Source organism: Littorina saxatilis, linkage group LG15 (assembly GCF_037325665.1).
Source record: "Littorina saxatilis isolate snail1 linkage group LG15, US_GU_Lsax_2.0, whole genome shotgun sequence".
Taxonomy (NCBI): domain Eukaryota; kingdom Metazoa; phylum Mollusca; class Gastropoda; order Littorinimorpha; family Littorinidae; genus Littorina; species Littorina saxatilis.
Genome location: NC_090259.1, coordinates 25,470,470 through 25,542,558, shown reverse-complemented (window position 1 = coordinate 25,542,558; position 72,089 = coordinate 25,470,470). Strand labels below are relative to the sequence as shown.

Genomic DNA, 72,089 nt, shown 5'->3' with positions numbered 1-72,089 from the left:
CGTTTTTTACCCCGCCATTTAGGCAGCCATACGCCGTTTTCGGAGGAAGCATGCTGGGTATTTTCGTGTTTCTATAACCCACCGAACTCTGACATGGATTACAGGATCTTTTTCGTGCGCACTTGGTCTTATGCTTGCGCGTGTACACACGGGGGGTGTTCGGACACCGAGGAGAGTCTGCACACAAAGTTGACTCTGAGAAATAAATCTCTCGCCGAACGTGGGGACGAACTCACGCTGACAGCGGCCAACTGGATACAAATCCAGCGCGCTACCGACTGAGCTACATCCCCGCCCTGCTCCCTCCCTGTTAAGACCTGATTTTCTCAGATTTAAAAAGTCCTTGTTAACCCTTAGGCTGCTTGTCGCACTACTTTACGTATACTGTTGCCTGGTTGTCACGACATATGTCGCGCTACTGGCTCAGTCTGTTTGGTCGGTTCCGATTACCTCCCATGGATGCGAAAAGCTATATGACGGTTTTTCTTTATTTTTCTCTCTGTTAATTCACCAGTGGCTTTGTAACATGTGTTACAGAATTGCACCAGTGAAAGGGTTAAAATGGCCATTGCAAACGGTTGTGACAAGTACTCCATACTTTGCAACAGTATTGTTTTGGGTGCCCACCTCTGCATCCATAGAATTTCAAATTAGTTGCTTGAAGAATAGAAATGGACAATATTGATAGACCTATGTAATGTTAATCTGTTAGAATATTTTCTAACTGAAGCTGTAGTATCGTACGAAAACAGCTCAACTGCAGAGAAAATAAATAACTTCATTGTTGAATGTTCACCTCAATGTTTTGCTACACAGGTTGTCGCTGAAGCTGGAGCCGCCAGTGTCGGGTCAGTCCAGTAACAATGCAACGTCCAGGGAAGACGTGTCAGTACTGCCCCCTTCCCCGGCAACAGAGCCCCGGCAACAGTTCAGCGCCGGGCGACTGTCAGCATCCGCCGCACATCGCAAGACCAAGAGTTTGAGCGCAAAGTGAGTGTTATGTGAACCTGTCTTGTTGTTTTGTTTCTCCATTGGCTGCAAAGAAAAGCAAAAATTAAGTGTGCTGTAAAGGATTTGGGAACTTGAAAACCAACAGTGTCCACTCATAAACACACACACACACGCACGCATGCACTTTTCTCCTCCCCACTCCACCACCCCTTTGAAATCTGACAACCCTCATTCATTTCAAAATACCTCCATTGATGTCTCAGACCTTTGCAGTTTACTAATAGAGAATACTACATGGCTTGCTGTTTCGTACCAGATTTACACGAGTTGTTTTTTTAAATATTGAACTGCGAGCGAAAGCGAGCTGTTCACTATTTGAAAAAGCAACGAGTGTAAATCTGGTACGAAACAGCAAGCCATGTAGTATTCTGTTTATCCTACATACTGTACTTACGTGTATTTTACTGAAAATGTCCTGTATTCGAGGCAGCTAAATTGAAGACGCTTGTTTTGGAACCTCGATCTCTTCTAAAGCCTCGTGCAATCTATTACGTCAAAGCAAAGAAACGTCACTCTGAAAGTTTGGCGTGACGTGTTAGTTCTAAAGATTCATCGAGGGTAATTAGCGAGCGCAATTTGTGTTTCTATAATGACGTTTGTCTCGGTGACTTTGGCATCATAAGCAGTGGAAAAACAGGTCCCTGCCAGACTTGCTTGACATGACCTCATTTACATGATATACACACGTGTGATTTGAACGATTATTATATCACGGGTGTTTCTCTCACGTATGTAGGATAAAGATCAATATCTCACAACGTCATTATCCTTTTTCCCGCCAGAACGCCCAGTGCCACCCGTTCGAGCTCCAATGTGCAGATCCCTGAAACATCCACTGTACACAATATTATGTACCTATGAGGCATTTGCATTTCTGCTTGCTTCCTGCAATGTTCAGACCTGTTTACCAGTACGATTTGGGCGTATTTTGTACGCCAAATAAATTTATTATCGGTATGCAAATACGCGACACACGCACAAAATACGCCCAAGAAAAGTCTAGAATACGTTTTCCGGTGTTGGTGTGCTGATTACGGGATGGTACAACTGATACCGGTTTCGGTCGAAGGGAGATAACCATGACAGCGAGTCTTCAGCTGTGGAAACCTTGTTCAGTTGTTGGCACGTGCGATCGTCTGGACAATCGTGGCAAAATGAAGCGGGAAAAATGTGCTAGTTTCGGATGACTGTACCAAATCTAAACAGCAGAAGCAGCAGATTTTCTTGGAGAAATATAAAAAAGAGCCAGGAATTGTGGAGTCTACTATGGAGAAGAGTCATGCACACTGCAAGTATTGTAAATCAGATTTCTCCGTTGCCCATGCTGGGAAATATGACATCGAACTGACACTGCAGTTCCAAAGCTCACCTGGACAAGGTTGCTGCAAAGAAATCCGCTGAAAGCTGCCAAGGAATTATGAAGTTCACTCCCGCAAAGCAAATCCTGCCAGAAGAAAATTCTGTAGTCCGTGCTGAAGCAATGTTTTCTGAGATGATTGTAAAAATGAACTTGCCACTGTCAACCGCAGATGTTATTTCACGAACTTCATCTTTTCATTATCAATCTGTTTGGAAGACACTAGTTATAATGCTATAAACTGACAGGTAAATAAAATTGTTTTATCCCTGTTGTATTGGAAGGAGTTAAATTTTGAAGGTGTTCACACGACATGCTATTCTTAAACAGACACGTTTGCACCCACGCGTACATTTTCCCTAGCCCATATGGCTTTGCTTGCAAAGTACACCAACTTTTTGAAAAATACTCTCAACTTTTTGGGAAAGTACTCTTGCCTCGGGTTTTGGGTAAACAGGTCTGAATGTTTGAGCATTTATAATATTCGGAAAACTCTCGTAGTAACCTTCCTATGATTTTTTCAGTTTGAAATTGACGGAGTTACTTTCCATGCATTGGGGGGGTTAAGATGGGTTCTCCCTGCTTTTTCAGTTTCATGAGTTGTACTCACCCTCAAGTGGAGCGGACGTACAGCCTACCGTCGCGGGCGACGGCTCCCTACGTTCAGGGCATCCGGCACCTACTGGACGACAGCGTGTTGGAGGAGTCGCCCTGTGCGTCAAGCGACGGCTCTGTCTGCAGCAAGATACAGCAAGTCTTCACGGGTGAGACTTTGTAGTTTAGCTGTCAGTGCCTTGGGGGGGGGGGGGGGGGGGGGGGGGGGGGGGGGTGCTGTTTGGCTATGAGTTACTTGAAATCAAAAAACAGACAGATTGCTAATGTTCCAAAATTCAGAATAAAAACAACAAGAATGGTAGGTTATTAGAACGTTTAATTTATCATCGTCGCATCATCAACTGTTTTCTTAATTTTTTATTGTGAGTTATATGGGCATGTTTAGCTTAACTTGTGTAGTTTGGCTGTAACTTACTTGGGCATGTTTCCTTCAGAGCGCAGCCTGCTCCTCCCCTTCTTTCCAATTTAAAAAGCAGTAGGGAAAATCTAGAAGGATGCCAACAGTGGTGAGGGTTATCTTAGGATGGATGAACACGGATGCATGCATTTTGGTAAAGAAGGAAATAGTTCTTTAGTTCACCAACCCTGCGCATACACCAAATGTTCACATGTTGGACAGCGTAGCTTGACTGTGATGAAGTTATGTGAGGTTTTGTCAGGTGGTTGTTTTTAATTTATTGAAAAGTTTGCCTTTTTTTTCTCGCTTGCTTTTTGTTCCAAGGGTCCTGAAAATGATAATGGTGATTCGTATTAGGATTTGACAAATGGTTGTACGTGAAAGCCTTAAAATGCAGAGGAGAGGGAAGAGACTGTGGGCATTGGTGTGGGTGTGTACATTTGCACATCTGGCATATCATGGCACATTGGTGAATGAGGTGATCTCTTATGTCTGCAGGAGAAGGGAGAGAACCGTTGGAATCAATATCCAGTGACCATGAAACTTTCTGGCCTGCACGCAACAAGTAAGTTTGTCATTTCCTTACTTTCAACCACAAAGTTTCAAACTCAAATAAAGGAGTTCTTCTGCTGTGATAGTAGCTATTATTCTGTTTGAAATGTTGTACGGCTTGAGAAGCATTGCTGATTTGTCAGATGAATGGTGTCAAAGTCTATTTACATCATCACTCTAAACCGGAAAAAATAAGCTTCAAAATACATCAACAGTTTAGGTGAATTGTCCTTTGAAATATAGTTAATACATCATGCTGAACTAACAATGACATAATCGAACCGTTTAGAGGGACATTTCTCCAAAATTTAGTATTGCAATGTAATATAGATAAAGAACTTGCGACAATTTGACACTTCAGCACAGGTGTTTTATTCTGATACTAACCTGAATTTGCATTGCAGTGTTCAGTGGCAGGAGGCGGACGACAACACTGTGTACCAGGCTAATTTCACCTGCGAAGGATGTGTGCGACGCAAAACGTTACTCAAAGACGGCAAGAAACCTACAGTAAGTCCACTCTTTTGAACGCATCAGATTGTTGTTATCTTTGCAAGGAATAACCAGCCACAGAATAAAAGTTAAAAAAATGCAAATTGTTATTGTTATTGTTGTTGTTGTTGTTGTGATTGAGAGTACCCACACTTAACATTTGAGGGTTCACTTGAGAGAATGTGAGTGGGATATAAATGGGAAGGCTACCTGTACTTGACCGTTTTCAGTCACCCTGCCATATGGCAGCTTTACTCTCTCTTGGCAGGATTTTTACAAGAATAAACAAGTCAAGAAAAATAAGGAGGGAATCTTCTGTGTGTTGTAGTGAAGTCAAAAGTTTCGTGTTCTGCAAGAAAATGTAAGCTTTAGCTGTGTGAAGCCAAGTGGAATTTTCTGGACGGAATGAGGAAACATCCAACAGACTGCCTGGATAAACAAGTCATCAATGTTTTTCCTTGGTGTAACATTTCAGAATCCCTTGAATGGCCTGTTGCATTGTTGAGGTGTTTCTTTGTTTGGTTGTTCACCTTTTGTTTGGTTGGTTGTGTGGTTTGTCAGTTTTGTTTAGGCCAAAAAAAAAAAAGGTCTGTTTACGGTAACCCGACCGACCCTATTTTTTTCGCGCGACCCTAGACTTTTTTTTGGGCATTTGGGAAAAAAAAAAAAATCTTGGGTTTTTTTGCAAAATAACGTAAAAATATGGTTTTTTGGAGGAAAAAAAAAAAAAAAAAAAATCCTGACCTACCGACCCTATTTTTTTGGCCTATGTTACCGTAAACAGACCTTTTTTTTTTTTTGGCCTTATGTAGCACAAACACATCCGCCAATCGCCCCATCTCCCTTCCTCCACAAATTCATGTGTGAAAGTTGGAATTGAATATAAATTATCCATTCATGTAATGCAGGTTTATTGTATAGAGTTGTGTTTGACAGGTATCGTCATGGACACGGTACTGGATGGCACTATGGGGCACCAACCTTCTTTTCTATCCGGCCAAGTCGTTGAGAGGCTCCGAACGTGTTAACGTGAGTTGAGTCTACTCTTTGATGTGGTATTTCTAGCACTATATATATGGGGCACCAACCTTCTTTTCTATCCGGCCAAGTCGTTGAGAGGCTCCAAACGTGTTAACGTGAGTTGAGTCTACTCTTTGATGTGGTATTTCTAGCACTATATATATGGGGCACCAACCTTCTTTTCTATCCGGCCAAGTCGTTGAGAGGCTCCAAACGTGTTAACGTGAGTTGAGTCTTATCTTTGATGTGGTATTTCTAGCACTATATGTATGGGGCACCAACCTTCTTTTCTATCTGGCCAAGTCGTTGAGAGGCTCCGAATGTGTTAACGTCAGTTGAGTCTACTCTTTGATGTGGTATTTCTAGCACTATATGTATGGGGCACCAATTTTCTTTTCTATCCGGCCAAGTCGTTGAGAGGCTCCGAACATGTTAACGTGACTTTAGTCTACTGTTTGATGTGTCACCTAATGCTTTTTTTTTTAGCTTCTATTTCTGTTGTGTTCATAGCATGGTCATGCAAAATATGAAGTGGAGATGAGATTCTATTGACAGTCAACTTATCAAACGGTGTCTGTAAAATGAGAAGAATGTGTTCACGGATAAAGATCACTTAATATTTTTGTCTGATCCCTTCGATATAAATCATAAAGTCTCAGCAACCGGTCGAACATGGTGTAACAATGCAGTGAATATTTCGGGGGGGGGGGGGGGGGGTGCAGATTAACAGTCAGTGTAGGTCTCTGGCTGACAGTTTCTGTAGCTGCCTATCCAGGGTTTAACTGGTAAAATACCAGAAAGGGATCACAATGATATTCAAGGTTTTGAGCTTCAGAAATGTTACCTTGAGGTCTTAAACCATCATTTTTCAATGGTTTCACAAGGATTCACATAGTTTTAACTTATTGCAATGCTGTGTGATTTCAGTTCAAAACCAACCCCGGCAAAATGACATCCATCGTTGGATGGATGGTGGTCATGGGAGACAACCCACTCCAACCCGATGCATTCCAGCTCACCGACCCCGCAAGAGGTGGGTTCACAACTGTTTTAAAGCTAGAGAAGATAGAGTGAAGGAGGAACAGAGAAGGTGGAGAGAGAGATTTAGGGAGAGATAACTCAGAATGGTTTATTTGCTTTAGGCAACGATCCCTTTTTGCAAAGGGTGGATTGGGGGAAACAACAGGGGTCATTGGTAAACCATGTCATTTTCAGTCTATGAAATGTCACAAGCCACCGCACAATATTTAACGAAAACACTGGAACGCCGAAGAAGAAGAAGAAGTAACGAAAACCATGATACGTACCGAATAAAGTAACAAAAGACCCTATGAGAGAGAAAGACACACAGACAGACAGAACTTTAAAGTTTATTAACTAAAAAAATCTGTTGGGGCATATGAAGGGGGTCAAATTGGAGTTGAGTCGCAATGAAAATACCAGCCGTGGTCTTCTTTGTGTGTGACTGACAACTTGATTCCACCAGGATAATCTCAGCATATTGATTAATTGCCATTATTTGATAGACTATTGTTTGTGTTTTCAGGTAACGTATACAAGTTTCGAGGGGGGTCTCAGTCACAAGCACTGATCTGGTGTCGACACCTCAGTGAAGCCTCCAAGCGATATGCACCCAGGGTAAGTCCATTTGTTTTTGTTTTCATGTTTTTTCTTCTTTCTTTTCCAGCAATTTGTAGCTTGAATGTATATAATGAGGTTAGACAGCATAAAAATGAAAGTGATGATTTTTTGATTTTTGACTCACATGCGAAGCAAAAGTGAGTCTATGTACTCACCCGAGTCGTCCGTCCGTCCGTCCGGACGTCCGTCCGTCCGTCCGGACGTCCGTCCGGAAAACTTTAACGTTGGATATTTCTTGGACACTATTCAGTCTATCAGTACCAAATTTGGCAAGATGGTGTATGATGACAAGCCCCCAAAAAACATACATAGCATCTTGACCTTGCGTCAAGGTCGCAGGGGCCATAAATGTTGCCTAAAAAACAGCTATTTTTCACATTTTTCCCATTTTCTCTGAAGTTTTTGAGATTCAATACCTCACCTATATATGATATATAGGGCAAAGTAAGCCCCATCTTTTGATACCAGTTTGGTTTACCTTGCTTCAAGGTCAAGGTCACAGGAGCTCTTCAAAGTTGGATTGTATACATATTTTGAAGTGACCTTGACCCTGAACTATGGAAGATAACTGTTTCAAACTTAAAAATTATGTGGGGCACATGTTATGCTTTCATCATGAGACACATTTGGTCACATATGATCAAGGTCAAGGTCACTTTGACCCTTATGAAATGTGACCAAAATAAGGTAGTGAACCACTAAAAGTGACCATATCTCATGGTAGAAAGAGCCAATAAGCACCATTGTACTTCCTATGTCTTGAATTAACAGCTTTGTGTTGCATGACCTTGGATGACCTTGACCTTGGGTCAAGGTCACATGTATTTTGGTAGGAAAAATGTGTAAAGCATGTGAGTCGTATGGGCTTTGCCCTTCTTGTTTATGTTGGTTTTTGATTTCATCTTTATCAGAAAGAGACAGATCGTTATGGATTGGTTTTATACTTTTTTGTGAGCAAAGCACTGAATCTGTTTTTGTATGGATTGTTGATGAGGCGGTGTTGAAGTAACTTGAATAACGGTGAATGTATCTGCTTTTTTTTTTATTGTGATCTTAGAAATTGCACTGCACAGATCTTTTATTCGGATATTGGAAACTATCTTAGCAAATTCTAAAGAAAAATGACTATGCAAAATGAATAATCTGTCTTTTGTTTCTTTGCAGCAACCGGCAAATCTAATGTCTTTCGATTGAAATCCACTGAGGTGAGATGGCAGTGCAACGCTGACTGATTGGACCAGCTGGTCACATGACTCGAGCTACAAGCCCCGCCAGCCAATCAGCTGGTCTGATACAAAGGCTGGGCGGGCAGGCTTCAGGGTTGGAATGGGTCTTGGAATCAGGCCACTGTGTGGGTGAGACGCGAGAACAACCATTCCCAGCGGAGGATGATTAACGAGGAATGCATTCTACAGAATTCTTTGTCTGTAGAATTCTTTGTCTGAAATTCTTCGTCGACGGATATCTGCGTCTGTGGAATTCTTCGTCTGAAATTCTTCGGCGAAGGATATCTGCATCTGTGGAATTCTTCGTCTGAAATTCTTCGGCGATAGATATCTGCATCTGTGAACGTCCTTCACCCACACAGGACTGAAAAAATTGAAAATCATTCCATCACATCTAAATTATTTTTGGAAGCGTCATCAATTTTTGGAAATTGTTTTTCCTGGGGGCATCCGGGTCAGTCTCCCAATGCCCCTCAAAGCAGATGAAATTGCTGCTGCTGACAAGTTGGTTTTGAAGTTATTCGGGGACATTATTTGTTCCCAACACCTGTGCGGATTACTGAGTTATGGAAGGTACGACATCGCCACGGAGATTCTCTTCCATGTGAGCCTCTTCAGACCTGGACGTCACATTTTGGGGGAAAAATCTGTTCGCAGAAATGAGAATGCTGGAGCTTTTCTTTTTTCCCCCAAAAGTGCGGCAGGTAGTGAAGGAGAGGAGGTGCTTCATTCTGCTCAAGGTTGCTGTATTTGTGCGTGTTTTTTATTTTTTTTATTGCCCCCCACAGGAATGTGTGGCTGCGCTAATGTTTTGCTCAGAACAATACTCTTCGCCCGTCCTTCGAGGAGTGAAGCTTGGCTTGCTTTCTTGTCAGATCCCGTCAGTGTGTGTGTGTGTGTGAGTGAGAGAGAGAGAGAGAGTGTGTGTGTGTGTGTGTGTGAGAGAGAGATAGAGTGTGTGTGTGAGTGAGAGAGAGTGAGTGTATTTGAGAAGAACTGAGAGAACCGAAGTGTAACAGAAACAAAACATGATGAAGTGCTTTGCTTGTGATAGCATTGCAGACGAAGACATTCAAAACATCCGGAAAGCAAGCAAGCAAGCAGCTAATGAAGAAAAAGGAAAAGGATATGTTCCAGTTCTCATGGTCAAGTGATGTTGACACTTGTGACTTCAACACCACGACAGAAGTGCAATGATTCAACACGAAGAAATGTGTGTGACATGACTTCCCTGCTGCGTGCTAGTGTGCGCCCATCTTAGCCCTTCCCCCTCCCTCCCAGCCCCCCCCCCCCCACCCCCAGCCCCTTATTTCTATTACAAGATTGTGAAGGTTGTGTTAGCAAGATGTAGAAACAAAATGGCAGAGTTTTGTGGCTATTTTCTTCAAGGATGACGGTGACGAAAAACCTAAAACTACAGAGAATCTGTCGACGTTCTTTGGCTAGGCATAGTCTTGTGACAAGAGATCGAGAACAAGTCTCAACGCCTTCGTGCGGACTCTGGTCTAACTGACTGGAACAGGACGTACAAAACTGGATCTTGCTTACTCCTGCGGTCTTCACGGAATCCTAGGCTCACTTCTGTTGCAGCCAGGAACCAGCTATGGAGACCCAGAAACACTATTTGCTTATATAAAAAGGAAAGCTTTTAAAGAGGCCAGTAGTCTTACGACTAGAAAGTTTGGTTCGGGCTACCGTAGTGTCGTTGATTTATATTTTGTACAGCTGTTTTCCCTGTGGATTTTTATAACAGAAAGGTTAAACTTTTATTTTAAACTCTAGGTAGGAAAATTTGATGAAATATGTAATAAAATGAGTTGATTTTAAACAAATCATAATCACCTTCATAAGCTATCTTGTAACTGTAAGTGTAAGGAATAAGGCATGATTGAAACTGAAAAAATAAGATTGAGATAGAAAAACACCCAGTGATACTCTTGCACGAAAAGTTTTGAGATTATTATTGTGTTATATTATGCATTGAATTGGAAGTGTGTGTGTGTGTGAAGGGGGTTCACATGTACTGAATAAGTGCAGAGTGTACCAGAAGATTGCGGTGCAAGTGTACTAACGAAAGTGCTTCCAGTGCAGATCTCGGGCACTATGCAATAGGCTGTGTGAGACAGCCTCACCACCTTACATACAATATTTGTGCCTGTTTTGAGGGGTTGTGCTGATTCAATCTTTTCTTTTTCTATTTGAACATACTCTTAGTCTTTGGGTTAGGTTTGATTTTAAAGCATAACTTCTTTGTGTGCTTAGAAATACAAGCTTTCTTTCACGTTCTCTCTGCTTCTGTTGGTGGAGTTTTCCTTCTCTCACATGTTGTTTATAAATGTGCAAATTGTACAGGAGAAGATGCACTTCAGTGCTTGGAAAGTAGATGATCAGACTTTGTTGAAAGCACTGAATGAATGACATAGTGTTGATTGAATTTGACTGTTCAGTTTGCTTTTAATTTAAGGGAATGCCTGCTTGTACAGAGGTTGAGCAGAAAGGGTAAAATAATGCACACTGGATTCCTGAACGAAACGGAAGAAAAGAGTTGAATTTTCATACTTTGAAAAGTTTGTGATATGAGTCAAATGTGAGAAGTATGTTCAGTCCAAGCTTACCATCAGGATGCAGGCAAGAATAAGAAATGGGAGTGTTCTGACAAAAGAAAACTAAAATTGTAAATTTGAGCAATATCGTTTTTAAAGCAGTTCAGGCAGAGAAAATACAAATGAATTTGTTATAATTACTTTGAGCTGAAAGACTTGGAGTCTTTCGTTAGAGGTTAACTTGCAGGAAATGTAAATGGATTTGTACTGGTAATACTCTGAGCTGAAAGTCAGAGAAGTGGTTGGTTAGAGGTTAACGTTTCTTGTTACATGCTTTGTGATTGGTCTCAGTCTTCAGCGAAGTCAGAGACTGGCGAGGTGATTGGTTCTTGCTTGAGTTGGAGTTAGTGCCCTTTTCCCCAGTATTAGTTATCAGAGGGTGTGGTGATGTACAGATGGAATTGTTGGTTACTTTTATCTGTTTCTGGAGAGAAAAAAATGGACGCCGATTGTACATTTCTTGACTGAAGGTTTTAGCTTTGCTAGCTGTGGATATGTGTGTAGCTTGTAATTACCTACTTCTGGAACATGTTTTTAAAAGCCATGGATTCTGTTCATAAAGAAGGCTATTGATGCACATTGTATAATTCTCTTAAACTGCATAATTAATTTTCTTTTAAATGGTTGAAACTACTATTTTTCTGGTTCATGTACTTTGAAACCTCTTAGTGACATGAATACCAGTTGTAATGGGGTCTAACAAATGTCAAGATGAGTTCATTGTTGACTAGACTGGCATCTGCTATTTTTCTCTGTGCTGCTGACAGTAAAAGCACACTAAAAGACAACCTCTTGCGACTATATATGTGTTTAGGTTATGAGTCAAAAGAATAAAGAGTGTGAAATATGGGAAAAACGGTGGTTGAATGCACATTTTACCGAGTAAGTGTTCTAGAAAACATAGTTTGCAGTGGTTTGAAATGCATGGAAGATAGCATCATGCAACTCCGAGGATGCATATATGTATCTGTTTACCAATATACACACTATTATATTGGTTTATCCAGTATTGAAATGATAGAATCAGTTTGCATGCCAGCATAACTGTATTATTAAACGTCAATTTATTTCTCATAGTGATCTACTCATAGGACGTAGGGCTCTTCGGTCTATCCATTTAAAGTCATTCTTTGCGATATTTTACGCGCATCTATTCTGACTCGTATCTACCCGTGTGTGCCTCTTGCATTTAATCCTAGGACATGACCTGTACATTTAACATTTTAAAGAGAAAACTCTTTTCTTGTTACTGCGGAGAGTAACATAAAAAAAAGTTTCAAGAGATTCGTAAACAAACAAAAACACATGTTTTTGTCATAGCGTAGAAGCACGTTTGCCGTACACAAAACTGATTTGCTAGTTTTGTATCCTGTGCAATTTCTTTTTTTATTTCCGTAAGATTCCTGACTGGAGAAGGTTTGAGGGGTGGCAACGCTGACTCTTGTCGCGAAAACCCCCCTCCTGTATATCGTCTTGACAGATATACTCTCGATTTGACTTACGTGTACCCCTGTACACCTTGACCCTCGTCAGAAGTGAAACTTACAGGTCAGCTCTTTTATGACCTTCAAGCGAGTCGGGGTCATTTTTGTCGACTGAAAGTGAAAAAGAACTTGTGGCTTCATTTTCTTTGCTGCATAAACAGAAAATGGGTTTTAAATTGTTGATTTGCGATCAGAAAAACAATTACCCGGTAAAGAATTCAGTATGAACAATTCCCTATTTAATTCAAATTATGAATATTAGACCTGCATGATAAGTGCCTTTGACATCTGAAGCGGGCATACTCATTATTTTAGATCATGAAAAAAAGGAACATGATAGAAAAACGAACAAACATGAATAAGCTGTAGATACAGAAGTTGAACAGAATGATGTTTCATGTCTAAATGTGGTTGTACACTTACCCAGGACACCTTAGAATAAGAAGTGTGTGGCAGCGTTCTGGTATCAGTACTTGATGAGACTGAACCTGACATAATTATGTAGGTACATGTACCCCAAAACAAAGAAGAGCGAGTTATAATTAAAAAAATCTTGGCATCACTTTTTAAAAAGCTGGGCATCTGTGCGGTTTGGTGAAGAAGCTACAATGTCTTTTTCACTTTCTGACGACTTAGTGGAAAGATTCGTATCAGCTGAAAAGGTGACAATTGTCTTTTCATAAGGATGTACAACGTACTAACCCTGTTATACTTATAGAGCCCTGGCTCTAAGTACTATCCAGGCCCCGTCTGTAACTTTCATGTTGGAGAGGGCTTTGTCGTGTCACTTTGAAGAGCAGAGAAACCAAGCTGTTTGTGTGAAATTTGTGCTTGTGTGACACAAGAGAGAGAGACAGACAGAGAGAGAGAGTGTGTGTGTGTGTGTGTGTGTGTGTGTGTGTGTGTGTGTGTGTGTGTGTGTGTGTGAAGACATAATGTCCATGTCCATGTGCAATAGCTTGTAATAAGCAAGGGTGGCCTAACATAATCAACATATCCTCATTATCACACTGTAGCACTCTGTATTTTTCATTGGTAGCATCCTGTATCTACCTTTTCATCCTTGTACAAGAGTCTTAACCATTCATCACACACACAGCCCCGTTTTTTATCCTATGTCTGTAACATAAACAGCTTGGTTTCTCTAGCTCGCAGTGATACCCTTTTTCGTAAACAAGTTTAACTCTGGGATGAAAAAAAAAACCCATCCCAGAAATTATGACATCAAATCTGCATTACTCGGGTCCTCTCCTCGCGAAACCATCCATCCACTCTTTGTTTTCGGTTTGATTCGTTATAACTATTTATTTTTTATATTGACTCGCATAACATACCGCATTCCAGTCAAAGCTAATGAAAGACTCTTTTCTTGTCACCTTCACAGTGTAATGACTAATCTTGTAGGAATAATTTATTTTGTTGCAATTTTTTTCGTTTGAAGTTTGTTCATTATGCAAACAATGTTAACTTTTTTAATCCTGTGAATTGTTTAAAAAAAATGTACATGTACAATGATATTGATGCAATAAAAAATTGAAATGACAAGACAGCTCTTTGTATGGTGTGTGTGTGTGTGAGTGAGTGAGTGCGGGTGTTTTAGTGGGTGTGTGTGTGTGTAAGTGAGTGAGTGAGTGCGGGTGTTTTAGTGTGTGTGTGTGTGTGAGTGAGTAAGTGCGGGTGTTTTAGTGGGTGTGTGAGTGAGTGAGTGCGGGTGTTTTAGTGGAAGTGAGAGTGAGTGAGAGTGCGGGTGTTTTGGTGGGTGTGTGTGAGTGGGTGTTTTAGTGGGTGTGTGTGAGTGAATGAGTGAGTGCGGGTGTGTGTGAGTGCGGGTGTTTTAGTGGATGTGAGTGAGTGAGCGGGTGTGTATGTGTGTGTGTGAGTGAGTGAGTGCGGTGTTTTAGTGGGTGTGTGTGTGAGTGAGTGAGTGAGTGTGTGTGAGAGTGAGTGCGGGTGTTTTAGTGGATGTGTGTGAGTGCGGGTGTTTTAGTGGGTGTGTGTGTGTGTGTGTGTGTGTGTGAGTGAGTGAGTGAGTGCGGGTGTTTTAGTGGGTGGGTGTGTGTGTGAGTGAGTGAGTGCGGGTGTTTTAGTGGGTATGTGTGTGTGTGTGTGAGTGAGTGAGTGAGTGCGGGTGTTTTAGTGGGTGTGTATGTGTGTGCTCTTGCACATATGTTTCTCTTCCTCCCCCACCCCTTCTCTCTGCGAAAGAACCAACTAGTTGCATTGTATATAGTTACATTACGAACGAGCTAATATGCATGCATACATGTTTTCATTTACATTCAGAGTGCTAAACCAACTTAGTGCTTGAAATTCAACATGTTTTGCTTTGTATTATACCGTTTTTCTGTGCTAATCAGATCGGTGTTTTTGTTACATTTAGTCAAGTTTTGACTAAATGCTTTAACATAGAGGGGGAATCGAGACGAGGGTCGTGGTGTATGTGTGTGTCTCTGTGCGTGTCTGTGTGTAGAGCGATTCAGAGTAAACTACTGGACCGATCTTTATGAAATTTGACATGAGAGTTCCTCGAAATGATATCCCCGGAAGTTTTTTTTTATTTTTTCGATAAATACTTTTGATGAAGTCATATCCGGCTTTTTGTAAAAGTTGAGGCGGCACTGTCACACCCTCATTTTTCAATCAAATTGATTGAAATTTTGGCAAAGCAATCTTCGACGGAGGCCGGACTTTGGTATTGCATTTCAGCTTGGTGGCTTAAAAAATAATTAATGAATTTGGTCATTAAAATCGGAAATTTGTCATTAAAAGATGTTTTGTTTAAATTATCCCAAAAAAATGTCATCTTATTCTTCGTCATTTTCTGATTCCAAAAACATAATACATATGTTATATTTGGACTACAAACAAGCTCTGAAAATTAAAAATATGAAAATTATGATTAAAATTAATTGTCCGAAATCGATTTAGAAACACTTTCATCTTATTTCTTGTCGGTCCCTGATTTCAAAAACATATAGATATGATATGTTTGGATTAAAAACAAACTCAGTACGCTAAAAAGAATAGAGATACAGAAAAGCGTGTTATTCCTACTCAGCGCGACCATTACCGCACTATTCTGGCTTGTCGATTTCACTGCCTTTGCCACGAGCGGTGGACTGACAAAACTACGAGTATGCGGTCTTGGTGAAAAAATTAAGTACGTTCAGTTTTATTCTGTGAGTTCGACAGCTTGACTAAATGTAGTAATTTCGCCTTACACGACTTGTTTTCTTTGTGGGAGTTCTTAGACGGTCAACCCCTCACCTCCCCCGATTAGTACCCTCCCCCACCCTCCGCATAACTGTTTGCTTTCATTCAGTTTAATTCTGAGTTGGTTACATTTGAAAATGGTTTGCAAATATCACGTGCTGTGACGTCACCTGTCGTCTGCCGCTTCTCTCTCGAATGTAAAGGGGATTCCAGTGACCATCCGTACGAAGAATTAATCGAGGCTTAACACTCACAAATTACCCCTAAGGTGCGGAAAATGTCAAGGAACACTATTCGTGATTCTGTCCGGACTCAAGCGTAGCGAGGAAGTTGAGAGAACGAACACAAAGCAGTTGTAGGCCATAACACTGCTACATGTTTAAGTTTCTTTCAATTTTTGATCTGTTAATTGGTTGCGACGGAGCAAAGAAGAGGAAAACTTTCTATGAAAGAAGCTGTAACTACCATCCATAAAGACGTATAACTCAACAACAAAATCCCTCAAAAGTGTTATAATACATATACATGTACCAAAACACAGTTTTGCAGGCGGCTTAGTGCCCGAAGGCAAGTGCAGTGCTGGTGAACAAGTTGAAGAGAATCATCAAAAGAAAAAAAAGAGAAAAAAAGGGCGGGGATGTAGCTCAGTCGGTAGCGCGCTGGATTTGTATCCAGTTGGCCGCTGTCAGTGTGAGTTCGTCCCCACGTTCGGCGAGAGATTTATTTCTCAGAGTCAACTTTGTGTGCAGACTCTCCTCGGTGTCCGAACACCCCCGTGTGTACACGCAAGCACAAGACCAAGTGCGCACGAAAAAGATCCTGTAATCCATGTCAGAGTTCGGTGGGTTATAGAAACACGAAAATACCCAGCATGCTTCCTCCGAAAACGGCGTATGGCTGCCTAAATGGCGGGGTAAAAAACGGTCATACACGTAAAATTCCACTCGTACACGAGTGTACATGGGAGTTTCAGCCCACGAACGCAGAAGAAGAAGAAGATCAAAAGAAAAACACGGTATTATTAAATGACAAAACGACGACAAACGAACTTTCTCAGTTGCTCTTAATTTGTTGTTGTTTCAATCAAAGCCCATACCATTAAAAACTGGCCGAAGGTATGTATCCACCCTGCTAGCAAAATACTTCTTTGAAGAGAGTATTTTTTAATACTGTTGAACACTCGTACGACACTGACTGATCGTCTTCAAATATGATACACAGGATGGTGTGTCGCCTGCGATTGACGAACACAGGAAAGGCCTGGAAATAGTGTAATGTGTTCAGTGGTTCCTTAACATTTAAAGCGGACATCAACAACATTTGATTACAGTGATGTCAGTTATTATCACCTGAAACTCTACCGCCCAGCTAATCAGAACTGTGATACAGCTGTTCAGTCAGCGGGGAGACGAGGACTGAAAATGGTGTTCAATATTCCATGTAGTGCATACCACCAAGCCAAATTTGTGGACAGTAACACAGATATATAGTGCTATCTTCTATTTCAGATAGCATAGCATTGCAGTGGAAGGAGGTTTTCACCATGGACATATGGTTTAGATAGGGATACAATATACTGGATTTTAAAAAAAAACTTGTGTGCCATGCAAGATTAATTCTGTTAACTTCTAATCACCTTGATATGATTTCATCAAACGATTCTGCGCAGAACCTCTGTTGGCCTGAACCCTGTTACTCGTGGTTTCCAAAGAGTAAGTATTCAATAAGGTAAGGTATTGTATTGAATACTTACTCCTTGGAAACCACAACAGGGTTCAGGCCAGGCGTAAGTCACAGCTAGTCATTGTCAAGTTAACATTTGAATTTATCGATCGTTTTGATTTTGACACTGAATCGATCAGGCGACGCATCGATTTTTATTAAGAATGACCCGCGAAATTCAAGAACAGTGTCCCAAAATTAACTCCCGAGTCTCTCCGGCAGCGTCGGCCATGTAGGTATGTCCCTTGAACTTGAAAATAAATGTTGCGGAATGAAAATCGAATATAAAAGTCAAGTGTTTTGGGTTTTTTTAACTGGGATTTTACCTCAGTTCCAACACATTGCCACAATCCTCTTCTTCTTCAAAGTTTGGTTTATTACAAAAGCTTCACAAATTTCCCTGTTTCTGGCGGACACTGTTCTTGAATCTACCTGTCTTGTGCTGATTCTGGCTTCACCCCTGAGAAAAAGCATTGATTTTGCCCGCTTGGAGTTTGGTTGCACGGTTGGTTGGTCGGTGTGTTATTTGGTTTTGTCGGTTCTGTTTTTTTCTGTAGGGTTTCCTCTGTTGTGGTGGGGCGGGGTGCCCTTTTTTATTTTTATTTTTGTAAACCTATAAGTACATGTAGAACTCCGATTGGACAAATGCAATGGTTTTGTTCTGAGTAATCCGAACAGCCATCTTCATCCAGAATTCTGCATCAATTGACAGGGGCTGGTTGTATCTAGATCTGGTGCTACTTTGTATCGTGATTGTCTTTTTTACCGGCAAATTGTGAGGAAGTGCACTTTGACAAGTAATAAGAACTTGAGTTGATTCTGCTCAGGATTCGCCAGTTATTTTGTTCTTACTTGAAAAATCTGTCGACGTGTGTGTTTGTGTGTGTGTTTGTCGGGGGGGGGGGGGGGGACTGAAAACCAAGCTGCGCAGAAGGAGCGAGCAGGATGCGGTCACTCAATTCACACCAGCACTGTGTCAAACGAAAGACAAACGTATAATACCATATGAACAGCATTTTATTTGACCCTGTCGAGCTGCTAAAATGCAGCTGACGACATGCACACATAAGTGGAAAACCATATAGGCATAGACTGGCAATCCGGAAAAATGCAAACTTTACAAATTGTCATTTGCTGTTAAAATCGTGTGCAAGATAGAGGACGAAATTCATGGTAAAAGTGCAAGCATCCAAACACCCTGTCCATAACCAAACCCTCTCAGTTAAATTTGTGATCTTTTGATAATGACGTATAGCAGTAGGATAAAACACACACACGACCACATGACCGCACGCACGCACACACGTACACGCACAATAACACGTGCGCGTCAGTACAACATTTACATGATCCAAACCATTTAGTATCTACACATACAACCACACACATACACGCACACATAGAAGATCTGATGATCTCAGATCAAGTCTTAAACGTTAAACTAATTGATGGAGCTTCGTTAGTTAGAGGCACCTCTAAAATAATGATACAAATTAAACAAACGAAGATACATAAAACCTTAACCAAAATATTACCCAAAATATAACTTTTTGTGACTACTATGTGATTGTCAGTACATTGCTTGGGTTATCCGTCACTACCCTGAGCGTTACAACCGCGTGTGACACTACCGCGTGTAACACTATCGAGTGTGTAACACTACCACGAGTAATATTACTGCGTGTATCACTGCCGCGTGTGTAACACTATCGCGTGTGAAACACTACCGCAGGTAGCACTACCGCGTGTAACACTTCCGCGTGTGTCCCACTAACGAGAGAGACAGAGACAGAGACATATTTGTGAGAATGAGAACATTTTTTTCGTGATCCAAGACACACACGGAAGTGTTACACACGGTAGTGCTACCCGCGGTAGTATTACACACGCGATAGTGTTACACACGCGGAAGTATTTCACGTGGTACTGTTACTCGCGGTTGTATTACACTCGCGATAGTGTTACACGCGGTAGTGACGCTCGCAGTAATGGCCAGTACCCCATTGTTCTATGTTTGTAAACACACTCTGCCGCCACCCGCACGCTCCTAATATATACAATGATAGTTACAAAATATTTCTATTCTGAACTTTATGACATAAAAGTTTATTTTCTTTTTTGTATGCAACTCACAAAGAAGCGTTGCTGAAGATAGTTGGCAATGAACTGATTTTGTTGGAATTGTTTTAACAGTAGCGTCTCCCAGTAGCGCGAAACCCTCCACTAATTAATCACACACACACACACACACACACACACACACACACACACACACACACACACACACACACACACACACACACACACACACACACTTTTAAATGAGTTTTGTTAAAAGAGAAGAAACCAAACTAAGAAACTATCACAAAAATGTGCAATAAATCAATCCAGCCTACTTTACCATTAACCCAGGACTGGACCGACATGTGAAACAGCATGTCTTTTCTTGCACAAACCTATCTTGTCTTTACTGAAAACATCTTTTGAGAGCATAATGGTACAACATTCTCATCATGATTCGGTCAAAACAAACATAAACAAGCGAGCATGAATGATGCAGAGTACACACATATTGCAAAAATGCAAAACAGGCGCTGGTTACATATGAGTACAAGGTTCCAAAACTCTAATTATTAAAACGTTGGACACGCAATCAAACTAACAAGAACAAACACACCATCAATTTGTGAAATATTTCGGCCAAGAAGAAAACCGATATAAACTTAAACATAAGCTTTGGAGACGTATCAACGATAACGATCAAGTCAAAATTCATTTGATCGGATGGAAGATCAGGTAGTCAGGCAGAAACTTAAGGGCAAAATATTCACTGTCATAGTTTTGAATGTGTTTGTTTGTTTGCTTAACGCCCAGCCAACCACGAAGGGCCATATCAGGGCGGTGCTGCTTTGACATATATAATGTGCGCCACACACAAGACAGAAGTCGCAGCACAGGCTTCATGTCTCACCCAGTTACATTATTCTGACACCGGGCCAACCAGTCCTAGCTCAAACCCCATAATGCCAGACGCCAGGCAGAGCAGCCACTAGATTGCCAATTTTAAAGTCTTAGGTATGACCCGGCCGGGGTTCGAACCCACGACCTCCCGATCACGGGGCAGACGCCTTACCACTAGACCAACCGTGCCGGTTTTTGAATGTGGAGAAAGAAGTAAATGAACATGCTTAATTAGCCCCATGGTATTTCATTGCATGTTTTTCGCTGCTCAATGTAATACGTACATGATACATATGTTATATCACACACAGTTCCCTCAGCGAATGTTTTGATTTTAAGCATATATCAAAAAATCTATATCTATATACGGCTTGTGTGTGTCTGTCTGTCTGTCTGTGTGTTCACGATTCACGGCCAAAGTTCTCGATGGATCTGCTTCAAATTTGGTGGGCATTTTCAGGTAGACCCCGGACACAATTGTGGAAAATTTTGAACACGTGCGTGCTCTCAGCGTGCAGCGCTGAACCGACTTTGGTTTTTCTGTACATCCATTCCCAGTAATTCTTCCTTATCTTCTCCAGTGTTTTGCGCGTTTATCTCCCTTCTTTCGTACGGTGCGCCGGCGAAGCCATCGTACACCCGGCAAAGCCGGGTCCCCTTCGCCGGGTATTCGGCTCTACTTCTTCCCGGCGAAGCCGTACCCGGCGAAGCGGGTATTCATCTAGTTTCATATATAGGTGTTCACACAGAGGCGTTAATCTTTGGCTTCTTCTCGACTTAAAATTGTCGGTCATCAATACATTACATCATTAGGGGAAGGGGCCCCTAATATGGACCACTTTTTGTTTATTGCTGATAACTAGCTTGTTTTCTTGCGAAGAAGTTTCATTTTGTGGTTGGTAGTCCTTCTCTCTTAGTTTAACCGTTCGGCCTAATTAGAGTGAAATACGTTTGATAGACATTCAGCAAAAATTAAATACAGAAAAAATCACAAATGGTCCATATTAGGAGCCTGGGCGCCCAATATGGACCAGTGAAGCGGCCTTCACGAATTATTGTAAAAAGCCCCCTATACTTCAAAATAACATGATACAACTTAGTGTGCAAGTCAGACTAATTCAAATATGCTTTAGATTTAGCTGTTTCGGGTTGATGAGAGCATTATTTGAAGCACACCAGGAAACTGAAGAAGCTTATCAAAATCAGAGTGAAAATAAGTGAAATTATCAACTTCCATAAAAAAAGACTATTTGTTATATTTTTTTGAAATCTCGAGGGCTAGTTATAGGCTATTTCCAGCAAGCTTCTTAATGAATTTATGAAAATAGCCTTTAGCTTTTATTTTCTTCGATTTGTTGAAGGTGGTCCATATTAGGGGACTCACACATACTTTGAGGTTTTGCTATTATTTTTTGTTTGCAGTAGAAACTCGGGGTACACACTGCTCATATGAAACAAATACGGTCTTAGCTGTCATATATAGCCATTTTTGTGTGATAAAAGCTTTGGCTGTGGACAGAAACGAGTCCGTTTTAGGCGGCAAATTTAGAGTGAACGCTGCCAAAAGTGAAAAAAAAGCGAAAAAGCCTAACGGTTTTGAGGTTTGTGTTTCTGCAACTGTTTTGACATGTGTAACTTATCCAGAGAGGGTGAATACAGCAAATGAAATTGTTTTGAGCGCTCTAGCGCCGTTAGCTTGTCAGAACAGGAGGTGGTCCATATTAGGAGCCGGTCCATATTAAGAGCCTTTCCCCTACATTTGAGTTTGATCAACTGATTGTCGCATTCATATCTAATAATAGGCTATATAAAATAATTATGCGTTCAAGAGACTATCGATATACAGAGTATAAATGCACACTCAAATTGTTTAGATCTGATAATCTCTTTCTCTTTCTCTCTCTCTCTCTGATGACAGGCATCCTGCCATCTCGTCATCACGAGTGACGATTATGACATGTAATATATTCACGCAAATCTTCTACGTCATAAATCACATGCACCTGAGAATTTCCGCCACCATTCATACAAGGCTTCTCTTTGACTGTCTCGTTCTGCGTGTCCGAGGACGCATTGTCAGAGTCCTTTTGATTGGCTGAGAGTAGTATTTCCTTCTTGACGTCAGCGTCCTCTGGGGGGTTCAGATCTTTGACCAACAGTAACAACAACAGTGACAGAGCCGCAACGCCGATGGTGGAACCTGAATCGTAAAAGGAGACAGATCATTGTATCGATGCTATCCTAAACGACGAGACCACATCAAATTTCTATAAGAAGGATTGAATTATATACGACACCGATGCATGCACAGCCTACCGGTGACCTTACGAGTAATTTGTACCTGCTACTATGCCGAAGTCTCCGAGACAAACTTCGGTCTCGAAATTCTTTGTCAGTTTCTGAGAGACATTCAGGAGAAGCAACAGAATGTCTACGTGACGCCATTAATTGCATCAGTTATTCAAGAAGAGACGTCATGGTTTGTTCAATCGGTGTCGTTTGTCTTTAAGCCAGCTCGGCGTCGTTTGCCTGTTTCTGTCGAATAAAGAGTTCAGATAACCGGTCTTTCTGGCAGGGGTCAAGTCACAGACCCATTGCTGTAGAAATTAGGTCAGTAATGTCATAATAATTGGTCAAGTGACCTATTCCTTTGCGGGTTTTGGCCTCATCCATGTGCAAACTCGTTAATTCAGTGAAAGACCCTGAGTCCAGTGGAACACCCCTTTTGAATCTGAGAAATCAAGTTTTAAAAAGAGAGGTAGTCTAAAAATGTTTTTTTTTCTTTTTTTTTTTTCTTTTTTTTCAGATGTAATGAACAAAAGGTTTTAAAAGGTAGAGTCTTTTAAAGGAGGAAGTCTGAAAGTAGGGATCTTACAAGAGGGTTAATTCCACTGTGCCAGGTATTCATTATTTTAACTGTTCCGGTCTCTTGTGTGGACCGTAAGGCCTACACCGCAGAATAGCTACTTATCATGAACAGTGTTTAAAAGAAAACAATCTTCATACAATGGGGACAAAAAAAACAAGTCGCGTAAGGCGAAAATACAACATTTAGTCAAGTAGCTGTCGAACTCACAGAATGAAACTGAACGCAATGCAACGCAGCAATACTCGTAGCATCGTCAGTCCACTGCTCATGGCAAAGGCAGTGAAATTGACAAGAAGAGCGGGGTATTCGTTGCGCTGAGAAGGATAGCACGCTTTTCTGTACCTCTCTTCGTTTTAACTTTCTGAGCGTGTTTTTAATCTAAACATATCATATCTATATGTTTTTGGAATCAGGAACCGACAAGGAATAAGATGAAAGTGTTTTTAAATTGATTTCGAAAATTTAATTTTGATCATAATTTTTATATTTTTAATTTTCAGAGCTTGTTTTTAATCCAAATATAACATATTTATATGTTTTTGGAATCAGAAAATGATGGAGAATAAGATGAACGTAAATTTGGATCGTTTGATAAAAAATTTTTTTTTTTTACAATTTTCAGATTTTTAATGACCAAAGTCATTAATTAATTTTTAAGCCACCAAGCTGAAATGCAATACCGAAGTCCGCGCTTCGTCGGAGATTACTTGACCAAACTTTCAACCAATTTGGTTGAAAAATGAGGGCGTGACAGTGCCGCCTCAACTTTCACGAAAAGCCGGATATGACGTCATCAAAGACATTTATCAAAAAAATGAAAAAAAACGTCTGAGGATATCATACCCAGGAACTCTCATGTCAAATTTCATAAAGATCGGTCCAGTAGTTTAGTCTGAATCGCTCTACACACACACACAGACAGACAGACAGACAGACAGACAGACAGACAGACAGACAGACACACACACACACACACACACACCACGACCCTCGTCTCGATTCCCCCCTCTACGTTAAAACATTTAGTCAAAACTTGACTAAATGTAAAAAGAACAAAAAGATGTGAAAATTACACGAAAAAAGTAATAGTGATCCGTACCTGCGATGTAGTAGGTGACTCTGTAGCTGCCAAACACATCGTACATCATACCTGCAATGGTAACGATTGAATATAGCATCCTTCAACACATATCCTTTTTTGTTCGTGATCTTGTTGACTAAACAGACATTCATTCAATTAGTCAGTCGGTAGACACAAAATGAGTAGGTCACATGGTCAGTCAATCATATTCAGATTCACATATTATTAGAGTTAACCTTTAATCAGGTATGTGCAAAGTAAAGAAAGACTCAATGTCCTCTTATTCTTTCTATTCAGCAAGTATTCGGTCTTTCAGTAGAGCGTTTTATTAGCCCCGAAAAATTAATCACATTAACCAACAAAATATGTAACTCCTTCCACTCACCCGTCCGTCTATTGACCCAGCCAGCCATCATTGTTTGCAGGTGAGTAAAAACCGATTTTTTTTAAATAACCTTTTTAGTGTAACAATTGTGCTCAAATTAAACCAGAAAGCTGGTACATTCCCTATCAATTTCTTGACTGCTCTCGTCAGTTCCTTGTTCATCCTTGCAAGAAACTATGCTATAAGAAATACGCCGCATTTATGTTTTACACGCCCTGGGGTCTGGTATCTCAGTTGGTAGAGCACTGAACTTCAAATCTAGGCCGGGACAGACACGGGTCAGCTGTCTCAGAGACGGTATACATGTACGTCCCATCCCCGTATAATTCTGTTAACCTTCGCCGTAGGTCGCTAAAAACATTCTTTGCAGCACGTCGTGAGTACTTATGTAACCATACTTCTCAAAGAAGGAAAAACATGCACGGGTAAACAAAAAAAGAAAAAAATACAGAAATCAGGCTTTTCATTGAATTAGATTATCAAACTAAATATATTTCCGATTTTGTACTTACATTTATCTTTTACGTGTGTAATTACGCACCAAGTTAATTCTTACCTGAAATAAACAGGAACCATAACTCAGCTTTTATTTTGACATCGAACCCACAATTATCTCCCTTACACTGTTAGAAGTATGGTTACATAAGTACTCACGACGTGCTGCGAAGATAGTCAATGTTTGACCTTTGTTTATTTAATTACCTGTCAATCAATTTTAATGCGGGTTTAGGAGATAATAGATTTTTAGGTGTTTGAGGCATTTCCAAATGCTCATTACAGAATTCCACCTAGTTTTCGAGATATTCGCAATTAAAGTCCGGACTGTTACTGAAGTACTCACAACCTACGGCGAAGGTTAATAGTGTAGGCGGCTGATTTTAACGAAACACGCACACACCTGGGTAGCGCCACTCTTGTTGCTGCTAGCTTTCTGCTGGGAGGAAGCGACACGAATTTAGCATATAATAATAACGTATAAATATTAAAAACAGCATACCTCCAATAGGCGGTGCTATGACGTAACCGAGTCCGCAACACAGCATGATGACGCCAAAGGCAACCGAGAGATCATCCAGGCCTACGTGATGGATCAGGATTGGCGTCACCAACAGAAATGTCGGCCCGTACGTCAAACCTGTCGACGTCACAATTACGTCAGTTTGGATGATTTGAAAACACGATCATAAACTGCTACCGAAAGTTTGGAACGTTTTAAATACAAGGAAAAGTGAGGTAAAGAGCTAACTTTGCTTTCCAACGTTTTCAATAGTTTGATGATTTGAAAGCATGGCCATACATTGCTGTAGAAACGTTGGATAGTTTGAAAGACAAAGACAAATTAGGAGCTACCTTCGTGTTGTTTATACTTGTTCAATACTTTCACATTTAACATCGAATGTGTTCAGCAAGCGCCTGAGAATATCTGAGTTCGAAAGGTACCAGTAATCTTGCATTGACGTTTTTCCGAGTCGTGGCTTACAAACTCCGACGTGTGGCAGACTTCATTTACTGTCATTTACTGTCATTTACTGTCATTTACTCGATAATTTATGGGAAATCATTTATTGACCAAAACTGTTTGCTGCTAAGGCTGAAATTCCATGAGGGTGGGGCGGCGAACTCTGACAAAACTACACATAATATCCATCTTGAAACTGACAAGGCAACTCACACGATTTCAATCTTTAAACTTCACACGGCGACTTGAAAGGAGGCATTGACTGAACAAAAAGTCTTCGTCGCTACGATACTTCACCGGGATGAAGCAAACTCCATTCAAACAAATCACTCACCAACCAAGAATTTGTAGACGAAGAGGGAGTCACCAGAAGTGCCGTAGATGGGCAGCAGAAAAAGCACAAAGGCTACAGCGACTTGGAAACAGAAGAAGAGTTTCAACAGATGATTCGGGACGCGGCTAAAGATGAACCCCCCTGCAATTCGACACACGGTCATGGTGATCCCGTACACCAGGTAGATGGGAGGCAGGTCGTTGATTGGCACCCCGACGCTCTGAGCGTAGGAGGGAAAGAGAACGGTGTTGATGGAGAAACCGGCATAAAGGAGGAATTGGTTCAGACACATCACCCACATGAACCTGCGGCTCAGAAGTTGCTTCACTCGCTGTCTGAAACAAAGTTACAGGTCTTCTTCTTCAATACAATACAATACAATGCAATAATCTTTATTCATCTCTAAAAGAGAAATTACAAGCTTGACTGTGTGTCTGTGAAATCAATCAATTAATCAATCAATCAACCATGCATGTAGTAACATTCACATCGCATATTCACATCATATCGTTACACGCAAACATTGTACCCACACATTTACTAAAATAAGCCTACAAATAGAAGCAATGCATTGCCTGTTTAAAAATTATATCACATTATCACCTTATCACACTTTAACCACATTATCTTCTCACATTTGTATCCTATAAGTCAATATAACTAACAACAGAGAAAAACAACTGATAAAAGGATGTAAAGATTATGCCGTTGTCAGAGCGACAGCACCAGCACCTAGCGCCCCACCTGAGAGTTGAAGATGTGAATTGCAGATGGAATGAATGAGTTTCTGTTGCGGGTGGTTCTTGTGTATGGCTGTTTAAATCTTAAGCTTCTGTCTATCCGTCTGCTGTCAAGTTCAGGTCTGAGTGGGTGCGTGTCATCGGTCAAAATCTTCTGTAGCCTGTCAGTCAGTCGTCGTTCCTGCGTTGATGCAAAAGTGTCCTGCTTCCTCCCAACTACCCCACCTGCTTTCTTAATGAACTTCTCTAATCTATCCCTGTCCTGCTTGCTGTGAGGAAATCCCTTTACAAGGGAAACGATCCTCATTTTGGTTGGTGCGCCTAATTTCCCTAGAGTGAAAGATAAAGTGGATAGTGTAAATGTACCAACGAAAATCAAAACAGTGGTGGGTTGGTAGGCAAGCTATTGCTTTTCGCTATTTGCCGTGGCGCCCGATTTCAGGCCCTGGGCTGAGGGGCTAGCCTACCACCCAGCGCTACCTAGCGCAGCAACTGGGCCCCGACGAAACAATACAAACAGGACGAACAATATCGAGCAAGAGTGATAGATTCTACCTATATCACTACTAATTACTTATGGGTCGCTAGGCATGGAGAGGGGGGATGGGTCTAATGAGAGAGGGGAAGGGAATTTAATGCAAGGGGAGGTGAATCTAATGCGGAGGGGAGGGGTGGATTCTGAAAGGGGGTGCTTATGGGCTCGCCCCTCGGAGCCAGGCCTCAACGATGGTCCCGAAGGCCTCAGGGGAGTCTGCGCTCACAGCCTCTTGGGGGATGGTATTCCAGAGGCGGATCGCTGACGGGAAGAACGGGGTCACCGTGTTAGTGAGACCGCAGAGCGAACAAACTGGTGTTCCAATTCTAAACACTTGCAGCAGCTTCAATCGTTGTCTGAAAAAAAGTAACAGGTCACCGTCTTAATGAGACCACAAAGCGAACAAACTGGTGTTCCAATTCTGAACACTAGCAGCAGCTTCAATCGCTGTCTGAACAAAAGTAACAGGTCACCGTGTTAGTGAGACCACAAAGCGAACAAACTGGTGTTCCAATTCTAAACACAAACCACAGCTTCGCCCTGAAACTAGTAACACTTTAATCGAGCATCCAAATCATCGACATCAACTATACTCACGGAATAAAATAAATTAACATTGTTTAAAATGTAATATCTCAAAATCGGAAAAAGTTACAGGAGTGATTTTTGTACCAACGTAAAGCTTGTTCAATTGCTCATTATGGGCAAAAAAACCGGAATAGTCTGGCTTGTTCCGTTTTTTTGCAATTTGAGCTCAAAGACGCATGGTGTCATTTTGGAGTTTACAAACTTAGCACTGTGTGTTTGACAGCGCTGTGCGTGCACTGATTGCCTGGTCACTCCGAATCTCCTAGCAACATCAGTATAAGTCATCCCTCCTCTCAACATCCCTATTGCGACGAGTCTATCGTTCACACACGTTCGTGGCATGGTGAAAGACAGAGTGGACAGTTTTGGGCAAAGAGAAAGAAACATTTTAGTGAGTTGTTCTCACTCACAAACAAACGGACAAACCAAAGGCAGTACTTTCATGCAATATTCGTGGATCAGCAGCAGACCTTTTGCAGGTTTCAAGTACGGGTAGACGTGCCCCGAGAGTCAAAGAGTGCAGGCCTACCTGTTTACAGCACACACAGCGTGCACTGGCTGTCGGCAGCGTCGGCAAGCTTAGGCGTCAGTCTAGTAAACTCCAAAATGACACCATGCGTCTTTGAGGACCAATTGTGAAAAAACTAAGCAACCGAGAACATTCCGGTTTTTTTCCTCTTCTCAGGAATTGATGGTTCTATGATCGTACCACCCCGCTCTCCTGCAACTTTTTCCGATTTTGAGATATTAAATTTTAAAACATGTTAAGTTATTTTATTCCGTGAGTATACATACCTGTGATGTGTGTCGGTCCTAACCGTTATAATGATGCTCTCTCTCTTCAACACGGACCGTGTTGGTAATAATTATGTATGTGCAGCACGTTCCGTTCTCATCAAAACGCACATCAAATTCGCTGTATAGGCATGTATTGTGTATTTTTCTTTTTATCTATATTTTGTGTTTCTGTCAGGATCTGTACCTTCAATTGAAACGCATTATTAAGTCAGAACAAAAATGTGGCATAACAGGTGCTACAACAAGCGTCATACATAATTGACACCCACATCCGCGGTCGTAAACAATACTCATCCCCGTGCATCGGACTGGGTGGCCGAGTGGTAACGCACTTGCGCTCGGAAGCGAGAGGTTGCGAGTTCGACCCTGGGTCAGGGCGTTAGCAATTTTCTCCCCCCTTTCCTAACCTAGGTGGTGGGTTCAAGTGCTAGTCTTTCGGATGAGACGAAAAACCGAGGTCCCTTCGTGTACACTACTTTGGGGTGTGCACGTTAAAGATCCCACGATTGACAAAAGGGTCTTTCCTGGCAAAATTGTATAGGCATAGATAAAAATGTCCACCAAAATACCCGTGTGACTTGGAATAATAGGCCGTGAAAAGTAGGATATGCGCCGAAATGGCTGCGATCTGCTGGCCGATGTGAATGCGTGATGTATTGTGTAAAAAAATTCCATCTCACACGGCATCAATAAAAATCCCTGCGCCTTGAATATGTGCACGATATAAATTGCATAAAATAAAAATAAAAAAAATAAAAAATAAATCCCTGCGCTTAGAACTGCACCCACGGAATACGCGTGATATAAGCCTCATATTGATTGATTTGAGGTGCTGCAGGTATTCACTTCCCCTAGCATTCATGAACCTACCTGTTCGGCATCTAAGCAGCTCTCACGAGAGAAGCTCTTTGTTATGCTTTTCGAAAGTCGTGAGAAGTACGCTCTTCAGCCAACGCAGCTCTCGCGAGATACCCGACCAATATGCTTCGCTATGCTTTGACATTTGCAAGATCTCGGAATACAGTAGAACCCCTCTCTAGCGACCTTGAAAATGTTGACAAAAATCGGTCCTTATGGAGGGGGGTCCTTACAGAGGGAGGGGGCGGGGCCACAAAGAAAGTCACCTCAGATTTTCTTAAAAAAAGAAAACAGAGAAGTTTGAGTTGCTGACGACCGTTTCCTCAAGCAAACTGCTTCGATTTCATGTTTGACATTGTCGATGGTGTCCACCAGTTCTGGTGCATGTTTCAATGCAAAAAGAGTTAGTTTCTGAGCAAGCATTTCTTTACAGCAGTCCCTGCAATGATGAAGGCCCTCCGAGAAAGAGAGTGAAAAATCGGCCACCGTTCTCAGCATCGCGTATCTGTGTGTAACCTCTTTCATTGAAAAGATACTCTTGTTTCCCTGCAGCCTTGACCAGTGAGTCGGTTACCTAATCTGTGAACCAAGTTTCAAGTTTCAAGTTTTATTTATTCCAATAAAACCCCGTGAGGGTACATGGAAAATTAAAAAACACAATAAAAACACATTTCATTCAACACCAAATAAAAGGAACCAAACCTTCAGTTGTGTTGCTTTGTCAAAAGTTAGACACAGTCAACTAGTTTTGCTCTGAGTGAACAGTGCAGCTGGCCTCAATTAGCCGGTGACACCTCTCTGGCCACAGCACCAAACAGTACATGGCTGGGGGGAGAGAGAGAGAGAGAGAGAGGGGGGGGGGGGGTAGCTGGCTAAACTCAGTGGGGTGTCCGGTGTCACTGAAGTCAGCAGGAAGAGCATTGGAGAGAAATAGAGAGGTGTACTCTTCCAAACATCAGTTGTCAGCGCTTAGGGTAGTCAGTGAGGGAGAGTGAGAGCGGTTTGTGTACAGTCCGACTGAAGAGTGAAAAGTCACTGCCACAAGATCGGCATGCAGTCAATAAAGCCAGACAAGAAGAATGATTATGACATGCGGCTCTATCTGCTGGTTTTTTTTATTCAAACTGGTTTTCAACGCTGCTTTGGTATGATGTCAGTGCATGGTGAGTGCGTTCACTGCCTTGTCACCACTTCCCCACCTTTTTCAGAATGTTTTCTTGGAGTTGGATAATTCTTTGAATTTGCGATTTTCCAACATCAAGACTTTTTGCAATCGCGATGGCAGTTTCTCCCTTTTTGTGTCTGTTCACAACATTCACTCGATTCTCGAGAGTTAAATATTTTCTTTTCTTTGTAGACGCCATGTCGATCTCCACTGCTCTTCTGTCCAAAGACTGTCTATTCTGACTGAATTGAACGGTGTGTGTTGGTCACGTGAGTTTGTTTTCTCGATGATTGGTTTGTGATGTTTACTTAGCCCACCCAACCATCACACCTCTCAGCGGTTAATTAGTGCCTTTGCTTACGCAAGACGGTTATAACTGGTTATAACCGGTTTGTCAGTGATGCGTTACGCTGACTGAGTCTTGGCTTTGTCTGACAAAGTCGTTACACAAGCTGTTAGGTCGGTCCTTAGACGTTAGAGCGGGGTGGTCGCTACACTGGTGACAACTATATAAGGAAACACATCGGTTAAAAAAAAAAGGGTCGTTGTGGCGGGGTAGTCCTTAGAGAGGGGGGTCGTTGTGAGGGGTTCTACTGTACCAATAAGGTCTATAGCTCATTGCACACACTGCAGGCATTTTCAGCTTCGAACTACAAGTTGTTGTTGTTGTTGTTGTTGTTGTTGTTGTTGTAAAGGTTTTTTTAAAGCTCTGCATTTATCAATATATCTGTATTCTGTAGAAATTGTGTGCGACTTCCTCAATCAGTTGTTATATTTACCTCAATGTTGAAGACGTGACCTCTTCCACCGTCCACACCACAGAGTTGCTAAGCAACATGCTGCCGAACTCTGACACATGCATGGCCGTCCTTGACCCCACCATTTCCTTGACGCCCGGGCTGTGCGCGTTCTTTAGCCTGCTGAGGCTGCGATCCTCGGGGGGCTGTAACAGCTTCGTTTCCGGGGGAGGGGGTGGAGGGCGGCGCTTGTGGCAGCAAGAGGGCGTCACGCTGGGGTCGTGGGGAAAGAACAAGCAGGCCAGCACGCACGTCTGAAACGTGTGCAAATTCCAAATCAACCAGGCTCATTTTATCTATTAATTATTTAACTTAAAAAAAAAATGTATTTATTAATTTTACTTTTTATTTATTTACTTATTTATTTATTTATTTATTTATTTATGTTATCAGCACATATGTTTTTAATATTTATATATCTGAAAAATCTGTCAACACAGGTTAACATGCAACTGGGAGGATGCAGACCGATTGCCTGTCAGCACACGCGATTGAAACACTGGCGGAATTAAAATGATGCAAACTTATATTACTATACACTGGTGGATCTTAAAATGAAGACGACTGCTTTTTCTTTTTAATAAGCTTTTCTAAATAATAGAAACTTACCATTCAGTGGGTAGCCTTTAATAATAAAAAATATTTAGGACGAAAAATTACACAATCTCTGCATACAATGCCAATATCCTCTTTCCTCACTTTTGTGGAAAGTGCACGTGAGAGATAAAATCCTGCCTCACCTGTGCTAGGATGCACCCAAAAATTGACATCGCGTAGCGCCAACCGTGTGCCCCGATCAGCCATCGTAAGAGGTAGGGTCCGATCAGGACACCAATTCCGGGTGCAGCCAGGGAGATTCCGTTAGCCACCACCCGGTACTCGTGGAAGTAAGTGCTCACGATGGTCACACTGGGTGTATAGCTCAGTCCGGCGCCAATGCCTGCAGTAAAAGACAAGAAAATAAAAATAACATATGTTGAGAACAGTTGTATGTAAAATTAGGTTGGATTTACAGTACAGGTATTTTTTTTAAAGAAGATAATATGTTACAGTTGTTGAGCCTATGTTCACTGTAGGAATTTTAAAATGTTATATATATATATATTTACAGTTGTATGTAAGAACATCAAGAATTTACCGTAGAGATTTCACAGAGATACAACAGTCATAGAAGACTCAGACAACAAGACACACCCACTGGAATAGTTCCTTAGAGTTCCAATGCCATCAGCAGCAGCTCCTCCGAAAGCGGCGTATGGCTGCCTAAATGGTGGGGTTAAAACGGTCATACACGTAAAAATCCACTCGTACAAAAACACGAGTGTACATGGGAGTTTCAGCCCACGAACACAGACAAAAACATCAGCAGCAGCAACAACCAAAAACGCCAAAAGCAACGTCAGCAACAACAATGCCTCACCGGTTAGCAGCCCAAACGCCACCAAAAGTGCAATGAGGTCCTCAGAAAAGCTGCCCGCGACGCAACCAAGGGACAGCAGGATTGAACCAATCATGATGGTGACACGTGGAGACAGGAGGTTGCTCAGTATCCCCGCCACAGGGCCTGTTGAATATACATGATGGTGACGTCATGAAAACAGATTGTTAAATGAATATTAAAAATAAGTGTCAAAGGCCGAGATGACGCGGCGGAGTATCCCGACCACAAGCCTTTTGAATAAACATGACATTTAGGTCATAATTGCGACGTCACAGGCTTAAAATAAATAGTGCTTTAATGAAGATTATTATTTGTTACATCAAGATTGAGAGTGTCATGGAGAGTCATACTGAGTATTCCGACCGCAAGTATCAGCGTTATGAGGGCTCTTGACGAATTATTAGGCTCACGTCATATAATTTGACCAATCGTGATGCTGACACGTGGAGACAGTACAGTGGAGTCCGGGTACAACGAATCTCAAGGGAGATACATTTTAGTTCGTTATATCAGTAATTCGCTGTAGAGTTTTCAACCCTAAATGGCCTAAAGACAAGTTTTCCCACTCACCTTCAAATGATCGTGTCATCGATCTTTCCTTGGAGAGTACAATCTCTGCATGTTTTCAACAGCTTCATAATATAATCCATAGAGGCATAGTTCAAATGTTCACTTTACTGTCACAATTTTAGAAGTAAAATTTAAAAAGTCGTGTAAAAGCATGTACATAATTATGTACATTCTGATCAATCTCCGATTTCATGGTGTCCACCAGTTCTGGTGCATGTACTACCCTGGCCAAGTTTCCTCTCAAGACATCAAAGAGACCGCCCCATAGGTTAAACTCCCCATAGGTTAAACTCGGTCACTGACCCGGGAGTGACCCGGGTACAGGAAGTGTTTCCTCTCTCATAAAGGGGAACCACCTCTCATAGCTAAAACTGGGTCAATGACCCCTGGGAAGAAGGTCACAGTGTCTATAAACAAGGCCACCCAGCTATCACAATGGACCTGCCTTAGATCTCGCCTCACACGCAGATCGTTGTAGCCTTGTGACTTTTTAGAGCACAGTCATAGCTTAGCAGCTGATTTGAATAGTGAAAACACAGCGGCGGCGGTTGTTCCGTGCACCTCCCGCTGTTTGTTCAGAGTTCGCTCAGAGTTCGCTCATCACGGGATGTGCACTTGTGTTCGTGTATTTTTGTCTTTGGAGACAGTTATTGACATCAGTTCGTTGTAGCCTTGTGACTTTTAGAGACAAAACGGCTCTGGGGCGATGAAAACGTGTTTGTTATAAGAGGGGTTCGTTATGCAAATGAGTTCAAAAGGTTCGTTGTGGCCGGAAAGTAACAAGTACGAAATAGAAGGCTGTCTGCCGGGAAATCAATGGCAGTTCGTTAAAAGCGGGATTTCGTTATACCCAGGTTCGTTATACCTGGACTCCACTGTATATGTATCACCATCACTGTCACGTGGTACGTCGACTGAACATAACGGTGACTATGATAGTAATCAAACGCCGAGACACGATCAGAATCTCAGTTTTGAATGAACGTGATGTTGAATCATCCGAAAGCGGAGTACGGCTGCCTCCATGGTGAGGTGATTGAACTCTGTCCTACATGGGACCTTCCCATTTGGATGTCGGTCACCTTCTCTGTGCCCAGCGCCCCCGTGAGGTGTTTAGCGCGGGTATACTTGACGAGACAACCGAACAACAACAACAAAAACAACAACAACAATGTCATGTTGACGACTAAATTATATACTCTTCTTCGTGAAAATGCAAATATCTCATTAAAATATATGTACACAAAGAAATAACACACCAGCCGTCGAGTTATTCTCTTTGCCAGGTGATGAAGATTCTCTCTGATTTGAATTCCGAGGAAAATGTTAAATTTTCATATTTTCCCAAAAGAACAGTCTGCCAAGAAACTGATTACGTGCAACGCTTTGCTTGAACACTGCTTGTCAAGTAGTCGCATGCACAAAATATGCTTGGTGCATCTAAGGCATGTTCGGTGCATAATGCACATTTTTCAAGATAATGGATACATACACACACAAAAAATGTCTGCATTTTTAACTATTAGAACTAAAAGATTTCTCACACAGCGATAGTGTGTGTGGCAGTGTGCATCAAAAAATGCTCAGGAGAGCAAAATAGACTCAGAGTGACATCTATGAAAGTAGTGGTCCAGTGAACGATACCTTCCGCCTGTGGTCGGTCGTCAATCCACGATGACGACCTCAAAGTTTCAAATGGAAGCATGTTAAGGTGTAATTAATCTCATCTCCGCAACAAAATGTGTTGATTTAAAAAGACAAAGATTAGATATTACTTTGCCGCGAATTGTTGCTGCGGCAGACGGATTGAATTAGCAAGCAAGTCTGTTAGTCATCCCCTCTCTGCACCCCACCCATCCCCCTTTTGTTTTACTTTTCGCTTACATTGTTGTTGTTATAAAAAGTCCCATCCTTTTTCCATTCCTTGTCTATTTTTCTTTCAAATACTACCTTTATTTGATTTGGAATGGATAATCAACCAAGTTATGTACTGATGGCAGCATGCAATATGATAAACACGCAGTAAAAGCTAGAGTATCACCAATTACGATGGTGACACGTGCATGGCAAAAATTTCGCCATAGCCTTACCACATGCAGGGTCTGTTAAATAAACATGAAGTTTTGTTTTCGCTATGAAAGGCAGTACAGACATGAACTTTTGGAAACAATATATACTCTGTTTATGCTACTGCGATCTTCAGTACGCTTATGCCCGAGAAAAAAAGCATGAGAGGCCATCACCCAAATAGAGGACACTTATTTGGACTCTTTGTACATCATCATGATCTTGACCAACACATACCTGTCGCAAAAGCCATTTGTGGCTGGTACCAAGGGCGTTCTCTCATTGCAGATACCCCTGTAAATGTTTGGTTTCCACAAAATATAGACTTAAAAGTCCATAGAAATATACAGGTGTACTCACCCAACATTGTCTGCCCGCTCAGGGCTAAGGCGCCAATCAGCGCGATGAAACCTTTGCTGCCCGAGAATGTTTCAAAAAACTCCACCTGCCGACGAAAAAAGCAAGAACAAAAGCCAGGGATTAGGTTCCGTGGAATGCCCCTTTCAAGACCTATACAAAATCTAAGCCAAGCAGGTTCTAAACAGGTGGGATTCTCAAACTAGAAATAAATTTACAGGGGTTATGAACAGAGAATCTGAGAAAGCAAAGTCTGAAAGAGTCTTCAATCCCCGGGTCTTAAACAGAGGGGTCCACTAAACGGTTTAAACTGGTGTACATTGATCGGATAGAAAAGTAGAATGATAAAGCATACAACCTGTACGGTTTCGCGATTCATTCACATACAGATTTGCTAGGAGTTTCTTTCACTGGTTCAGAAAATTAGTTTTTATTTTGTCTTTTACAAACAAAGTAGCCACAAAACCAGACTTTAGTGTCGAGTGTCGAGTCAATGCTCATGCTTATGGCTAGCCACGTACCTGGAAGAGTCCGACGGACACCACAAAACAGGCGTACAAGCAGAGGTTGGCCACTGACGCTACGAGGGCCACCCACGCCCAGCCCCCATCTACGTCACGGCGATTGTTGTCACACATTACGTCACTCTTGTTCGTACGTCACGCCAGGCCGCTTCACAGGCGGATTTTCACTGAAATGTTTGGCAAGGAAAGTGCCGATGTAGATTGTACATGGTCACTTTTGGGTCGAAAATGTTCTTGAATGATGAAGTCATGAGTGAATATCTAAAGCGCGTTTTGTTGGTACATGTACTAAATAACAAAGGGCATCTTTGCTAAACGCTGTTCATAACTGAATTGTTTTTATTTGGAGCTTTAAAACCTTGAGTGTAAGAAACCCTTTTACAAGGAGGGGGGGGGGGGGGAGAGATAGACAGAAACCACTGAATAAGAAGCGCTCCAAAAGATAACAAAGCAACGGGTAATACAGTCAAACACGCTTAAGCCGAACTCACCCGAGGAATGAAAAATCGTTTCGCTTATCCGAGTTTGTGCATATCCGGGTTCGGATAAACCAATCCTTTCCCGAGAAATTACCCTGCAGTTCGGCTTAAGCGAGGTTTTTTTCGGGATAAGTTGTAAAATCACTTGGAATGTCTCTCTCTCAGTCTCTCTCTCTCTCTCTCTCTCTCTCTCTCTCTCTCTCTCTCTGTGCGTGGTGTGTGTGTGTGTGTGTGTGTGTGTGTGTGTGTCACGGTGTGTGTGTGTGTGTGTGTGTGTGTGTGTGTTTAAATGAATAAGATCAAAACAGTGACAAGCTACAAGTGCTTTCTTCAGTGGAGCTTTATTAATACCTCAAAGGCAACTGTAAAAATAAATGGTGAAAACAGTGACACATCTCAGAAACAAAACCAACGATTCCACAAGCAACTACGCTTTTGAAGGATTCCAAGTAATGTTTAATGAAACCCTCTCCATTAAAGAAAGAAAAGAAACAAAATTAGACAATTTGTCTCTGTGGTCATAAATCAAGATCAAATCTCCGTAAACATAGATTGTAGGCAAATGTTTTGTTTCGCTGCATGTTTATTGTGGTTTGATTTTCACCACTCGCTCAAAATGAGCACATACATTCCTCAGGTAGATTTGCTCTTCACAAAGATCTCTTCCTTCCATTGGAAAAAGAGGTTTGTATGAGAGCCACTCGTTTTTGAACACTGCAACAGTTGTTTGGAACATGCTGCGGCAAGGATTTCAACGTCGCATCACGTGACACGTGCATTTCTTGGTCAATGTGGCACACGTCATCAGTTTCCCCGCATACTCAAAAACAGGTGACGTGTTCGTTTCCGTAGGATAATTATAGTCGTGACGAAATATGTTTATCTTCCTGACGTGTTTTTCAAGCAAAAAAAAAAGTCTCTCCGACAGTGTTTAGAGTTTGGCTTATCTGTCAAAATCACGTTTGAGATGTCCGTGTTTGAGTTAGCTATTTTTTGACAGAGTTTGGCTTATCCGAATTAGAAATAGTCTTACAAAGAGGGGGGTCTGGCGGGGAATTGGTTTTGGTTTCAGATATCCGAGTTTTTTGCTTAAGCGTGTTTCGTTTAAAGGCGAGTGCGGCTGTATAAGGAAAAGACAAATTTCGAAACAAACAAAATATCAAGTAATTTCGTCTTACCTTTCAAGACTAAGGGCCGCCGTCTTCACAGCTGCACCACAGAGGCCACCGTGGCAAACGACACTTGTCAGCTAGGACTCGGTCTGAAGAGAAAATGAAGGGTTAAAGGACAAGAGAGTTCAGTGAAGTCAACTCTTTCGGCCATTCCCTGATGATCGGGAGGACGTAACGGCTGGTCAGCATCTTCCTGTCCTGGCTCTGGATTGTCGTCTGCTACTGCTTCCTCTTCCCTTCCCATCCATGGAAATTAGAGACTGGAAGAAAAATAAAAGCCCATGTACCTTTAATTCCTTCTCGTGTAAGCAATCATGTACACCATCGCAGACGTGTCCAGGCCTTTACACGAGATACGAGCATCTTTCCACTTAGACGCATACCAACATCTACAACCAGACTGCTTTCTGTACAGAGCGGAATTGTTTTTATGAATTAATTTCGTAAAAGACACCAGTGTTCACCGTCCTGCACCAGTGTTCACCGTCCTGCGAAACAATCCTCACTCTGCACGGGAAGCAGCGAGACTGTTGATTCTTGGTAGAGTGTCCAAGTGGAACAATGCTCTTAACCAATCTAAAAGCTGAAACAGATCTGTGGTGGTGAATATAATCGCTAACATGAGAAGGAACGCACCTTTTAAGAATCGAGAATGCAGGCTTAATTGTGTGTGGACAATCTTAGCATATAACCAGGTTATGTCCCAAATATCAATCAATCAATCAATATGAGGCTTATATCGCGCGTATTCCGTGGGTACAGTTCTAAGCGCAGGGATTTTTAAAAAAAAATGTTTATGCAATGTATATCGCGCACATATTCAAGGCGCAGGGATTTATTTATGCCGTGTGAGATGGAATTTTTTTACACAATACATCACGCATTCACATCGGCCAGCAGATCGCAGCCATTTCATTTCATTTTCATTTCATTTTCATTTCATTTTCATTACTTTATTGTCCCATCGCTGGGAAATTCGGGTCGCTTCCTCCCAGTGGAAAGCTAGCAGCAACGGAGTCGCGCTACCCAGGTGTCTGCGTGTTTAGGTGTATTCAGCCACCTGCACTTATGGCAGAATGACCAAGGTCTTTTACGTGCCATTGTGATGACACGGGGGTGGGACATGGCTTCCGTCTCTGGGTCTGCACATAAAGTTGACCCGTGTCCGTCCCGGCCCGAATTCGAACCTGCGACCTTTCGATCACAAGTCCAGTGCTCTACCAACTGAGCTACCGGGCCCCCTTTTCGGCGCATATCCTACTTTTCACGGCCTATTGTTCCAAGTCACACGGGTATGTTGGTGGACATTTTTATCTATGCCTATACAATTTTGCCAGGAAAGACCCTTTTGTCAATCGTGGGATCTTTAACGTGTACACCCCAATGTACACCCCCAAATAGACTCTATAGTTCTGGGGACAGCAAAACAAAGTTAGCATAACAGCGGTGTGTGGACTTCTGATGTCAGCAGTATACGACAGGCCAACGGCTTCAGAACACGCTCAGGTTATCAGTTTAACCTGCCTAAAAACCGGCCTCAGACTTATATTAATGTTGGGTAAGCTGAAAATCTGGTCTCTGACCTAACATGACTCGGGTCAGCCAAGAAGGTCAAGGTCAACAAACAGCGTTTGAGTCTAAGGACTGGTTGATGACCTAAATCGTACAGCAGTCCCTGCAACTGATGTAGCCTACGGCCCCCGGCGTGAGCGGACATCTGACATGTACGGACACATTTGCTCGGCACGGAGTGTTTTCCTTCTATATTTCCCCCCCTTAAACGGACACCTGCAAAACGTGGACACTCATTTTCGGTCCCAACAGCAGGTCATACCTCCAATGTACGGACAGACCATCGTCAAATTTTCACCACAACAAAATCGATAACAGAGCAGTCCGGCTCTTGGTACAAAGATTACAGCCGCAATGGCGTGATAACTTGAGTGCCCGTGTACCCATCAGGAGGGGGGGTAGTTTTGGTCAGGAGTGGAGTAAGCTTACATGCGAAGATGCCAACATGAAACTGCACTGAGCTCTTTATTCTTGTCTGTTGGACGTAAACAACAGAAACCACAGTCGATAAAGGTCCTGAGCGAAAGAGAGTGAAAAACCGGCCACAGTTCTCAGCTTCGTAAGTCTGTGTGTAACCTCTTTCATTGACAAGATACTCTTGTTTCCCCTCAGCCTTGACTAGTGAGTCGGTTGCCTAATCTATGAACCCTTCAGTTGTCTTGCTTTGTCAAAAGTTACGACACAGTCAACTGGTTTTGCTCTGAGTGAACAGTATCCTTGGCGGATTATGACATTATTCAGTTATTCTGCAGAAAAACCAAAATGCTGGAGAAAAACTGTCTTTTCTGCAGCATTTCTGCATAATGTCATCTTTCGCCGAAGCAGTGGGTTTTTTTGCAGCAAAACATTTTACTGCAGTAAAATTGAAATCAAGAATGCTGCAGTAAAACGGTGCTGTTGTTTTACTGCAGAAAACCTGTTTTTATTTTTTCTGCAGCATTTTGTACTGGCTCTTGGCGGATTATGACATTATTCAGTTATTCTGGAGAAAAACCGAAATACTGGAGAAAAACTGTCTTTTCTGCAGCATTTCTGCATAATGTCATCTTTCGAAAACCCGTTGCTTCGGCGAAAGATGACATTATGCAGAAATGCTGCAGAAAAGACAGTTTTTCTCCAGCATTTCTGTTTTTCTGTAGAATAACTGAATAATGCCAAAATGCTGAAGAAAAAGTGTAAACAGTTTTTCTGCAGTAAAACAACATCTCCGTTTTACTGCAGCATTCTTGATTTCAATTTTACTGCAGTAAAACTGTTTTACTGCAGAAAAAAACGTTGCTCTCGCGAAAGATGACATTGATTATGCATAAATGCTGCAGAAAAGAACGATTTTTCTCCAGCATTTCTGTTTTTCTGCAGAATAACTGAATAAAGTCATCATCCGCCAAGGATAGAACAGTGCAGCTGGCCTCTCTGTCCACAGTCCCCAACAGTACATGGCTGGAGGGAGTGAGAGAGAGGTAGGGGGGGGGTGGAGGTGTAGCTGGCTAAACTCTGTGGGTGTCCGGTGTCACTGCATGTCAGCAGGAAGAGCATTGGAAAGAAATAGAGAGGTGTACTGTTCCACACAATTTCCAAGCATCAGTTGTCACGGCTTGGGGTAGGCATTAGTGAGGGAGAGTGGGAGCTGTGTTATGTACAGTGTATTTCCGACTGAAGAGTGAAAAGTCACTGCCATGCCACATGATCGGCATGCAGTCAATAAAGCCAGACAAGAAAAAAATAAATTACATGATTATGACATGCAGCTCTATCTGCTGCTATTTATTCAAACTGGTTTTCAAGCTTATTCTTGCAAAGCATCTGCACACGCTCCTCTGTGCTGTGTTTGTGTGGCTGCTTTCGTATGTCAGTGCATGGTGAGTGTGTTCACTACCTTGAGGATTTATTTTATCTCTTCTTTTCAACACTTTTCATACAAATCATTTTTACAGAACGTTTAAAGAAGTATTAGGAGTTTATTGTTATTGTTTAGTAGCCACAAGAAGTGATTAGCATAGACTCAATCCTGTTGTTTGTGTGTCTCTGTGTGAGTGTATGGGGGAGGGGGTGGTGTGGTCACCCCTCCCGTGACCGGACACCTGCAATGTACGGACAGTTTTGCTATGGCCCAAGGGTGTCCGTTCATGAGAGGGACTGCTGTACTATGAAAGGTCACATAATTATGTGGAAGACACCAGGTTTAGACGAGGAGTTAGTTGCGAGCGCGAACGTGTGTTGATGCTACCACTATTTCATTGTTGTTTTTGACGCTGGTGGGAGGTGGGTGGCGAATGGTGTTGGTGTGTGAGTATTTTATTCATGTGTGGGTGTGTGTGTGTGGGGGGGGGGGGTAAGTGTGTGCGTATGTGCTGACTGTGTGACAGTGGTCAGTGTACATAATAGTTCTAATGGTAAAAGTAGCACACAGTGTGTTCACTTATGTTCAAATAAACAGGGTGTGCTTCAAAGTGTCACAAAGTGTTAAAAATGGGTTGCGGAAATATGTTCATAACACTTTTCTTTTTTGAGGGCATTCACACCGGAACGCATACATGTGTGTGTGTGTGTGTGAGAGAGAGCGAGCGAGAGAGAGAGAGAGAGAGAGAGAGAGAGAGAGAGAGAGACTGCGAGAGAGAGAGACTGAGAGGGAGGGAGGGGGGAGGTTCGTGACTGATTCTGTCAACAAACAGGAACATGTATGTAAACTGACTCTTAACCGCTTGATGATCTAAATCATGCGATGAAAGATTATTTATGTGGGAAACGCAAGGCCCGATATCCTGACTGGTCATTTGTTGCGTAAGCCTGTTGGGATGATGCCAAATACACCAGTCTCAGTATTGTTTTTGACGTTAGCTAGATTTAGAGAGGCGAACAAAGCCCACCACTTTCGTTTCGCCATCTCATTTTCTCTTGCCCGCTCGGATGCGCGCGCACAACGAAACTCAACACTTGTAAATTTCGCGGTTTAGACGCCAGCAGAGAAATTCTGTTCGCAGAAGAAGCGCTGACAACACATGTGCGATTAATTTGCAACCCGAAGCTCTACTAAAAAAAATTTATAACTGTTCAAAGTGACTCACTGAGACAGTTCACAAATTAAAGGCACAGTAAGCCTCCCGTAAACCATTATAGATACTGTCAGGCTTTTACACACAGTACAAACACCCTTCCATTTGAACGCTCACCAAACGGGAACATCCTAGGTGCCCTACGTAAAGAGCGAGCAATTTTCAGAGAATTAATTTTGCGGAGAGAGTGTCAGAGACAATCGGACCGTGGTGCGTTTTGGCGCTAGACCTAACTTTGAAAATCTAAATAATAAATTGACAGCTTGTTACACAAACATTCTTAAATCATAAAAGAATTCTTTTTTCATCAAGACAAGATCAGTACAATTCGAAATTTTGAAATTTTGAAAAAAGAAAAGCCCGGAAGCAGGGTCACGCAAGGACGTGGTTCTCGTAGCAGACGACGGTTTATACCTATCGCCAGTTCCTCTGAACAGTCAAAAGCCATCGCTAGAGTTCTTGTGAGCCACAGCCGTTTGTTTCGTGCATAGTCAGAGGTACTTAATAACGTGCTATTGCAGATAAGCTCACAGCGAGTCGCATTCAAATTACTAACTGACGACTACATTGTGAAAAAGGGAAACTTAATCACACGGGTTCACGATGGCTCAGGGGTAAGATAAACCACGCAATAATAAATTCTTTGAAAATTGCTCGCTCTTTACGGAGGGCACCTAGGATGTTCCCGTTTGGTGAGCGTTCAAATGAAAGGGTGTTTGTACTGTGTGTAAAAGCCTGACATTAACTGTGATGGTTTACGGGAGGCTTACTGTGCCTTTAAGGTCTGCCCTATAAATATAAGTATTCTATTTATATTAGGCAAGAAATAGAACTCTAAAGTCGTGAAGCGTCAATCGGCTCCTGGTCGCCATCTTTGATTTTCCCCAGCCCAACTTAGGCAAATGTATGCTACAGTAATCCAGTGAAAGATAGAATTAAGCGTCCACTCCAGACCTTAAAAGTAGAAATATATGAACAGTTAAAGGTACTGAACTTGTCAAATCCAGGTGCACGGAGCCCCTGGGGCTTTTAGTCATACCTCAGGCAGCTATTCGTTAGAAGAACTACCAAGTTTTATTGATTTGCACCCAAAGAGTCAAGAACTGCGATTTTTTTACGAATTAATTTCGTACTCGGACCCGGCTGGTCTTGGCCTATTTTTGGATCTAAATTTAGATCAGGTAGATCACCACATCATGCACAAAAAGACACGTCACTAGCAAACTATGTCAGACGTCATCATGAGTTTGTGTAAAACAAAATGGAGGCCGGAATCACTCAGTTGAATCGAACTCCGACCAAACACCACGTAATAACTAGGTTAATTTATGCACTCGCGTGAACAAGAAACTGTCGAGCTTCACAGATGTCGTCGTTGGGTAGTGTTGGGTTTGTTTTACTACCATAGGAGGATTTTTGAACTGTAAATGCACTCAGCTGCAACAAAAACGCAAAACGAAGGCTGTGAGCTGCACTGTGCCTTTAAATAACAATTAGGTAACCTATATCCAATAAATGAAAGGTTTCCATACAGAAATAACCAAAACATAATTACAAAGTCAACGAAAGTAGATTCGTAGAATCGACCAAATCAACGAAAGTCGTTTGTGTTTTTGGTGTGAACTTCGTTTTGCCGCCAACCAGAAATGACGTGATGTAGCACTTCCTTATTTGGCACGAAACGAATGCGGTTGGTTGAAAAAAAAGCTGATGTAAATAAGCCTATTGGTGCGTGTGTGTTGTTTGGGTAGGGGGATGGCTGTAGATGTGTGAATCTAAACTTAGCAACACAAATTATTGCGACAGTTTTAGCACCACAACAAAAGCATTCATGCCCGTGTCCTTTCATTCAAACTTGCTACGCCTTTTAAGGCACCCATCTTGGCTATCTGGCACACTTTTCAAATAAACATTTACAGGGGTCACATGACAGCCGCTCAAAAAGGGTACCCCCACAGTGAGGATAATTTACGGGTCCAATTTACGTTCTGGACACTGCGGTGACCTTCTAAAAATAGTAACAGAACGCCGGGAATATCCGAAGATGCCCCACTCATAGTATAGTGCACCATACGAAGGAAGGGAGGTAAACGCTGAAAACCTGGAGAAGATGAGAAGATAAGGAAGAGTTACTTATAATGGTGAAATGAACACAAAAACCAAAATCGGTTCAGCGCTGCGCGCTGAGAGCACGTGTTGAAATATCTCATCGATGATATTGTGTCCGGGGTGTAGCTGAATACGGTGTCCAAATTTGAAAAAGATCCACCGAGAACTTTGGCGTTGTGATGTGGTGTAGCGGCTATGGTGTGTCGGTATGGGGGCCCGGGTAGCTGAGGTGGAACCAAAATAGCTGAGGTGGAACCAAAATCGGTTCAGCGCTGCGCGCTGAGAGCACGTGTTGAAATATCTCATCGATGAGGTTGTGTCCGGGGTCTCTCTGAATAAGCCCACCAAATTTGAAGCAGATCCATCGAGAACTTTGGCCGTGCATGGCGAATACACAAATACACAGATACACAGACACACACACAGGCACACACACAGACACAAGTCGTATATATATATAGAAATAGATATATAGATAACAGGTTGTTTTGTATAGCTGGCTTGCGTATTTCTTGTTTGATGGCATTCCTATTGATGCAGGTACTAGGTGTGACTGTCAATCGCGTGAACGGTCGAAAACCGCGGGAGGTTGTTGCGTCCATTTTGATGGGTACTACGAGTTAGGACAAACAGCGCAATGAGCCTAGCTATGGATTGCTTTGAAACGTTCAGGATGTTATGCCTATATACCAGACGTACTTCCCATAAAATTTGGGATCGTGTGTGTGTATGTGTGTGTGTTTGTGCGTGCGTGCGTGCGTGTGTGTGTGTGTGTGTGTGCGTGGTGTGTGTGTGTGTGTGTGTGTGTGTGTGTGTGCGTGCGTGGTGTGTAGTTTCAAACAAGCAGCTCGCGTTGTTACATGAGTACTTAGTGTTTACCAACGTGACCCAATTTAGTCCAACGGCAAATTGTTCTGTTGGGGTGCAAATAAGGGTGACATCATCCAAATCAGGGTAAAGAAAAATACACTTACTCATAATCTTCACATTATCATAAGCTAATACTAGACCGTGGTAAGTGTGTTTATCTTTCGTCATACAATGCAGACGACACAGACAAGTGCTTACTGAGAGGCAAAATCTGCCGACTGCGCAATCATACTTGACCTGAAACTGGGAGAGGCAGGGTTGCCTCACTTTGGTCAGTAACTGAGTAAACCTGTGAAACTGGCTTAAACTGGGGCCTCTCTAGTAAGTGCTGCATAATCAATTTTACAAGAATAGGTAAAACCAGGGGCGGATCAGATAAGCCCAGGGGGGGGGGGGGGGGTTACAACCTGGGGTCCAGGGGTCGGTAGAAGCTGAAGAATTTTAGCTATCTTATAAACAATTTGTGGCTTATCCGTGATTTTAAACATGATCAACTGGTGTCAGCAGCCACTCATGATTTCTTTTAAAGTTAGTATTAAATATTGGCAATTTATCTTCCATGATATCTGCTCCCGACATCATATAGTATGGTTAGAAGAAAGACATGTCGCATAGGAGTGGCAGTTAAACTGTACAAAAATTATACTGACAATTAACACTTCCCCCGGCTTTACAGACAGAAACAACAACATTATCAAACTTTAAAAAAAAATGTAAACAGCCGAGGGGGGGGGGGGGGGCGGAACCCCTGTAACCACCCCCCCCCCCACACCCCCCCCCCCTAATCCGCCCCTGAAAACTATACATGGTCCGGATTTATATTCGTTGCCGGCTGGCTGTTGCATAATTATCACCTTACTGAATTGATCCAAGATCAGTAACTGAACAAAAACAGACTTCTTTCATCAAGGTGTGAGTTGTTGTTTTGTGTGTGTGTGTTTGTTTTTGTGTGTGTGTGTTTTTGTGTTTTTGTTTTTTGGTGTCGACAATCGGCTAAACGCCTTATCTTTATTTCAGATTGCAGAAAACGTTTCCATCATTTCGGCAGACCTGCCTAACCTTTTTCACGGTTTGCAAGGAGTGACGATCTTTATACAGGACTCAATCATAATTGACAGAGAGAAACCAGTTCTGATAGAGTACGCTGTGAATGGGAAAACAATTTTTTGTTCAGAAATCAAATCCAGAATTTAACAAATGCAAGCACGTCCCGCTGGTTAGTCAGAGATTCAGCTGCGAAAAATAGGACGAAGCAAAAGTGAAAAACCACAAAGTTCATGAAGAATTTAGGTGTAAAGAGCCTACCTTATAGGCCGACTACGCATCACAGGAGGTTTACAGAGCGATGGAATCTTGTTACCCATCCATATCATAGTACATGTATCCGACTGATGAGACGGTCTCAACTGCACCTGACAACTCGCGGATTTAAACCCGGCTAAACTTACCAGCCAGGTCACTGAACCGCAAGGTCACGGTATGTTCAGAAGTTACAAAGGTCGGTGAACTTAAAGAGGAAACGATGTAGTTGCGAGGTAATCTGGCTGAACACAGATCGTGTTGTCATGTCTAAAAATAGAACGCCACCGTGCACGCACAAATGACACAAGAACAAAGCAGTTTGTCTGCATGCAACACACCACTCACACTTGCAGACTGTCACAAAGTAATCAATACCATCATATAATTATTGCTGCAGACTCTCGTAGTGAAGACGACGCCGCCTGGGCACAAGGCGAACTCGGACACTCAGAGGATGCTGTGTGCTGTGTGAAATCAATGACTGAAACTCTCCCCCGATAGCGGAGTATGGCTGCCTGAATGGCGGGGTGAAAACGGTCATACACGTCAAAACCCACTCGTGCAAAAACATGAGTAAACGTGGGAGTTTCAGCCCATGAACGAGGAAGAAGAAGAATCAATGAAAACTCGCCCTTTACTATTCTCCCAACATCACGAATTGAGGAATCTGTTGCAAAAGAACACCTTGACCTAGAGCTGACAAAATTCATTCTGGTTTCCGTGTAAGGCTCAAGATACAGCTTGGCAAAATCAGCGTGCAGCATGTTAGTAAAATCAATGACATCTCGCCTTATACTACTCACTAAAAATCAAAACACTTGCAGTGAAATATTTCGCGAAAGGGCCCTGTGAAGAGTAGACATCTGTTAACATTTGACAAGTCGAAGATACGATCACTTCCAAGTTAAAAGCAGCAGTGCAGCATCTGGGCTAAATCAAAGAAATCTCTTCTGTACGAAAAATCAAATCGCTTACAGTGAAACCTGTCACGAAAGGGCTCCGTGGCAAGTGCACATCTCTCACCATGAGACAAGTTGCACAGTAGTCAGTGTTGAGTCCAAAATACAGTTGAACCTTTGCCGATGTGTACAATCAGTTGAAATCGACTTTTCTGTTTGGTGCATTTTCCTTGGTGCACGTGCGTTTCTTCTTTTCAAGGAAATCGTCTGACAGTTCGTTACTCTAACACGTGATAGTCAGTAATCGACGGGTCTCTCCTCGTGTATGGAGCCAGTTTCGCTTGCTGACGTGATCATGTTAGGGAAGTATCATCTCCTCTGTGCTACAATTATTTCAACCCTTACCCTCTAGCTTAGTCAGCCCCTTCACAGTCATAACAAGAACATTGGTTGATTAAAATCAACATGGCCGAAGCGATGTTTTCATAAAAGAAGCGGTAGTGTACGGGCACATGTTGTATTTGGGTTACATGTGTTGCAGAGTATTTGAAAAAACGTAGGCATAAAAACATGCAAAGAAGAGTGATAAGTCCCTGTTGTGAATATAGTCAAGTGGATAAATTGATTACTTATGTATCACACTAGTTTTACTGCTACAACAGTCCCTCTCATGAACGGACACCCTAGGGCCAGTGCAAACCTGTCCGTACATTGCCGCGGATGGCCGGTCACAGGAGAGGCCCTCCCCCCCATCACACACACTGACGGACTGAGTGAGTCTAAATTGCTACTGGTGAACGAGCTCTTCTTGTACTAAAACAATATGGTCAAACTACTACAACGTATAACTGAAAGGAAAAAAAACTGTCCTGTAAAAATGACGTTAAATGAACGGTGTCAGAAAAAGAGAGGTAAAAGAAATCCTCAAATTCCTGAGGATACAGGCACCCCATGAAAGCAGCCACGAACACACACTTTGCAAAAATATTAATTGAAAACCTACATGTCGTACTTTCTTTTTTTCTGGCTTTACTGAATGCTTCAGGCAGTGACTTTTCCCTGTCCCTGTGTCCAGTTTCCTCTTTCGTCTCTCTTACCCCTCTCTTACCCACTTACCCACTCCCCCCCCCCCCCACCTTCCCCTCCCCAGCCACTCCCTTTACCCAGCCCGGACAGATACAGATAATTGTAATTATCAAGGGAAAATTAGTAATTTTCCCGGGAAAATTAGTAATTTTCCCGGAATAATTACTAACTTTCACCTGTTAATTACTAATTTTTAGTTTTGGCTCACTTCCTGACGGATTGCTAGTGCCAAAACTAAAAATTAGTAATTTTCCCGTGAAAATGAGTAACTAACAGATGAAAACAGTAACTGACAGCGTTAATTAGTAATTATCACGTGATAATGGGTAACCCCAGGTTTTGGCACTAGTAAGCCGTCATAGGGCTTACTAGTGCCCAAACCTCATAATTGTAATTATCAAGGGAAAATTTGTAATTTTCCCTTGATAATTACCATTTTCACATGTTAATTACTAATTTTCCCGGGAAAATTACTAACTTTCACCTGTTAATTACTGATTTTTAGTTTTGGCTCACTTCCTGACGGTTTGCTAGTGCCAAAACTAAAAATTAGTCATTTTCCCGTGAAAATTAGCAATTATCCCGTGAAAATGAGTAACTAACGAGTGAAAACAGTAACTGACAGCGTTAATTAGTAATTATCACATGATAATGGGTAACCCCAGGTTTTGGCACTAGTAAGCCGTCATACTTTCCTTGCAACTGGGAATCAAAATTGCACATTTTCAACAGTAACAAAATACTTCAGATATTCATTTACCATAGTGGTTCAGTGGAATAATCCCAAAGACATATATGCGTAGTAAATAAGTCTGACAGGGCTCTTTACTTTGAATACTTAAATTCAAACAAGCAATGATTACAACATCTGGAATACAAAGGAGAAGTGATATGAGAGATGTTGTATGGTGAACAATGACACTATAGTTCAGGAGAGGACTACAAGCAATGATTGTTGATAATTTCCGTTTGGTAATGCATGAACTCATGTCAAAAAAATACGGTACTTAGGCAGTCTGAGTCTCAGTGTTGTTATCATGTCATGTTGTATCACGCGTTTGGTGGAACACAAACATTTTGAGCGCCGCATAATCACGGGGGATAACCTGTCACAGGCCGAACAGAAGCCGAAGGCCGCTCATGACACGTGTGAAAAACTCATTCATAAAAACTGGAGACTAGGTTTCTGATCAAAACGAATGATTAATCTGCTGTATCATTCGCTTGTCGGAAAGACAATCGGCCTACGCGCATCTCTCAAATATGACCTTCTCTTGTCTACTGTCTCGGAAGATTTATTCTACTCCCAAATAGCACTTCTTTGCACCTCTTATGACTCCTTCGTACTCTAGAATCCCGTACCCATATCATATACGAGCTGATTTGGTGAAATAAAGCACATTTCTACTTGCAAAACCCATCGAACAGCCATTTCCGGTGCTCGATCGCCGACATTTTCAGCTTTGAAGGCTATTTACGGGCAAATATCAATCGCTCCCTGACTTTTTATGCATCGTGAAACAAATTTAGTCATCGCCGAATCAGTAGCTTACCTTAAATCCCGACATAAATCAAACAATATGTACCTAGAAAACAGACAAAACTTGCCTTCACACGTGTCATGAGCGGCCTTCGGCTTCTGTTCGGCCTTTGACCGGTTATCCCCCGTGAATAGTCAAGTGCTAACACGTGCGAACGTGTCACAAAGAAAGACTTGAAATGCGAAGATTGCTCAGCTTATTTGAAATGCTAATTTAAATCCGTATTTGAACAATGACAGCAGGCCTGCAACTGTATTGCATTACGCCTGTGAGTCATCTCTCTCTCTCATTCTCTCTCTCTCTCTCTCTCTCTCTCTCTCTCTCTCTCTCTCTCTCTCTCTCTCTCTCTCTCTCAAACACACACACACACACCACACACACACACACACATACACACACTGACGTGGGCATACGCACCGCACGCACGCACATGCATGTAGTGGTAGTACGCAATTAGTTGTGCATGCACACCACACACCGTCACACACACACCGTCACACACACACACACACTGGCACACACACACACACACACACCGTCACACACACACACAAACACACACACACCGTCACACACACACACACACACACACACCGTCACACACACACACACACTGACGTGGGCATGCGCACCGCACGCACGCACGTAGTATGTAATTAGTTAGCAGTGGTGTAAAAACTTTCCTTACCTCAGACGTGCACAGAGATGCCGGCCTTTTTCTGCTCTTTGTTTCAAGCGGACACTGAAGTAGATACGCTGCATTAACAGAAACCCTTTGTTTGAAAATAACGGCAACGTTCGGCCTTATGGCGGCATTTCCCAAAACCAAGTCTCTTTCCGTCGATCAGCTGGACGCGTGTGGTACTGGTGGAGGCAATCAGCTGACTGCGTGCGTCGAGGTCAAGTACACAACATGACGTCACAGACAGCACAAGCGCGCGTGTGTGGTGCGTTGTGTGTGTTTGGGTGTGTGCTGCCGAAACTAGTGAATCGGATGTTTCCTTCTTGAAAAGAGGAGAGCGTTCTGTTCGGATGTTTTTCTGTGTGTCAGTGTGTGTCTGTGTGTGTGTGTGTGTGTGTAGAGCGATTCAGAGTACACTATTGGACCGATCTTTATGACATTTTTCATGAGAGTTCCTGGGTATGATATCCTTAAAGTTTTTTCATTTGTTTGATAAATGACTTTGATAACGTCATATCCGGCATTTTGTAAAAGTTGAGGCGGCACTGTCACATCCTCATTTTTTAATAAAGTTGATTGAAATTTTGGCCAAGCAATATTCGATGAAGGCCGGACTTCGGTATTGCATTTCAGCTTGGTGGCTTAAAAACTAATTAATGACTTTGGTCATTACAAATCTGAAAATTGTAATTAAAATTGTTTTTATATAAAACGATCCAAAATTACGTTTATCTTATTCTTCATCATTATCTGATTCCAAAAACATATAAATATGTTATATTCGGATTAACAACAAGCTCTGAAAATTAAAAATATAAAAAATATGATTAAAATTAAATTTCCGAATTCGATTTAAAAACAATTTCATCTTATTCCTTGTCGGTTCCTGATTCCAAAACCATACAGATATGATATGTTTGGATTAAAAACACGTTCAGAACGTTAAAAAGAATAGAGATATAGAAAAGCGTGCTATCTTCCTCGGCGCAACCGCTACCGCGCTTTTCTGGATTGTCAATTTCACTGCCTTTGCGACGAGCGGTGGACAGACGATGCTACGAGTGTACGGTCTTGCAGAAATGCAGTGCGTTCAGTTTCATTCTGTGAGTTCGACTGAGCTTGACTAAATGTTGTATTTTCGCCTTACGCGACTTGTTTGTTTCTTGTTGTTCATTTGCTGACGAAGACAAAAGTCGAAACTAGTCCATGTTCATTTGCTGACGAAGACAAAAGTCGAAACTAGTCCATGTTCATTTGTTCTTGTTGCTGTTTTCTGGGGAATACACTTTTATTGTTATCTTGTCACGTTTGTACAGACAGGCCAGCATGTGCAGGGCACATGGTGGAAAACTATAAGTAACTCCCTGTTTGCTTGCTCAGTTTTTGGTTGAGCCGCGTAAAGAGACAAAATGAGAAAAACTTGACTTGATTAAAAAGACGGTGAGAACGAAGAAGTTTGTATTTATTTGTACTTCTGCGACGCTTGAGGTTTTAAACAAACAAAATGTTCGCCGGTCTTGATAAAATAAAAAAAATTAAACCCACAAAAGCTGCTGTACGTGGGCTTAGTCACGCCGAATAAACGGTTGCACCGACTGAAAGCCGCGGGACCGGTTGCATCGACTAAAAGCCGCGGGATCAGGACAAGCGAGGTGAATTTCACCACAAAATTACAAATCTCTTCTCTTAATTAGTAGATTATCACATAACTTTTGTTTACACTTTGAACTTAGGTATTGTAGCATCACATCATCGATTTTTTTCATTGATTGCATTTACGTGTGAATGTTGAACTGTGATTATTTACACTTGTTAAAGCGCATTTTTGTACATTTTGATTTTCAACCTTCACCACCAAAAATCAAGCTTTCGGACAAACCTACAGACAATTAAGATGTAATCAATGATTATTTATTGACCATTGGGTTAAATTTTATTAGCTAATGTTACATGGTTACTTCATATTTTACGGATATGTAAAGACACCAAACGTTTGACGGTTGCACACCACGGAAGAGCATGGTTGCACGTCGCGACAATATTTGATTGCCAGCGGTTGTGCACCATGGGACATTGTCCTTCTAAATTTGCCAGTAATATCAAGTTATATTTGGTGAATGTCTCAGCTCTTGTTTTGTTATGTTGTTATAGTCCCCCACCACCTTTATTGCCGATGTTCTGTGCGTTTTTGTACGATCCGATAACTCCAAATTTTGCTTCTCTGCAACCCCCAACCCCCACGATAGCGGGCTACCACCCCCCACCGATCCCGGCAGAGAGGTTGCAGAATGGAGATCTCTGGTATCACGACGGATAGCTATCTTGATGTTAGCGAAGAGATGGTGGAAGCTGTGGACGCTGTTCTTTCACAAGGGCAAGCTCAGACCATAGGTCCACCCACAAGGACATCAACACCATCAAAGCCGTCTGGGAGTTTAGGCAAGCGTCATCTGTGTCAAGAGTGTGGCAAAAGTTACAAATATGCTTCTGGTCTAACAGAACACAGGAGACAAGAACACGGCTTTCAAACGGGATCAAGATACACGTGCGGGGTATGTGATAAAGCTTTCATGAACATTACTGAATTTCACAGCCACTATATTGGTCATCAAGGCATAAAGCCACACAGATGCAAAAAATGCAACAAGTATTTCCAAAGCAAACGGAACCTCACACGCCACAATTGTAAGACAAAACCAAGACTTCTTGTCTGCAGCAAATGCGGCAAGAGTTTTGCTTGTGCCCGACTGCTGAGTCAGCACATGCATACCCATGACGAGAAACCCCAGTTGATTCATCACTGTCCGAATTTGATGCTGGTTCGTCCGTTTTGTTCTCGTCCGCTTTGCATTCGCCAGTTTTGCATTCGTCGGCTTTGCATTCTATTGTGATAGTTTCATTCTTATGGCCAACAATGTGGTATCCCTCTGCTACTGTCTTTGGAATTACTTCGAAGTCTTTTGAACAATATCTGAATACCCCGGCTTTATCGTCAAGCCGAAGAATGCGAAGCTTCACATTTTCAGTGGGGTGTAATGACAAAGCATGATCGATAGCGGTGATGAATTCTTCACATTTTTCAGAACAATACCAGCACATGAAGCAGGGCTGATTCGCATCCATGGTTTATGCAGTGGACAGGTGATTTCAGAGGCCGGACTCCATCTGCCATAGAAAATTAGAAATATCAGAGTGCGAGTACCATCCTAAAAAAAGTGCGTGTCTCCATGAAACTATTGGGACTGTACACTATCCGGGTCAAACCCACCTGTACAGTGGCCCTGTAACACGAGAAAATTACTCCCACGAGATTTTTACTCCAGAGTAAAAATTTCGTACGAAAATAATACTCCCTTTACGAAAAAAGCACTCCCCCATTACACGAGAAAATTACTCCCCACGACAGGTGAGTTCCGAGTTAACATTTCGTACACAAATGTTACTCCCCTGACGAATAAAAAAACGAATAAATTACTTCACCCTAACACGAGCAATTTAACTTCCCATGCCAGGTGTAGGAAATGTTTACTCCCTTGTTCCCTTGTTAGTCTTGGTGGTGGAAGGGGTGGAAGGAGGCTAGCGCGACATTCGTTTGCGCGAGATCACATATTGGCATTATCCCTTCGCCCGCATCCCATTTTCGCGTACGAGATTTTTACTGAAAGTAAAAAAAATGGGGAGTAAAAATTTCGTGGAGGGAGTAATTTTTTTGTGCCTTGGGGAGTTCTTTTCTCGTACGAAAGGTGTACTCGGAGTAAGAATTTTGTACGAAATGTTTACTCCGGAGTAAATTTTTCGTGGAGTAAAAATTCGTGTTACACCGGCAAAAGTATTGCACCACATAGCAAGAGAGGAAAGGTCTGACAATTTAGACACTTTTCAAACGGTCTTTTTAATACAATCAAGTATACTACAATCATGAATTTTTAACATAGTAAAGACGAAAGTCCCCTCTTTCTTGTGATACCAAATCTGTTAGCAAATGAAGAGTTCTTACATATCTAATTAGGACCGTTAAAATGTGAGGTAATTTCCCGATTCGTTCAAAGCAATTTTAGTCATTTCCGTTCTTCCCATTTGGTGCGATACTTTTGCTGGCCACTGTACACCATTACATGGCATGATGTTTGTTGTACAATGTTCAGAAGCGATTTTTCAGCCTTAAAGTAAACCTTTTCAACTTTCAATTACTTCCACGGCGCACAACCGATGACTACCGTGGCGCACAACCGGTCTGTACAAGGATTTTCCGTGGTGTGCAACCGTCAAACTGTTTAGTGTCCTTGCATATCCGTAAAATATGAAGTAACTATGTAACATTAGCTAATAAAATTTAACCCAATGGTCAATAAATAATCATTGATTACATTTTAATTGTCTGTAGCTTTGTCCGAAAGCTTGATTTTTAGTGGTGAAGGTTGAAAGTCAAAATTTACAAAAATGCGCTTGAACAAGTGTAAATAATCACAGTTCAACATTCCCACGTAAATGCAATCAATGAAAAAAATCGATGATGTGATGCTACAACACCTAAGTTCAAAGTGTAAACAAAAGTTATGTGATAATCTACTAATTAAGAGAAGAGATTTGTAATTTTGTGGAGAAACTCACCTCGCGTGTCCTGATCCCGCGGCTTTTAGTCGATGCAACCGATCCCGCGGCTTTCAGTCGGTGCAACCGTTTATACGGCGTGTTAGTAGCAAAGGCAGCTCAGTTCAGGCGCGATCGCGGCAGACTCCCTTATTTTTAAGGGAGGGAGAACTTGAGCTCCTGTCAGTCACTCCATTACACGCGTTCAGAATGTACGATATGCGTGTGCTCGATACGGTTAATTAAACACTTCCCTCGGCCTATGGAAACTTGACTCTGAGAGCCGAAGGCGCAGATCCTTTGCCCAGTCCAAAACAAGAGGCACATACAATACGCGCACTTGACTTGACTTGGCACAGAGATGTAGAATATATATCTCTGTGGGTAGAAGAAACGAAATAGGTGAACAAGAATAATCAGATATGTAATAGTTTTACTGCATTATAACAAACATTTGTGACCCTCCACCACGAAATGAGTCGCATGTCACCTCGCGCGGTTCTGCGCTAGGCTTAATATAAGTCCGGGGGGTGTCTGGTAACAGTGTGAGGGTCACCTTAGTCACAGGCTTATAACTCAAACAGTTGTCGCTCTTTTCTAAAACGGTTTTCACCACTGCATAGAGCATAACAAACTCTTTAGGAAAATGTACAAATATGAAAATCATGCAAAGGTGACATGCGACTCATCCCGTGGTGGAGGGTCACATTTAGTGTTAATGCTGCTACATTTAAATTAAAGCCATGGTTTTTTTTAAGGTGTGACGTCATTTTCTGTTTTTGTTTTTGTTTTTTTATCCGGGGTTGTAAGAATTTACATGACAAATACAGAAATGTGATCATGCAGGCGAGTTGCAATGATACAGGCAACACAGATTCCAGGCAGTTCGAGTTCATCATTGTCTGCTGTTGGTCTTTGAGCAGTCGCTGTTATTCAGAATAGTCCGGCGCCTGTGGGTGGACATGAATTGCGAAAGCTGTTCCGAGAAGGGTTTAAAAATATTTATCAATTTTAAAAGGAATATAAAAAGGAAAAACATCAATCTATATACAAGTAAAGGCTGTAGTTATCTGTCTGTCGTGAAAAAGGTCAATGTATTCAATGTTTTTCTTACACACTGGGTGTAAATCTTTCTTTCTTTATTTGGTGTTTAACGTCGTTTTCAACCGCTCACATCCCACGTGCAAAACGCAGTGATATGCACACGCCAGAATAGCGCGGTAGTGTATTGTGCTAAGCAGGAAAGCGCGCTTTTCTGTATTCTTGTTAACTTTCTGAGCTTGTTTTGAATACAACCTATCATATCTATATGTTTTTGGAATCAGGAAACGATAAAGAATAAGATGAAATCATTTTTGGATCCATTTCTTAAATTTTAATCGTAAGACTAATTAATCTATTTTCGTTAATTGTGATCACATTTTAAGAGTAAACATGACATATGTATGTATTTTTAGACTCAGAATGTCATGAAGAATACGATGCAATCAATTTTAAATCTGTTTGCGAAAAATCGATTTTAATGACAACTTTAATGAGCAAACTCATTAATTAATTTGTAAACCTCCAAGCTGAAATGCAATACCAAAGTCCGGGCGTCGTCGAAGATTACTTGACCAAAATTTCAACCAATTTGGTTTAAAAATGAGAGCGTGACAGTGCCGCCTCAACTTTTACGAAAAGCCGGATATGACGAAGAGCGGTTTAGTAGTTGCGCTGAGAAGGATAGCACGCTTTTCTGTACCTCTCTTCGTTTTAACTTTCTGAGCGTGTTTTTAATCCAAACATATCATATCTATATGTTTTTGGAATCAGGAACCGACAGGGAATAAGATGAAAGTGTTTTTAAATTGATTTCGACAATTTAATTTTGATAATAATTTTTATATTTTTAATTTTCAGAGCTTGTTTTTAATCCAAATATAACATATTTATATGTTTTTGGAATCAGACAATGATGGAGAATAAGATGAACGTAAATATGGATCGTTTTATATAGAAAAAAAAATTCAGATTTTTAATGACCAAAGTCATCAATTAATTTTTAAGCCACCAAGCTGAAATGCAATACCGAAGTCCGGGCTTCGTCGAAGATTACTTGACCAAAATTTCAACCAATTTGGTTTAAAAGTGAGAGCGTGACAGTGCCGCCTCAACTTTCACGAAAAACCGGATATGACGTCATCAAAGTCATTTATCAAAAAAATGAAAAATATGTCTGGGGATATCATACTCGGGAACTCTCATGTCAAATTTCATAAAGATCGGTCCAGTAGTTTAGTCTGAATCGCTCAACACACACACACACACACAGACACACACACAGACACACACACACACACACACCACGACCCTCGTCTCGATTCCCGCCTCTACGTTAAAACATTTAGTCAAAACTTGACTAAATGTAAAAACGGGCCTGGTTTGAGCAGTGACACAGGGAAATCTGTACATCAAGCCCGTACATACACATAGAGAAATTCTCTCCAGAGTCTTCGGAGTTGTCAGCGTTTGGAAACTTGATAGTCTGCTACCGACGGTGGGAAAGTTCTTGACCTGCAGCATGGCAGGTCAAAATAACACACTGGGACCGAAGCGGCGGTGGAGCTTAATTGATACCGACATGGTTACTGCACAAACGGCCAGTTAAGCCACACCTCCTTCTGGCGCGTGCTGTGACTGCGCCTAGACTGAGCTGCTTGGGTAATGGTGTTTTCGAGGCCGGGATGTGGCATGCATTACAAACGAGCTTTTTTTTCAACCAGCCCTCGCCCAGAGAGGAACTACTCGAATCAGATATATACATAAACGGACAATCACATAAAACAAAACAAAAAAGAAATAAATAGACAACGAAAATCATAGGAATATGTTTACGAATACTAAGCGTTATTATAATCTGAGACACATACAATTTTGCAACATTACTGAACATACATGCTCTTGAAAAAATGTGTTATCAAAACGCGGATTTTTTTTAAATAATGAAACACCAGACTTATTTTCAGATTTGTCCAAAGCATCAGTGTTTTAAAATATTTTTTTAAAAATCCGCGTTTTGATTAGAACACATTTGTTCAAGGGAGACCAGCACATGCAACAAAGAGGGTATACATGTAGAGTAGCTTCCCTTTGACTTAACCTAAAGATGGCGACCACGAAACATGTGGAAAGCAAAATTGACAACAATGGCAGAACAAGAGAAGTGGAGGTGTTCGTTTTTCACAATCCGGCAAAACGAAAAAAGGAAAGTAAGAAAGAAGTAAGTAATCGTCATCTCAGATACGAACTGAATCGTTACGAGCTAGGGCTGAGAAAGATGTAAGAAAGGTTCATTCACATGCTTGTGATAGGAATTTAGAACGATCATTTCATTTTTCGTTCAGCTGCCCACTGGTATACAATCCAAGGGCTAGTTCGTCCACTCTGCACAGATGATATATGACGCTCTTGTGTGTGTGTCCGTGTGTGTGTGTGTGTGTGTGTGTGTGTGTGTGTGTGTGTGTGTGTGTGTGTGTGTGTGAATCTGTAACTTAGTAAGTGAGAGAGGGAGTGCGTGTCACTGTGTGTGTTTGTGTGTGTGTGTGTGTGTGTGTGTGTGTGACAACTCTGTCAGTGTTTGCGTGTGTGTGTGTGTGTGTATGACACAAAGTCGGCCTCCCAGTCGAAAGAACGAGATCAATGGCAGCAGAAACATTTTTTATTCTGTTTTATTCTGACTACATGTATATAATGAGCTACTCTCTTATTTGTGTGCATGCAGTAAATTGATGTCACATTTTGCAAGTTTTTCTTAATGTGCTTCTTTATCAGGCAGGTCCATCCAAAGCAGCAAAGGCTGGGCAGCCCTCCAAAAATTCACAGAAGAAAGCAAAGTCTGAGAAATCTGATTTGACTCTGGAATCAGCTCGCCATGATGTCAGGAACCTCGGAATTACGGGCTTTGCAGGACGCACAAGAATTGAAGCGGAACTTGCTCAGTTGAAGAGCTTAGGGGCTATAGTGAGTTGTCTTTTTTTGTTTATAAATCAGATGTTACTTCTGTGTCATTTTGTTCGAAAGCGTTTCTCTGTTTAACCCTTACACTGGTGCAATTCTGTAACACATGTTACATAGCCACTGGTGAATTAACAGAGAGAAAAATAAAGAAAAACGGTCATATAGGTTTTCGCATCCATAGGAGGTAATCGGAACCGACCAAACAGACTGAGTCAGTAGCGCGACATATGTCGTGACAACCAGGTGACAGTGTACGTAAAGTGTCGCGACAACCAGCCTAAGGGTTAACACATGACGTGTATGTTAACAAAGGGCTTCAACTGGCTGTTTTTGTCTGTACAATCAGAGAGAGAGAGAGAGAGAGTGTGTGTGTGTGTGTGTGTACGTGTGCATGAGAGAGAGAGATAGAGTGTGTGTACATGTGCGAGAGAGAGTGTGTGTGTACGTGTGCTTGAGAGAGAGAGAGAGAGAGAGAGTGTGTACGTGAGAGAGAGTGTGTGTGTGCATGAGAGAGAGAGTGTGTGTGTGTGTGTGCGTGAGAGGGAGAGAGTGTGTGTGTGTCTACGTGTGTGTGTGCGTGAGAGAGAGAAAGGGAAGAGGTTGATTATGCATGCACAAAAAATAAGCCTTTTTGATGATTCATGTGACTGTTAGTTCAGCTGATGGGGTCTATGTTGACCAAAAGAGTGGGATTCCCTGTAGGTCGAGTTCCTGTAGGGGGATTCCCTGTATACAGGGATTCCCACAGGGTGGAGTATTTCAATAAAACTTGCAAACCATACTCGAATTTCTAAGAAATATCAAAAAAGATTGAAAAACATCAAATTCTACCGATGTCGCTAAGCATCACGTGACTTTCAGCGATATCAGCAAAACACGTCAAGTCAAGTCAAGTCAAGTCAAGTTTTATTCCAATAAAACCCCGTGAGGGTACATGGAAAATTAAAAAACACATTTCATTCAACACCAAATAAAAGGAACTAAAACAAAAAGAAATCAGACTATGTACAGAAAAGGGAGTTGAGGGGTGAGGGAGAGCAAAAACAATACAAGAAACAATTCAACAATAATAATAATAAATAATAATAATACTAATACTAATAATAATAAAACACTACAAGTGCAAAGTGATTACATACATTTCTTTACTATGGGAAATGGGGGGAAGGGAGAGGGGGGGGGGGGTGATGGGTGGGTTAACATAAGGACAAAAATACTATTACAAACAACACAAAACAGATAACGGAGTATAAAGCTAAAAGAGAATTAAATTTTACTCGCTTCTCAAACAGTCCATGACAAGTGTCATGAACTTTGCGAGTTTTAGCAATAAACTCTTTTTTGTAGTGGAAAAAAGCTCTCTGAATTTAACTGAATTGGGGCGGGCATAATAATAGCACCGTAACAACTGTTTTCTATAATTGGTAAAAAAAGGACATACAAAAATATAATGGAACTCGTCCCCAAGGTCACCTGATGAACATTTGTGACAGATTCTGTCTTGTCTGGGAATACCAAGAGTCCTACCTTTTTGTATAGGCAATTTATGATTCAGTGTTCTAAATTTTAAAACAGCGTTTGCTAAATTAACCGGCAGGATGGACAAGTACTTTTCAAACTCAAAATTCTCTTTATACATTCTATAATTATAATAAAACTCATTGTTATTTATTTCTGAATGCCAGGTTTGACCTAGACCCTGTGGTATTCCCTGTATACAGGGAATCCCCCTACAGGAGCTCCACCTACAGGGAATCCCACTCTTTTGGTCGACATAGACCCCATCAGCGTTAGTTCATGTCACAGAATGCTTACTTGCTATCGTTTAGGATGCATGTTTATGTAGTTGAGAGTGAAAAGTTATTCAATGCAGTATCTGTGTTTTAAGGGCAAAGCAAAGTCATTAGAAATTACCAAAGGTGAATCTCTTTTCTGTATTAATTGCCATTTTTGTGTCAATATTGTTTGTAGATTCCCAAAAACTGGGAAAGGAAGATGGACAAAAAGAAACGCAACGAAGAGTTCCAGAGGAGACGACAAGTAAGGAGCAGTGTATTTTCTTTGCTAATAAAAATTTCTTGACCTAACACGTTTGATGGTGCTGGTTTCAGCTCAGGATGTGCTTTGTTATTATATTGTGTAACGTAATGCATATTATGGTTTTCTAGTCAATACTGCATGTATCTTTCAATCAAAATTTCTTTACCATTCCTTTGTTGAAGTTTTCAATTGTCTGGTGTTAAATTGTCAAGTTAAAAGATGATTACCCGTTTAGTTAGATATTAATATTACTTCCACGAAACAGCATTTGTTTGACATAATAACGTTATCTCATTTCTTTTTTTTCAGGATCTGAAAGCAGGCATGAAGACCAAGAAAGTGGGAGACCCCAGCAAAAGTGGCTCAAGGTCATTTCTTTTTACATTTAGTCAAGTTTTGACTAAATGTTTTAACATAGAGGGGGAATCGAGACGAGGGTCGTGGTGTGTGTGTTTGTGTCTGTGCGTGTGTGTGTGTAGAGCGATTGGTCTGTGCGTTTGTGTGTGTAGAGTGATTCAGACCAAACTACTGGACCGATCTTTATGAAATTTGACATGAGAATTCGTGGGAATGATATCCCCGGACGTTTTTTTCTTTTTTTCGATAAATACTTTTGATGACGTCATATCCGGCTTTTTGTAAAAGTTGAGGTGGCACTGTCACACCCTCATTTTTCAATCAAATTGATTGACATTTTTGTAAAGCAATCTTCTACGAAGGCCGGACTTTGGTATTGCATTTCAGCTTGGTGGCTTAAAAATTAATTTGTGACTTCGGTCATTAAAAATCTGAAAATTGTAATTTTTATTTTTTTATATAAAACGATCCAAATTGATGTTCATCTTATTCTACATCATTTCCTGATTCAAAAAACATATAAATATGTTATATTTGGATTAAAAACAAGCTCTGAAAATTAAAAATATAAAAATTATGATCAAAATTAAATTTCCGAAATCGATTTAAAAACAATTTTATCTTATTCCTTGTCGGTTCCTGATTCCAAAAACATATAGATATGATATGTTTGGATTAAAAACACGCTCAGAAAGTTAAAACGAAGAGAGGTACAGAAAAGCGTGCTATGCAGCACAGCGAAACCACTACCGCGCTGAACAGGCTCGTCAGTTTCACTCCGTTATGCACAAGCGGCGGACTACGGTCATTGTGAAAAAATGCAGTGCGTTCAGTTTCATTCTGTGAGTTCCACAGCTTGACTAAATGTAGTAATTTCGCCTTACGCGACTTGTTTCTTCCTGTCTTCGATCAACTATTCTTTATGACTTCCCTTTTTTTCATTTTTTTTTTTTCCCCCTTTTTTCCTCCCTTCTAAGACCCTGTTGAGACGGGCGCAGTGGCAGGGTGGTAAGACGTCGGCCTCTTAATTGGAAGGTCGTGAGTTGGAACCGCGGCCGCCTGGTCGGTTAAGGGTGTGGATTTTTCCGATCTCCCAGGTCAACTTATGTGCAGACCTGCTTGTGCCTTATCCCCCTTCATGTGTACACGCAAGCACAAGACCCAGTGTGCACGAAAAAGATCCTGTGATCCATGTCAGAGTTCGGTGGGTTATAGAAACACGAAAATACCCAGCATGCTTCCCCCAAAATCGGCGTATGCTGCCTGAATGGCGGGGTAAAAACGGTCATACACGTTAAAAACCCACTCATGCAAAAAACATGAGTGAACATGGGAGTTACAGCCCATGAACGAAGAAGAAGAAGAATACCCTGTTGTCTCAGATATTGTCTTCACACCATCTGTAAAATTACCCCTATTTTAAAACCTACATTTTAAAAATTTTTGGAGGTCTTAAATAAAAGGGGGGTCCACTGTATTTCACTTGAAGGCAGCGGGCGGGGATGTAGCTCAGTCGGTAGCGCGCTGGATTTGTATCCAGTTGGCCGCTGTCAGCGTGAGTTCGTCCCCACGTTCGGCGAGAGATTTATTTCTCAGAGTCAACTTTGTGTGCAGACTCTCCTCGGTGTCCGAACACCCCGGTGTGTACACGCAAGCACAAGACCAAGTGCGCACGAAAAAGATCCTGTAATCCATGTCAGAGTTCGGTGGGTTATAGAAACACGAAAATACCCAGCATGCTTCCTCCGAAAGCGGCGTATGGCTGCCTAAATCTAGTAAATGGCGGGGAGTTTCAGCCCATGAACGAACAAACAAACAAACAAACTGAAGGCAGCTCAGTTGGTAGAGCACTGTTTGGGATCTGTGGGTCAGGGGTTTGAAACCCAGCCAGGCTGGGCACGGATTAAGTTTATGTGCAGACTCAGAGATGGTATCCATGTCCCACCCTTATGTTACCACTGTGGCACATGAAACACCTCAGTCTGTCATAATAAGCCTGGAGTCGAGGTGGCTGATTACAACTTAACACGCACACACCTGGGAAGCCGGACTCTGTTGCTGCTAGCTTTCCACTGGGAGGAAGCTACCCAAATTTCCCAGGGATAGGACAATAAAGTAATGAAAATGAAAAATATGAAGCAAGAGTTTAACCTTCTGGAATTTGTTTTTCTTTTTTTGTCTACATTTAATTTTTTGTTGTGGTTTAGTTTGATTTTATTCTGTTTTATTTATTTTTGTGCACAGGTTGCTGGCGGACAAGGAGAAGAAGAAGGGAGACGATGGAGTGTTTTTTGATGGTCAGGTGGGGACATACAAGGGCGGTGTGCAGTATATCAGTGCTGATGACATCAAAAAAGTCAGAAGCTCTGCCGGCAAAAAGCGATAGCAATATGTGTCAGTATGTTAGTGAGTGTACATGCATGGGAGGAAATGAATAAAAAGTGTGTGTATGTGTGTAAAATCTGTCAATTTATGTTGTGTGTGTGTGTGTGTAAAATCTGTCAGATTAAAATGTGTGCTATTAATTAAAGAACAAATTATGTGTGTGTTGTATAGCATGTTTTGTGTGTTCAAAGGCGTTTGAGAATGGAAAATATCTGTCTGTGCGCTTCCTATGTGTGTTTATGATTTTGAAATACTTTTGTTTGTAAATAAATGCATTGGAAGGACTTCAGGCGTTCTGTGATGGTGTTGTTGATTTCTGCTTGAAAATGGTATTTAGGTATAAGGATCATAGTCATTCATCATAATTGCCACACTTTTTTTATACATTAGTTCAATAATCTCTCTGTTAAATTGTGCCCCTTTGGGACAACTCTGGCAAGATTTGTCGAAACAATTAAAAGCACAGTTCCCTCCCCTATGCTATCACACACTATTCCTCGTCAGTCCTGGACATAATAGAGCTGAAGCCAAGATTTGCATGCTCCGATCGCACACTGAGTTCCGGAATCTAAAAATCGATTTTCGCAACTCTTCAAGTGCAATGTGAACGTTTTGAAAAGAATGGTAAAATGCATGTAAGAATGTTGCAGCATCGTGGTTACAAAGTTCTCGTAAAGACTGAACTGATAGGGTATCCTCATTTCCTTTGTTTATGTGAGAACGGGACAATTTATACACCAGATCGTTCAATTTTTCTGTACTTGTCAGTTTAGTATTATCTAATCAACATACCTCCAAATGCTGGGTTGTTTCTATCAACAATGACCAATTTTGACTGGAAGGATGATGCTAGAAAATCGAACTTGCCGTCACATTTCAAATAAATTGTTTTTTATGCTATCAGAGAGCCATTCTGATAAGCATGAGGGCCCCAAAGGGTTTAAAACCGTGATCGTGATTGGCGTTTTTTGACCTTTCTGTGACCGTGATTGCCGAAATTTCCATTTCTGTGATCGTGATGGGACTTTGCCCGTGATCCGTGATGAAAAAAAAATCAAGTCTCGTGATCGTGATCGTGATTTGTTTTCGTGATCGTGATGGGCATTATTGCAAAGCATTTTATTTTCAACGTACATTTTTCACAGCTGTATCACTCTATGATCCTCTGTTCGTCAAGGAGCCAACCCCGATTGAAGGGAAGCAACAACACATTCAGAAATATGATTTTGACAGCGATTGCTTCCCTTTAAAAGAACCAATCACACACTGACAAAAAGAGATCCAATCAGAAGGCAAATTGCAAAAGTCTTCCAAACTTCATCCAATGGAAGGGCTTCGTGCAAAAGTTTTGAGTGCATTCAGTCAAATTCGAATTCGAAGATCAAACATGGCGTGCAGCGGTACTGTCATCGAACTTCTGTTATATTTTGTGGATTCAAGCCAGACCAAAGCAGGCGGCGAGAATGCCTTCCTTGGTGGAAAGGTCAGGCTACGGGTCGGTCTTTCCGAAGACGAAATATCAAGGTATGTTGATCTATGTTGCTCTATGACTGTTCTGAATGTAGGAAAAGATCTTGAAATTTGTTCAAGATCTTTGAGTTTGAGTGAGATCATTGACATTGTCGACATTGCCACGTCCGGCTGTCACTCGCTCAGTGTGTCCTCGACTGGCTCGAGATCGAGTCTGCGTGTAGCCAAAACCGAAACTAGAAATGTGTTTTTCATCCCAGCAACGTGGACACGCTTGGCATAGATTCTAATTGTCGCTTCTTTGCATTAAGCTTGGATTTATATTAGCACCTGTAAACTTTAATATCAACAATGGGTTAAATTCAGAAACAATGGCGGGGAGACGTGCCAGTTTGGATCACTTGATCCTCATGTCAAAGACGATCAAAGTCATGTTCGTTGGGGATTTTGTCAGGCATGCTACTTTTCCGGTAATTAACGGAAATTCGATAAAGCCGTTTTCAAAATCCGGTAAAGTCAAATTTTTTCCGGTGAAGTTAAAAAATTTCGCAAAAACGATCCGTGTGAATATCGCGCAACGCGACCAGGCGCCGGTCTCAATGAAGCCAGCGCACAGTAGTGTTGTTTTCACCAGTTTGGAGGTGTGTTGAATGGTGGTGGGGGGAGGCTAAAATGGGATTTTTAACAAGATCACAACACTATTACAGCCCGGAAAATGATGCCCAGAATGCACCAGATTGCACAGATTTTAACCGTTTTTTGACAAAATTTCCGGGGGGGCATGCCCCCGGACCCCCCTAGTTGGCTCGCCTGCTTCGCAGGCTCAGGCTTGTGGCTTCGCCACTGGCACTGCGCGCTTCTTTCAGGTAAAACCATTTTTGGCCTGTAGCATTCCTGTTTGTTTTTCAAGGACATGAAACCAGGCGATGGTGTACCCCCATCACACATTCATGTACTTTAATTTCAATCCACCCAATAGTTGGGGAGAAAATGGGTTTTCAAGATTTTGCTCTGGAAATGTCAAATTGTGCAAGTATATATTCATGTGTGTGAGTGAGGGTGTGTGAGTTGAATGTGTATGAGTGTAGAGAGAGAGAGAGAGAGAGAGAGAGAGAGAGAGAGAGAGAGAGAGAGAGAGAGAGAGAGATAACGAAATAGAGAGAGAGAGAGCGAGAGAGAGAGAGAGAGAGAGAGAGAGAGAGAGAGAGAGAGAGAGAGAGAGAGAGAACAACATTCTTGTTACTGATTACAAATCATGATATGTAATTCTATGTGTGTATGAAAGAGAATTCAAAAAATAATAATAAAAAAGTGCAACAGTTCTCACTTTGTGTTGAATAAACAATAGATCCAGAGGAGCGAATTACTGTGTGGTTGTGTTTACTTTGACACGTGCTTTCTGTACATGCAACTTTTACCGTGACCGTGATTTGCCACTGGTGTTCGTGATCGTGAAAACAAAAATCAAGGTAACTGTGATCGTGAAAGCTAAAATTTCCCTTCCCGTGATCGTGATGATACCCCCCCTTTGGGGCCCTCAAGCATCGCTCCACGGCTATTGCCTGTTGTCTCTCTGAGAGAATGAGCCGAACTCATTTTGACATGAGTTCAGGATGATCTGAGAGCCTGATAAGATATGGGAATTCTAATCTTATAATACAAAGCAAAATCTAATTTTTTGCTGTGGCATCGGCTGACTGACTAAGTTCTTAGTCGATGAACCATGAGATTTTAATTTTCACGCCAAAAGGATTTTGAAGAAAGTTTTCTTCAAATTAAAAGAAGTAGAAAGAGGACAAAAACGTACGTTTAATGTTATTGCGCAACTATTTCAAGCCCTTTTGTATTTTGCGCGCTGCCTTTTTTTAAGGAGCAAAGTCAACAATCAAAAATAATGTTCGTCTGCAACATTATGTTTTTCTTGTTTAAACTTCGATGGAGAGGCTCTAGTAAGAGCGGTTCGCCACGGGTCGCTCGCAGTGCGAATGACAAAAAGCCGTTTCTTAGGGCAGTGCAGGAAACCGGTCGCGAAGCACTCGGCGAGCGGCTTTGGTATCATATGCTCGCCCACCGCCCGCCGCGTTATCCAAAATGGCGGCGGTGTTTACACTGCGATGCGGTGTTTACACTGCGATGCCGTGTAGCGTGTTTCGATCTTCTCGGCGTGGTTTTCGACGTGACCCGAGGGATCCACCGCTTTTCAAGGTTCAGGGACTACCCCAGCTAAATTTCCCATCATAACTACATTTCTCTCTGACGATTTCACTGACCGAATCGTCTACTAGTTTAAGAAGTACAACTTTTTTCATATCTCGCAGCAATCGTGCTTTCTTCGTCGCCATCGTGAAGCGATTTGCCTCGTTGTGAGCCCGTTGCATAGACCAATCCAGAGCGACTTTTCTCTGAGCGGGCTATTGTGATTCTGAGCAACGCATGGCAGGTGCAAGTTATCTCCCTGCGGCATCCAGTGTTATCTCCCTTGCTCGAGGACTCTCCGGAGTTGCGAGGCGCGTTCGGTCAGTTAGCCTGGAGGGCCATCGTGACAACGACACGCGAACACACGCGGGAGGTGTTTGCTGTGTCCCTGCCTGGATTACTTTTCAAACATACCGACTGGCCGCAAGAATCTGATTCCGTTAATACTAAAGCGTTTGACGGTCTCGTGGCCGAGGCGTTGGACTTGTAGATTCAGATCTGGTTGCGTAATACGACAAATATCATCGTACCCGAGTATTGCAACCGTGCCGACTCAGTGTAAATACTGTGACTGGCGTTAAGACTGACACACACAAATACTGTCTGCGTCCTCGCATCTCAGTGTCGGTGGAAACACTTAGCCATTGGCTTGGAGACAGATACAGCGTATATGCCGGCTCAGTGATATCTGCTATATTCAGCCACCAATGCAGCTGCCGTGTGATTGACAAAGATGTTAGCTGATGCTAATGCTTTGATTCGTTTATGTTAGCCGACTATCAGCATTACGTATGATCCTGTGGCAGTGTAATGTAACCGAACACGTACTTTACATTACTAAAGGCCCTTGGTGCAGATAACTCGCATCATGATGTCTGTTCTTCGGCAAGAGAATGATGTACACACAACAGTTCCTAAAAGACGTACGATATTGATTTAAAAAAAATTATATAAAAACCAAGACGTTCCTTTTTGACCCTCTCTTTCGAAGTGAACTCTCTGACAAGCAGTAGAAAATTAATTGTAAGGTCACGGTCACCGCCAGGCTGTGCCTGTATCGGTATCGTACATCATTAATGGTCTTCGTAGACATATATGCCTTTTCGTATCAATCATATATAGACATATATTATATCTAAATGTAATCAATATATCAATGGATACTGATGCCATATGACTCCTCCTAGTCGCCTCCTCCCACTACTTCTGTTTTCCAACTACATTATATCAATATAGGACTTAATTATTGGCCTCTCTTGCTTTTCACCTCTCAAAGGTCTATAAGTCCTGGTTACCGAAGCTACCGATGAGTTTGAAGCACAGTGTGGTTTGAAGTCCCTAGCCAACATTCGCAGCATCGGATTTGACAGTTGTCTGTGCACGTACAAGTTTAGCTGTGGTGATCCAATAAGTCAGCATTTTGTACTTCTTGGTTAAAATTGGGTGTGACTTCAGATGTTGGCTGCACACACATTCCTCTTGATGTATCATCAGCTATCGAATACATATTAGAAGCGGACTTATATGATAGATATAAAAATAACACACCCGGTAATAATACACCCTTCATATTCTGTTCAAACCTTGTTCGTTCCGTGTTGCGTCTGCTTTTTGTTGCCTTTTGTGTTTGTTTGTTCCTGATGAAGCTTACATAAGCGAAAATTCGTACTGTCTTGTGCTGTTCTTGTATCGGTGAGTACAGATATCTTTTGTTTTTTAACACCGTAATACGACAGAGAGAACGCTTTTCATCTGTCTCCTCTACCTTTCTTTCTGTTCTGTTTTCTTGTTCTTCTTTTTTTAAACTGTGTTTGAAAGATACCACATATTAGACAAATTAACAAAAAACAGATTGATCAGCATCAAACTTGAACACCGCTTCGCCCAATCCTTTTACGAGGTAACCTTGTACTTTGTAGTCACCGTTCAAAGCAGTTTAATTGCCTATTGACCAGTGGATCCTTTACTGGCAGTAAAGAGCACAGGGTGTTTAATGGGACCGACAATAATACTCCCTCACACAGCTGTCACTGTGTGCTGATGTTCTAGTACCCAATAAAAGCGTCGTTAAATATATGAACTGACAAAACAAAAGATATAGCCTATAATGTTTGGAGTGTAGTCAGCCGATTGATAACACCTTTTTTGCGGAACAGTAACAGCTATTGTGTTTTCTATGGCAATCCGAATGGTGCAAATGTCCCTTTTAGCTCTTGATGTCTAAATAACACATTATTTAGCTAAATAACGCGTTATTTAGCTAAACAATGCTTTATTTAGCTATATCATGCATTATTTAGCTAAATAATGCATTGTTTAAATTAAACAATGCATTATTTACAGATACAGAAAAAAGAGAGCCCAAAGCACTAAATAATGCATTGTTAAGCATAAATAAGAGATTGTGTTTGTAAATAACTCATTATTTATAAATAATTACGCGTTTTCTCTAAACAATATATTATATGTAAATAAAGTGTTATTTAGATAAATAAAATATTATTTAGATAAATAAAATATTATTTAGATAAATAAAATATTATATGTAAATAAAATATTATTTATCTAAATAAAATATTATTTAGATAAATAAAATATTATTTAGATAAATAATTTATTATTTAGATAAATAATTTATTATTTAGATAAATAATTTATTATTTACTGTTTTTGCCTTGAAATAGTATTATTACACTAAATAATGCTTTATTTAGCTATATAATAGGTTTCCGCTATATAATTCATGATTTGGTAAATAATACATTATATACCGTAAATAAAATATTATATACCGTAAACAATTCATTGTTTAGCGCATCGCGAAGCCGTTTTTTCTCTTGTTGTTTTTTTCCACGTGTTTCCGTGGATCCGAGAGAGCGCTGTTGATTCTCCACTGTCTTGGCAAACCCAGTATCCGGTACTCCGCATCCGGTTCCGCCAAGGGACTGGGTGGCCGAGTGGTAACGCACTTGCGCTCGGAAGCGAGAGGTTGCGTGTTCAGGCCTGGGTCAGGCCGCAATTTTCTCCCCCCTTTCCTAACCTAGATGGTGGGTTCAAGTGCTAGTCTTTCGGATGAGACGAAAAACCGAGGTCTATGCTTGGCGCTGGTGGACAATATTCACTTTGTTGGCCAAAAACGCCAGTTTTGGCCCCAAAAGACAAAGATTTGGCCAAAAACCCATACATTTGGCCAAATAAAATAGATTTGGCTATAACTTTTTTTATGGCCAAAACTTTCTATGTAAAAGTTTTGGCCAAAACTGTTTTTGTTAGCTAAAACGGGAGATTTGGCCAAACTTCTGCCATAAAAAGATTTGGCCAAAAAAAGATTTGGCCAAACAAAAAAGATTTGGCCAAATCTTCACTTTTTTGGCCAAATCTTTTTTTGTTTGGCCAAATCTTTTTTGGGCCAAATCTTTTGTATT

General features: G+C 41.6%; 3 protein-coding genes across 11 annotated transcripts in view; 2 read left to right on the top strand and 1 right to left on the bottom strand.

Annotated features, from left to right (window-relative positions):
- Positions 1-8,647, top strand: part of LOC138948920 (ras-specific guanine nucleotide-releasing factor RalGPS2-like) — a 139,783-nt gene extending 131,136 nt beyond the window's left edge. For all 9 annotated transcript variants that reach the window (XM_070320569.1, XM_070320563.1, XM_070320571.1 and 6 more), the window contains 8 exons: positions 817-990; positions 2,960-3,132; positions 3,879-3,945; positions 4,337-4,442; positions 5,361-5,453; positions 6,372-6,477; positions 6,991-7,082; positions 8,250-8,647. In XM_070320569.1, the coding sequence (XP_070176670.1) occupies positions 817-990; positions 2,960-3,132; positions 3,879-3,945; positions 4,337-4,442; positions 5,361-5,453; positions 6,372-6,477; positions 6,991-7,082; positions 8,250-8,279 (841 nt within the window). In that variant the 3' untranslated portion in view covers positions 8,280-8,647. The remainder of the gene's footprint in view (positions 1-816; positions 991-2,959; positions 3,133-3,878; positions 3,946-4,336; positions 4,443-5,360; positions 5,454-6,371; positions 6,478-6,990; positions 7,083-8,249) is intronic.
- A 9,685-nt stretch (positions 8,648-18,332) lies between these two features.
- On the bottom strand, positions 18,333-51,917 carry LOC138948910 (monocarboxylate transporter 14-like). Its single transcript, XM_070320543.1, has 11 exons — positions 51,634-51,917; positions 38,520-38,773; positions 36,860-37,029; positions 36,342-36,426; positions 33,324-33,467; positions 32,644-32,843; positions 31,886-32,157; positions 26,423-26,757; positions 25,627-25,764; positions 24,263-24,313; positions 18,333-22,494 (listed from the first exon to the last, which is right to left on the bottom strand). Exons 3-11 carry the CDS (start codon positions 36,974-36,976, stop codon positions 22,232-22,234), a joined length of 1,605 nt encoding a protein of 534 aa, XP_070176644.1. The 5' UTR covers positions 36,977-37,029; positions 38,520-38,773; positions 51,634-51,917; the 3' UTR covers positions 18,333-22,231.
- A 7,403-nt stretch (positions 51,918-59,320) lies between these two features.
- LOC138948909 (uncharacterized protein C1orf131-like) lies at positions 59,321-65,283 on the top strand. Its single transcript, XM_070320542.1, has 5 exons — positions 59,321-59,479; positions 60,031-60,219; positions 62,188-62,256; positions 62,566-62,624; positions 64,858-65,283. The coding sequence occupies exons 1-5, from the start codon at positions 59,366-59,368 to the stop codon at positions 64,997-64,999; spliced, it is 573 nt and encodes a 190-aa protein (XP_070176643.1). The 5' UTR covers positions 59,321-59,365; the 3' UTR covers positions 65,000-65,283.
- The last annotated feature ends 6,806 nt before the right edge of the window (positions 65,284-72,089 follow it).

Excerpts from the sequence above, each read along its gene's own strand:
- LOC138948910 (XM_070320543.1), bottom strand. The coding sequence starts at position 36,976 with ATGTGTGACAACAATCGCCGTGACGTAGATGGGGGCTGGGCGTGGGTG. Across the intron at positions 33,468-36,341 it reads GAGCGGGCAGACAATGTTGG|GCCCTGTGGCGGGGATACTG; the intron begins GTGAGTACACCT and ends TATATTCAACAG. Across the intron at positions 24,314-25,626 it reads CATAGCACCGCCTATTGGAG|GTATGATGTACGATGTGTTT; the intron begins GTATGCTGTTTT and ends TTACCATTGCAG.
- LOC138948909 (XM_070320542.1), top strand. The coding sequence starts at position 59,366 with ATGGCGACCACGAAACATGTGGAAAGCAAAATTGACAACAATGGCAGA. Across the intron at positions 59,480-60,030 it reads AAAAGGAAAGTAAGAAAGAA|GCAGGTCCATCCAAAGCAGC; the intron begins GTAAGTAATCGT and ends CTTCTTTATCAG. Across the intron at positions 62,625-64,857 it reads CCCAGCAAAAGTGGCTCAAG|GTTGCTGGCGGACAAGGAGA; the intron begins GTCATTTCTTTT and ends TTTTGTGCACAG.